Below are 63,194 nucleotides of genomic sequence, written 5' to 3' on the forward strand. Positions count from 1 at the left end.
ATAAGCACATAGCATCACTGCGAATGATCTACTGAGAACACATGAATTATTTTGTTGTCTAGCTTCTGATCACGGGCCAGTTTCCCCAACACCCGGTCTATTCCCTTAACAGCTTTACTTTCACAGTGGTTAATAACATCGCTGGAAAACACAATCCATCAATGTCTGATTCCTTCCGCCTCTCCGTGCCCGCTCTTTCCTGCAGTACCGCTCCAGTCCTGCGGGGGGCAGCAGCGAGACAGGCTCCCCGGGACGCTCCTCCTCGTCCCAGCGACGCTCCTGGCAGGACCTGATTGAGACCCCGTTGACCGAGGCTGGTCTGCACTACCTACAGACTGGACCACTGGGTAATGTTCAAACCACAGAATTTGTTTTTTTTTTTTTTTAGGGTAAAAAAAAAAAAAAAAAAAAAACATCATCACTTTAAGTGCATAAGTCTAAAAAATACAAATGAACTGGTCTGGGAATGTATGAATGAATAATTTTGTCAAACAAAAATTAAAATACCTGCATATTTTTATTTTGTTCTTTAAATCAAACCTAATTTCCTAAATAGTGGATATTTTCTTGTTAATTTTCATGTGACCTATATATATCTTGTGTAATGTAGAATAACAAAGCAAGCAACACTCACAATAACAACATAGAGATTATAAAAGTGAATAAACAGTCCTCATATACTTTCTTATACACTAATAGTAGGATAATATGGCACGTATGAGATTAACTTTGATTTTTATTAACAGTGAATTCAGTTTGTGGAGAGCATTGTTCAGTGTGCTCTCCCAAATTTGGAATTAACCCTTTATAGGGCACTCGTTGAAATACTTTGAAATTCAAAAAAACAACCTAGACTGTTATTAGTGAACATGACAGGACTTTATTACTTTTATAAAATTTTTCTAAAATTTTCATTTTCCTATAGAAAATCAAAGCCAATGAGATTGGTCAAATGCCACAATCATGTGACCTGGGATGTAGAGCGATCTTTGCTGATTGGCTGGGTGAAGACCAAATGATTATTGAACTAATTGAGACAGGGGATGGGCCTGATATGTAAAAATTTTTAAATTACCAAAAATAGTCACTTGCCCGATAAAGGGTTAACTATTTAATTATTTTAGTTTTATGCTGATATGTGCTTATTGCTGTTAGCATTTGTTAAGTGCTTACACACTCTCGAAATGCTTCATTAGGGATTGGGTGTGTGTGTGAGGGGGTGGGGTTGGGGGGTCTGAAGTGCGAACCATATTGAGATTTGACATTGACTGATGTATTGTGCAGGTCTGTTGCTGGAGTAATGCACCGTAGATGCAGAGATGGTAGACTTCTACAACAATAATCACAGCTGCACACTGTAGCTCAATGCTGCGAGGCTTATCAATCGTTCTCTGGAAACTAAAAGTCGAGGTTGGCGGTTCGTCGTCCATCTGTGACGCCGCGTTGCCGCTGAGTCATGTTGATGATTTTAACCGAGTCACACAAAACGTTTCATTGTTATTTAATCACTCGTTCGCCTCTTTTTTCATCACAGAGGATGCCGTGTTCACCGAGCCGGGCCCGGGGGGCGGGACCATGACTGTGGGTGGAGTCTACACTCTCCCCGCACAGAGGAATGTCCCGTTGCCCATGGCGATGCAGAGGCTCATTCCCATGGCAACCCAGGGAGGGAAACCCCGCAGCTTCACACTGCCACGAGACAGCAACCTACACACACTCCTCACGCCCCCCGCCAGGGAGGAACAGCAAACACACACTGGTCAGTAAAGTGCCTCTGATGGAGACGCGGTAATAGGCATGCAGTGCAAAACACGAGGCGCGAATAATGCTCGTGAATACATAATTATCCGAGGGTAAGGCAGAGCTGCGCTTTCACCAGCAGGCAAATCAAAACAGTTTTTATGGTGGGCGAGCATCAAGACAGAGCAGAGAGGGAAAATACTCTCACACTGTATTACAACCAACACGGGGAGTGAAAATGAGAAAAATGCAGATGTTTGCCAAAATAAAAAAAATAAATAAATAAAAAAAATCGCAGTAGCACAGCAATGCGGGGCAGACAGGTGCATTTTGAAACACTTAAGCCATATGCTGATCCGTACACTGAAGCAAATGAGACGTTAGTGCACAAGTTGCCGAGGTGCACCCGAGGGGGCGCCGGGAGAAACGGCAAGAGCACAACATTGCATAGATAAGGCCAATCTAATTAAATAGGGGGATGTGTGCGGGTAGGAATGGATTTTCCGAAAGAGCCTACAGAGGAAACAAAAACTGTAAGCGTAAACAGGCGGTGTGCAGGGCAAAGAAACACAGGAACATTGCAGGCATGAAAAGGGGAAATTGGAAAAGAGAATGCATCTGAAAGGCAGAAAGAAAGAGAGAGAGAGTGCGATTGCTATCATTGCTGTTCTCTCTGTGACTAACAGGTGAATGTACAGTGGCAGCACAAGTTGGTCATGTGTGTGCTGCTGTCCTCCAGTGGTTGCAGTGGGATATAACCCAAGCCGATGATATTTTAAACAGCCTCTCTGTGCCTGTGCAAATCATGTGAGAATTTGTGAAAATAAAGTAGAACAGCGAGGGAGAGGAGCGTTGAAATCACTGTTGCGTGTGCTGGACTCTTCTTTTCTGCAAAGGTGGGAGTGAGGGGGCGTCGCTCGGTGACCTGTTCCGTGCGTGCGAGCAGGGCGGCGTGTGTCCTCTGGGCCGCGGGTCGGAGGTCAAGGGGCAGTCCGAGTTCAGGCAGTCGTTCCTCCGACGGGCCGCCGACCCTCAGCTCAACGACCGCCTGCACCGCCTCCGTATACTGACCTCCACGCTGAAGGTAAGGATCACACTCGTACACACACACATGCACACACACACACACACAAACATGAACACATGCTGCACAACACACACACACACAGGACTATGCTCATGCACACATAGATATAAGCATGTGCACCAGGGTAAGAGTTAAACTTTTTTTAGAGTGCATTTTTTGCCGCTTTCATGTGATTTTTAGAGGAGTTTTCATCCTTTTTGAGGCAATTTCACTGTAATTACATTGCATATTGGCGAACAAACACCCAGTTTGCACCACTAAGCAATAGATCACATCGCCCATATTTCTTTTCCACCGCCGGAAACTCGTGACAGGCCTTGCAAAAGAGGGTAGTGCCATTTACCTTCCCCTCTGTCCCCAACCAGTGCATCTTCTACCTCTAAACTATTCATTTTTTTTACAATTTTGAATGTTTTATTTTTCGTTGATGCAGTAGTTTATGTTGGGTCAGCATCCTCTTGTACTGCTGGCTGCACCGTGCCTACATTTTCTCCTGCCTCAGCCTGCATACGTGGTTATTTCCACAAAAACAAAATTTAAAAAAGCTTTTTTTTTTTTTTTCTGCGCGGACCAGAATTCGCCAAGTCACAGGCTCCTACAAATCATCTCATCCCTCATTCCGTGTCCGTGTGAATATATGACAATTTGATGAGTGAAATGCGAGCAAGGTGAAATGGAAAAGCAGATTCGCCCAAAAATTCTTGGCCAGCATGTTTGCCCACACATTTCGAATTTCATGGGTTTTCGTGGGAATGTTTGCCCCCGAGCCTCCATTAATTTCTAACCCTGATGTACAGACAAGCACATGAGCATGCACACACACTCACATCACATACACTCATGCACATACGCTGGAAGACGTGTCTGTCCTGTTAGTTTTGGTGCAGCCATCTGTCCGAGTCTGTCTCTTCGGTTTTGGGTTGAGTCTCTCTGTCTGGCTTCGCTCAGCAGCCTGTGTGTGGCTTCATGCTACATGAGCATGGTTGTGTCACCGGGCTGGTTGCCTCTGTCGCCTGTGAATGGCTCCTTTGCTGTGTTGTCCTTTTTTGTGTCTCGAGAGTTTGTATCTTTGTCGCTTCTATACTGTACACAGGCTGTGATGTCTCATCAGGGCGTGTGGCTTTGTTGCTTGTGTGTGTAGCTGTAGCGTTTTGCGAGGGTCTGTGGCTTGGCCTGCCCTTGTCTGCTGGTAGAGCTTGGGTGGAGTAGCTCCTCTCACATGTTTGTTCCTTGTCTGGCGTCTCTTTAAGGAAAACACCAAGAGTGTTGGGAGATTGGCCTGTTGGTCAACTTTCCCATCAAGCGGTGAGAACATAGACACCAAAGTCATCCAAGTGTCCCTCATTCACTCCAATTCTCAGTGCTAACACTTCAGTATACTTCAAACAGCCCCAAGCTCACGTTTATAAAATGTAGACCCCTATATGAAGTGAATTTAGGGAGCCTGATTTAAAAAAAAAGATTAATATTCAATTCTTACGATGTGATTAGGGTTGCAAAATTCCGGGAATTTTCAAAGTCGGAAACTTGCCATGGGAATTAATGGGAATATATGGGAATTTACAGGAGTAATCTGGAAATTTGCAAAATTGCGTGTTGGCCTATAAGCGGGAACTTAGTGTAGTTGAAGAAAAAACGTCTTGCAGCATAATCCTGGTTAAAACAACCAAGGAGGTTTTGATGATATGACTGGGGTAAATATATTTGACCTATGGTATTAAAGTTTAACTGGAAAAAATAAGTCAAAATGTGTTTAGTAGCTATTTAAGAGGCTTTCTATCAGCCAGCAAGCTCCACTGTGATGCTGGTTCTTCTGCTTTCTGCTAACCAGTTTTCTTAGAAATACAGTTTTCATATAAAAATGCAGGTTATAGTTTGATTTAGCTGCTGACTGAGGAGTGCTCATCCATTCATTGAGCCTATTTCTATTCATTTATCCACCATCAATCTTGAAGGACTGAGAAAAAAAAAATCTACTCAAAATAAGTCAAAGTCAAAAATGTCATTAGTTTGCACGCATGTCTGCTTATGACAAAACAAAATTTCCAAAATTCCCCAGCTGAACTTCCCATGGAAAGTTTCCGGAATGTTTCCGGAAATTTACCAGAAATTTTCCACACCTTTGCAACCCTAGATGTGATACTTGAACACTGGCATGCAGTTTCAAAATGATCAGGTTAAAAAATGTTAAAATAATCATTCATGTTTTTTTTTTTTCAATATTCTATTGATTTCTAGTGAATTCAATTCTAGTAAAATTACAGTATCCACAGGGTTCCCAAATCTGGAAAATGTATAGAGTTGTTTTCCAGTCGCGGAAAACCCCTGGAAAAAATTGAAAACTGATCAAACCCTAACCTTAACCCAGGAAATATTAGCAAAATCCTGGAAAATTAGGATTACATATCAAAATGTTTTCCTAGGCGCACATTCCACGTTTTTAGCCACTGGTGTTCTGTAGTAAGCTGTGTATGGAACGCCAAACAGGTCAAAAACATGCAAAATGAACGCTTTGATCAACACGTTGTTCGCAACATGTTTGCATATTGTTAATGTGTTATGATATTATATGATTTCTTTTTTTCATTGCAATACAGAAACTGAAAAATATAAAATGAGTATCAAGTATCTTATAAAGTTGTTATAGAAGCTGCAGTCACCGTGGCTAAACGTAATGATTCTGTTCAGCTGCTACAGTTTCATCATAATGTTTTGTTAACGTGTAATTTGAGATGTCAATTGCACACGGTTTTTATAATTTTGAAGATGCTAATCATTGTAAGACTTTATGTGAGCAATAGCTAACGTTCACATGCTGTAAGTCATTGAATATGTCCTTCAAAAATTCTGGAAAATTAGTGAGTTTGAACTCTGTATCATTCAGGCCCTCTGGAAGCCCCTCAAGGACCCTTGGAGGTCCCCAGGCCCCACTTTGAAAACCTCTGCACCAGCTGAGTGATGGGTCTAGCATTATCCAAAGTTGTAAAACTGACCTTCAAGTAATAAAAGTAGCTTAGAGGTTTTACTATATTGCCTGTAAAATCATGAACTTTAACAATGAAATGTTATTAACTCAATATTGCTGATGCGGCTAGGTTTATTTTTGGAACGCCTTCAAGTGAGCAATAACGTAATCCTCCTCTGTATTGATTTTCAGCGGTGCAAAGTCTCCCACTGCCCGACCGCTTTCATTTCTCATGTGAACAAGAAAAGTCATCCTCAGTCGTTTAAAACACTTACTCGTGTATTGTATTTCATGTCAACTTGACCGGTCTCCTACACAAAACTGCCAGACTTAGCCCCATATCACCTAATACCTAAAATGACCTAAAATCCCACTGCTGTCCAGGACCTGAGCTCAGTGTAATCGGGTAAACCTGCATTTCAGTCGTTTGTTCTGAGCCCTGCAACACTTCTGGGTTATTATCAGAGATGGGATCGAGTCACCCATGTGCAAGTCTCAAGTAAGTCTCAAGTCTTAACCTTCAAGTCTCAAGTAAGTCCCAAGTCTTAACCTTCAAGTCTCAAGTAAGTCTCAAGTCTTAACCTTCAAGTCTCTAGTAAGTCTCAAGTGTTAACCTTCAAGTCTCAAGTAAGTCCCAAGTAATTTTTTCTTGGGCAAGTCAAGTCAAGTCAAGTCACAGGTTGTGTCAAGTCAAGTCAAGTCACATTATTACAATCTTACCTGCAGAATCCGGTCTTAATAAACAGAAAATATAAGATATTAGTAACTATCAAATAATATTATCGGCCAATTTAGTTAACTTGTTTAAAAAATATGACTTTTTGCTTTATTGCTCTGTTTTATTGATCTGCTTTCCTAGCGTCAATCAGGCCCTACATGTCATGCACTAACTCGCCAATAGTCAGTAAGAGACTATAAATCACACGCAAAGCATCTCGTATCCATGCTTGTATCATGCTAATGTTAGCTAAGCTGACTATCAACTAACAGGGTAATAGGCTATTAGCTCATTTACAAGCACTGACTCGGCAGAATGGGTAGAGAGGGCATGACTGATTGACAGGGTCGTTATCCAATCATTACAGCACCATTCCCAGCGTGCGCTCATATACCGGGTAATATTACAGGCTAGAAATATTTATTTTATATTTTATATTCAAACTGAAAACATGAAATGAACAACAATCAAGTCATTCAAGTCATTGTGTCTCAAGTCGAGTCAAGTCCCAAGTCTTAAACTTCCAAGTCCAAGCCGAGTCTCAAGTTTTTTATTTTTTGTCAAGTCAAGTCACAAGTCATTAAAACAGCGACTCGAGTCGACTCGAGTCCAAGTCGCAGTGACTCAAGTCCCCATCTCTGGTTATTATCTTCCTCGGCTCTGAACAGCAGGGGTGTAAACGGGTCGCTCTGACAGGGTTTCCACTAATGTAATAGGCGTTACCTGACTTTTTTTTGCGTGTAATCCCAGTTTTTCCAATAAATAAATAAATAAATAAAATTAATAAAAAAAAATAAAATAAAACATGTAAAACTTGCTTGCTTGGTGTAAAAGTGATACAAGATTAATTGCGATTTAGTTGTAGAGCTGATAACAGTTCCCACTTTTGAGATAATGCTTGTTGCCCACTAACACTCTGAACTATCACGGCGTCAGCAGCCAATAATCCACCGGGCACACGAAGGTGATCGTGGCGTTCATGTTCTAATCAATTAACGCTCGTGTAGGTAACTTTTTTTTTTTTAGACTGTGGTCAAAAATCTGGACTCAAACGTCACCGACCTGAGATCTGCCACCTCGTCCGAGTCGCCCCTGTGCACATGCACGCTCATACATGTGGCACTGATGTGGATGCACCGTAGCTACAGTAAACTAAGCTGAATTACTATAGCTAAGGTAGTTTTTTTGGGGGGGGGGTTTTGTGGGGCGGGGAAAGCAAATGTGCACGGCAGCAGTGCATGTGCATGTGCAATAGATGTGATTGGACTGAGATTGCGATGTTTCTATGAGGTGATTGATTGTTTGACTCCTGCCAGTTGCATTTTAATGAATGAGATTTCGCCGCCGGGCACAGCCCAAGAGAGCGAATTTTTCCTCAGTGCATTGAGCTTTGATTGGACCCTCTTGTGTGTATTTGTGGCTTGTAAAAAATTATGAAGGAAAAAAAAAAGTTACCTACAGAAGTTTTAACAGATGAACTGACCACTGGTCCACTCTCCCAACAACGCTGTGTATTCCTTTAACTGTGTGTCTCTCTTTCCATGTGTGTGCGTTTTACAGCGTAGTGGTAGCGAAGTGACCCGCCCCTCCTGTGTTTCTGCATCCCCATAGGACAGGGAGGGGGAGCTAGCGCTGATTGACAGGCTGCTGGCCAATCCCCAGCTGTCGTCGGCAGAGTTCCAGGAGTGGAAGAGAGCCTATCAGGAGCTGTTCTCTCAGGAGCCAGTCACAACAGCCGAATCAGACCCCGCCCCGCCCTTGACTCCCTCACTCTCGCACACACACTCCTACATTGAAACCCATGTCTGACAAGCGCACACACACACACACACACGTGCGCACCACCGGCACACACACAAGATGCTCTGGTGTCCTGATTGTCATTCCGGAAAGATTTGAACAAATCGCAGCTGACGTCTGACTTTTCAGTTTTGATGCATCAAGTGACAGGAAAACATTGGCGTTAGCGCAGACAGTAATGCAGCGTGTAAAGAGTGAAGAGCAGGGACGATTTCACATGCCGATACGCTTTCAGCCGCCACAGTGTACATCTGCGACATGACAGATTTTATGAGGAGGCTTCGACGTTAAGCCTGAGTGATTCAGGGCTTACTCATGCCCTCATGTCACATCTGAGTAAATCTACTAGCTGACTGGTTATGCCACTCCAGCTGGCTCGAGGGCGGAAGGTAGACTGATACTAATGTGTATTTCCATGTTGGCTTTTGTGTTATTTACCTAAAACAAACTTTAACTTGAACCATCATCTTATGATATAGAATCATCCAATCACCACGCTGAACCGGAACTTAACAAGAGTGACTTTTATCTGATTGGTCCTCCTGACGCGGGCGGGGATAACGTCCCTTCCCTCGGGGATTACAGAGTCGTATCTGTATGAGCTGTCATTGGTATTAACAGTATATCATCCTGCTTGTTGTGCCATGTTTATACTGACTGCACAGTGTAAAATAAAGTCTCATAGACAAAGTGACATACATTGTATCCTATCGAGCCCTATACTTGATGTCTATGATGATATTTACTGTACAGCGAGTGTTACTGTACTGTATAGGCGAGCAGAGAACAATAAGCACAGGTCTTTTTTTTTAAACAAAGTCATCTCGGGTTCTGTCTCTTGGGTTTGGAGAGCTATGTTTGTGCTGGTTTGTTAGAATTATGTACTGTGCTGGGCTGGACCTAAAGCATGCACACCCCATAGCTCTCCTGAGATAGGACCCCAGTCGAAAGAAAAATCCACCCTTAAACACCTCGACACTGTTAAAACAAACAGCCAGCGAATGTGTATCTTTCATTTAAGGGCCCATTATTTTTACGTAGTGGTTTTCTCCTTGCAGAAAATACATTTTCACATAATCATCCCTGTCACAGACTGCGATTTAACATCTGCACTGTGCTTTCTTAATTGGGCCGGAATCAATTGAATTCTGCTGCTGCCACTTACCAACCAAACTAATTATTTTGCTGACATAAAAATACTAATACTGCCATACATGCCAAATAAGATGCAAATTTCTATTTTGTCCCCTTCATTTTTTTGCATGTTAAACTATAGCTACCCTGCCGTGGGGGTTAGATCAGTGTCGACGGATGTCTGGCTACAAGCTGATTCGTCTGAGAGACCCCTGCGGTGCACAAAGGGATATTAATTTAGTGAAAATTAATTTAATGAAAAGCACAAACCGGAATATAACTGCAGTCCAGGTCCACAGGCACGTCACATCGGCTACTCCAGGAGCGATTCCACTTTTGAAACGTGACAATCTCCAGGTGTGGCTGATCGTATCCGAAATGCAGTGAACCTTCCCGTTTGAATTACCTGAAACTGCCTGCTAACCAATATTGATTTACCCACTTTCCTGCTTTACTAAGAGGAGACAGAGTCACTACAGCTGTGGTTGTGTGCAACAGGTCATCACAGGTGGTCAAACACCTAGCCACTAGCACTATTATTATTATTATTGTAATTATTTAAATTACACCAAATATTATCAGATTATAAAAAAAAAAAAAAAAAAAAAAAATCTGTGAAAGGAAATGTGTTGACACCTTTTTTTAACGCAAAAATCATATCATAAATTATGTTGAAGGAGTTTGGAAAATCCCATTCATTTCTCCTATAGTCAATCCGATTTTTGATCCGGAAGTAATTAAAATGCAAATGCAAAAATAAACAAACAAATTATGACATGACGTCTGGGGCCTAGGGAAGTCTGTTTTCAAGGGTTTATGTGGAAAGACATTCAGGGAAACTGAGGTAAACACTAACTGAGGTAGAAGTAGATGAGGCAAGCTGAGGAACAGTGGCTACATCAATACAGTTAATTACTACAAAGTAATACAGATCACATTATCACAGATCGACAATATAAACCAGTGTTAGAGACGCTGAGGGTGGATTTCTCTTCAAGACCATTTGGTTCTCTATGTAGTGCATGCCACATAGAAATGTGAGGACATATTTGCATAGGAATTGAAATATGGCTCTAATAAGAATATATTAGTTTGTTATTTGTACCGCTGCTGCCAAATGACTTACTACTCAGAGACACTGCATAAAACTATAAAAGCAATCTTTTACACACACACACACACACACACACATACACACACATACACACACACACAATCACACAGAGACATACCTACAAACACACACATACAGTGCACTCAGTTTGAATGCTCTTTCTATGCTGCTGCCCGTGGTTGGTTGTAGTAGCATGTGTTTGCTGTAGATAAATACACTACTACCTTTCTGTTTCTGTGTTTTAAATCTCTAGGTACAGATAGTAGATCTCTCTCCATAGAGTGAAAACTAAGTGTCATGCATATGATCTTTTTTTTTTTTTTTTTTTTTTTTTTTTTTTTGGCCAGACTGTCATTGAGCGAAATCTGTTGGATCTATAGTTTATGATATACAGTATTTATTTACTTAATCATTCTACGTGTTCTGTTGGAAGAGCCTGGGTCAATAAAGTTTAGTCATTTGGATGAAGACGTTTTGTGGTTTGTTTAGTTTTGGTGATATGGGAGACGAGGGAGGGGGCGGAAGTCGGGGAGAAGAGCGCCAGTAACAGCTGCTGTGCTGTCTCTGTCAACAGAGAGAGAGAGAGACGGAGAAAGAGAGAGAGAGAGAGAGAGAGAGAGAATCACAAACCAGGCAACATCCTCTCTTGCCAGTCAGCAAATTGACAGTCACCATTCAAACAAACACGCCACAAGTTGTCCATTTTGCAAGTCTGTTTTATTAGTAGCATTTTTTTTAAAACCTTCCTCAGATGTTTATGCACTTGGCCTGATCGCACCGAGCATATTTGGTGTGTTGGCATTCAAGACATTACAGCAGATTGGTTATGATGCCTGGAAAAGAGGATCGTGACAATTACCATTTGGAATGTTCAATTGTACAACTTTGCTATAAATTTGCATCAAATTGAAACAATAATTTTGGAAAAATAATGAATATATGCTGCAATAAATAAGAAATGACAGTTAATTTTGAGGCATATTCAGTATTAAAATAATGTTTTTCTTGAAATAAGTAGGATTAGGCAATTCCGCTTTTTTCTTGCATGATTCAACTTGTTTCCACATTTTTTTTTCTTAAAATAAGTGTAAAAAAAACTGCCAGTAAGATGTGGTAATTCCCCCTTTTTTGCACTAATCAACTTGTTTCCACATTAAAAAAAAAAAAAAAAATCATTTCTATTTATTTAAGTGTCATTTACTTGATACTAGTGGGTTAATCTGCCTTATTCTGCCTTGTTTCAATATACTTATACTTTTCACTTGTTTTTTAATAAGAAAAACAAGATTTTAATTGTGAATTTAAAACATCATGATTTGACAAGATGCAACGCTTTTGCAATACACAGAATGGAAATAGAGGCACATGTAATTCTAAATCATAGCTTCAAACGTAATAAACTATATTAAATAGGTAAGGTTTATGCAAACGACATGGATTAAAAGTTTAGCGCAAGTGGATTCAAACAAAGACGCCTTGTTAAAGACATCGGGAGCTTACATCAGCCGCATGTGATTCCACACTCATTCTTTTCTACTCAGTGGCTTTGACCCACTTTGTCCATTTGTCGGTGCAGATGGTGGAAATGAAACAAGGAACCAAAGACAGAAAAAGGCCACTCAGTACCTCTCCTCGGCTTCCCGCCTTCTGTTTCTATCATTTAGAAAGCATAAAACATTCATCGCTGGTAAATAAAACAGTAAGCACTTCTTGCTGCAGGAATGTTACATGCATGACACTTTTATCTACAACTCCCATGAAATATTCACCTCCCTTCGCGGCGGTTTTCATTGTCAGAGATGTTCTCTCCCAAAACATCCCTTATTCCCTGCTGCTGCCTTGTTTATCACCTTATCGCTCCCTCTTCCCCCCGTAAATAGTCTCTTCCTGAAAACTCAGCTTTCCAAGAAGTACCTTACATGACTTTCTCCCCTTTAAATCTAATCCCCTCTTCTCACTCTTATTCTCAATCTCTCAAAATCTCCGTTCGTCTTTTATTGCATTTCTTTTCTTATAACTTCTCTTGTCACCGGTCATGCAACAATCACAGGAATATTTCCCAGGCACTATCTGCCATATGTGCTCCTTATTAATGAGCACAAGTTAGGAGGAGTCCTCATCAGGTCGCTTGTAATGTCGTTAATCTAGGAGATCAATCTTAATCTACTGTTGCACTCACTGTAAGTAGCTCTCAGCATCACGCCAGTACTTCAAATATAGGTGCAAGTAGCTTTCTGAAAGATTTTGTTGGCATCTTTTTTTTTTTCGGTCTCAACACCTCATTTTGATGCCAACCTCAATCCTGTCAGATCAGTCTGCATCTGATTGATGTGATGTGCACATGCATTTCCCGAAAAAAAAAAAAAAAAGTCCATCTTAACAACTTGTGTAATTTTGTATGAAATCTTAAAGAGTTAAAATTCTGCAAGGTGAGGTAATTTCACTTGTTTCCATTGTATTTTCTCTTTGTAGCTGGAATAATGTGCATCTTAATAATAAGAAATGGGCAGTAGTTTAGATGAGGGGAAACCTTTGCCTCCAACTAAGAGTTTTTTTTTTACTGTGATTTTGTTTTCATCTGACATTTTTCTTATTCAATCATAGCTGCAACCTTACCTTAAACTTAACCCGATTCTCCTAAGTGCCTAACCTTAACATTAGTGAACTTTTTGGTTGACAAACAACGCTGTGCTGCCTGATGACAGCAGCACAAGAATCGTGCCCCCAGCATGTAATCTGCATTTCAAAGTTTGTCCTCATTTCCCAGAATTTGACAATATGTTGCACGGTGATGTAACCTAAAACCTAATTGTAGAGCAAGAGCAAGTCGATTTCCATTGGAATCAAGTGAAATTTTCTCACTGCAGTTTAAATACAAGACTGTATCACTTGTTAAGATGGATTTTTTTTTTTTTTTTTTTTTTTTTTTTTGCTTTAGTCTGGCAGGGGTAGCAGTGTGCACTCTGTCCCGCTTAGAGGTCTGGGGAGCTGGCAGATCTCTCGCCAGCGGTCTCTCGCCGTATCGTATTGCAGCACACTCTTTACCGTCACCTCCTGCCCGTCGTTCCACTTCTTCCCTCCAAACAGCAGCAGGCTCCCAGACGGTGTCGACGCCAGCCCGTAGCTGAATGAGCCGCTGAGAAGAGGCCGGAGGCGGGTCCAGTGGTTCACCCGCGAATCGTAGCGCTCGATGTCACAGAAGGGCTCGTACATCCCCAACAAGGCGTAGATGTGGCCGTGGGCGGTCGCCATACGATGACCAAATCTACCGATGGACATGGAGGCTCTCTTCTCCCAGACTTTGCCTTTCAGATCCCAGAACAGCACCTCGCGGCTGCCTCGTTGGTTGATACCGCCGTGGTTACGAACCTGGTTCCCACCTTGGTTTCCACCTTGGTTCCCACCTTGGTTAACACCCTGGTTCCCACCTTGGTTAACACCCTGGTTCCCACCTTGGTTAACACCCTGGTTGCCACCTTGGTTATCAACTCGGTTGGCAATCAGGAGGTTGCCATGGAGACCACCGGACACATAGATTCCATTACCCAGCACAGCCGAAGCGTGGCCGTAAACGGGGCGGGGCATTGTGGCTCCCCTCCTCCACGTCCCTGAGGCCATGTCGTAAAACTCAACCGAAGCCACAGAGGTGCGCGTGTTGGTCTCGGGGTTCGTGTGTCGCCCCCCGATGGCGTAAATCACATCCTCCACCACGCAGCAGGCAAACTGGACCCTCCTCTCCTGCATGGACCCCGCCTCCTCCCAGCATTCAAAACGAGGATCATACCGCCACACCTGGTTGGTCGTTGTCACGGTGACAGACTTGCCTCCATCCTCGTCTCCCTCCCTCACCTCCTCTCCTCCGATCACGAAGAGGAAGCCTCCCACCGAGCAAACGCAGTGCCTTCGCAGCCGCCGCGGAACACCGGAAGCCAGCGATGAAAACGTCCTGGTTCTCAGGTCGAAGGTCAGCATCTGCTGCTCGGGACAATCTGCCGCGGCGCCGCCTCCCACGAGGAGCACGCGATTGGGCAGAGCTCTGAGTGAGGTCTGCCGGCTCTGTCTGATTGGCTGAGCGGAGCCCAGCGCGTGGTACTCCAGCGCTCGAGTCAGCTGGCTTCTCACGAGCGGGGTGGCCATCGCTCTGTGGGCGTGGCTTAGAGCGGCGAGGTCAGAGGTGGCGACCAATCCGAAGCGCAGGCGGCTTAGCAGAAGATTCGATCTCAGCAGCGGCAGGGGGGCGTTTGCACCCAGCCAATCCAGAGCCAGTTTTATTAGCTCCACCTCCTTGACGCCAGGTATCTCATCGGCGTCCAGCACCGCCATCAGTGATTGGATGTTCAGCTCGAGAAGTCCCTCCCTGTTTTCTCGCAAGAGCGCCCTCATTTCCGTGGCGATGGTGTGATTGGCAGCTTCGAGCGAATTCGGGAGGCCGTGGCGTTCGGCCAGGTTGGCGTAGCGGCAGCAGTTGCCGGCGCACAGCCCGTCGGCAATGAAGCGCTCGCATATGGACACGGCCGCCTCCACCTGCAGGTACCTGGCGGCCTCCAAGACGACGGGAAGCGTGGACGGTGATAGGCTGAGCCAGCCGGAGTACAGGAAGTCCAGGACGGCCTCTAGACCGCCGGGGGTTAGCGCTGGGAGGCTAACGGAGGGTGCAAATCTCTCCAGCATGTTGTCCCCGAACAGAGCCCAGAAATAGTCGCTGGAGCTGGCCAACAAGGCCCGGTGACACGGGAACGACGCGCCCCCCGTCTCCAGGACGACATCGCACATCCGCCGCTCGGAGCGCAGGCGCTGGAGGCCGGCGAGGAGCCCCGTTCGGTGGGAGGAACTGTAGAGGAGGGAGTAGCTCTCCATCCGAAAGGACAGGAGGACAGGGAGGAAGGAAAGGAGGAGGAAGGGAAAGAAAAAAGGACAGGAGATTTGGGAGCGAGCTTCTTCGAGAGCGAGAGAGACAATGACAGGGAGACAAAGAGAGATTAGAGTTAGAGGACGTGCGGTGTATTAAAAGAGAATTAGCCTAGACAGGAAGGAGTAATGAAGCAGCAATAAAAGGGAAGCCTGCAAAAGGGGCGGCATAACAGGAGGAGACATTAAAGAAACAGAGTGAGGAAGGGAACTTTAGGCAATTTAGAAAAAGTGAGCATGCGGAGGTGAGGCAGGAGGAGCAGATAAATGCAAAAAAAAAGTGAGACAATGTGACCGACAAGCAAAGGCAGACAAAGGGAGCATGCTCGACAAAGACTTGCAGAGGGAATCTGGAGGGGATTAGCAGGGAAGCAGGAGAACGCAAAGAGGAGGACAGGAGGGGAGAAAGGAGGAGAGAGTCCGGCGGAGGAGAGGAGAGAGCGCGTCTTCCGAGGCGAGGTCGCTCCATCGGTGTGTTTGTCTGTCTCGCTGTCTGGGCATGTGACACGTTAGCAGCATGATAGGAAGGTTAACCAGCCACCCCGGACACACATACACACACTCCCGTGTACCACCCCCCCCCCCGGCCCATAAACGCACCCCCGTCCCATGATCTCCCTCCTGTCCCGAATGGTGTTTGGTGTTCGCCGGCTGCCCTTTTCTCTGCCTCCGGGAGGGAGTATCACACTAAGGCAAACATTAAACATACACACTAATCAGTGCGCAGATGCATCCATACACACACACACACAAAACACACACACACACCTACACACACACACAGAGGGCGCTTGGCAGGGTTGAGTGTCTATCCCGGTGGATGAACTCATCGGTAAATGCAGCTGCTGCAGCGTGCGCCCGAGATTCCAGGGCACGGTTGCCACGGCGCCTATCTGTGCCCTCATCGCCATGACGACAGGAATAGAAACACGGACACCAGCCAGACACACATCGGCCGGCCCGGCGGACGCGCCGCGAGGTACACACGTTGAACCCGGGGCGGCGTTTTTGGCCGAGCTTTCCCGCCGAGCCGGGCACCGGGAATTTTACAAATGTCAAAAAGGAGCGCGGCGCTTTTGGTGTCGGGCTAAGCCGTGCCCTTTTGCAAGGCATCTAACCTTTCCACGGCCTGCAGCCTACTATTTCAATATTCAGTGTTGTGGGCTGACGCTGTGCTATTATTTTCTATGAGGCGCTAGACGAGCAGAGAGGGGATGGAGGGAGGTAGACCGAGTTAAATAAGGAATGGATTTATTAGCCGTATCAGGCTCCGAGGTGTGTTTACGGTTGTCTGATTAATGTTCGGCTACTGTGCGGTGTGTGATTTGCCACTGTCTGGTTGACGCACGCTGATAAACACACACACACATGCACCTAAATATGCAAACAACATCTTTTTTTATTACAGTTACAATTTCTTGTGACTCTCTTGCAGCGTTTTTAGTGAGTTACGATCATCGGCTCTGAATAGATGCTGGCTCACAGTCACAGTCACAGTGTGTATTTGTGTGTGTGTGTGTGTGTGTGGGTGGGTGTTTGTTTTATGGCCGGGTTGCACTGGTCCAAAATTCAGTGCAAAGGACATACTCAGAAATAAAACTCCCCTCTGTTGAAACTGCAATGTGTTTTTGAATCTTTCCCACACAAAGTCAGAGCCCTCCCTCATGCTGTTTCTTTTCTTGCTAGAATATTCCACTATGACCTGATGCAGGCTAAACTTAGTTACAGCTGTCCACGGCTGTGTGTGTGTGTGTGTGTGTGTGTGTGTGTGTGTGTGAACATGTGATGTGATGATGTGACACGGGAGATATGGAGGAGCGTTGGCTGTGTGTGTGTGTGTGAGTGCGTGGGGAGATCTGTAATCTAACATTCCTTCCTGAATCGGATGGATTTTGAGGCTATAAGCTGGGATCAGAGCGACTCCACATGCGGAGCTGACACACACTCCGGCCTCAAACCCGGTGCACAACATATGTAAGGGATAATATACACCCAGACGGCCGGTATTGCAATGTAAACCCCAACGGGGCGATCAGGAAGGAGAAACAACAGGCTCTCGTATCGTAAAACACCAGCTGTCTGCACACCATCTCACTTATTACATGACTCAGTATCACTTATTACATGAATGGCAGCAATAATTTGACACAAAATATTAAGGCAACACTTTATTTACATTGTCCAGTGGTAACAATCAACTCTGTATCAGTTAACCTGCCGGGTGAATTTAGCTTTAAGCCAAATCTGGTCAAATTGTAGCACTTATGCTTAATATTGCAAATAATCCCATACAAATAAGCAAATTAAATAAATAAATAAAATAGGTATTTTATATCCACATGCGCGATGTAAATACTCAGTTTAGTATCGAACTTTTTTTTTTTTTTTTTTTTTTTACTTTTAACTTGGTATCATCTTTGTAGCAGTTAGGGTTACACCGATGCAGTAAGCTGATGCAAAGTTGATATTAAATTAATATGAGCACCAGACAGTGTAGAGAAACTGTTGCCAAGATTAAAGGTGCATTACGCAAAATAGAGGGTTAAACTGAAGTCAGGACCATTTGACTCAACTGACAAAAAAGGGGGCAAAAAAAGGAATAAACCACATAATTCATCAGTAAATCATGTCAATTACAGATTATAGATTCACTCATCCAGTTACATTAGTTAAAGTCGTAATAAATATTAAATAAAAGGTAATAAACATGAAGTAACAGGTAATAAACATGAAGTAACAGTTAACTAACCGTTAACTAATGTGTCTAAGGATCATGTGCTAATGCTGTTCATGCTAAGGTATTAATTTATATGTTATTTAAGGGTTATTGTAGATATTATTAACATTAGTAAATGCCATAATAATCATTAACTAACAGTTAATTAACCATTACGGCATTAACTAACGTTAACTAACGTTAACTAACGTTAATTGTTGTGCTCTTACTGTAAAGTGTTACCAGTGTTCCTTTAATATTCAAATTATTTTATTAGCCTCCAAACAAATAGTCCACAGAGTTTATTTGCACCCACAACAATTAGACCTGGACGCTATTAACATTTTAGTTCGCTCTCACTCATTGCGGTCTGCCTAATTCCTTCTTGTCCTTGTTGTTCTCCTTTGGTTTTCTTCTCATTTCTGGGGATAGCTCTGCCTCCAGCCATGTATCAAATGGTTTTGTTCCAAATTAAATTAAAAGCATCCATGTCGTAACGGCTTTCTGGGCCCAGCCGGTGTCGCTGTGAATGGTAGTAAATGAACCAGACTCTCTAAACAAGCCTGCTTGAGATGACCGTGCATATCAGTGGGCAGATTCATAATGACAGTCAAAATTATTCAGAAATATCAGACCGCAGGACGCCACAGCTCAGCAGTCAGAAAAGTATTCTGCAGAGCCGTGTAATAACAAACATACAGTGTAATGCAAATAAAAAAGGGGAAGTCTAGTATTGACAGTTACATGGACTCACACAAAAATACTCCTTTTTGTTTTTTAAGTTTGTGTGAATCATCTAGGCAGCATTCCTGGAGATATCAGACGCCATTTGCTGCCGTTCACAGGATGAAAAGCAGCTTCCACAGACTCGAACGCTTCCAGACCTTGACAATCTATCCCCGTTAACATGAAACCTTAAAGTTCCTGTTTTGTCATTATTTCACTGTGCCCGATTTGAGCACATCACGTTACGCTCTGCTTAGTGTCAGTCACCTGACACTAAGCACAGAAACCGGAGTATCAGCCAGGAAATAATCCCTTAAAACACACTGCCTTACAAGCTTTATTGTCACATCCATGTCTTTTTTATTTGGGGAGGCTTTGTTAGCCAGGACAGGACTTCATTTCAAGATAGGTTTGACACCATAAATGTTAAAAAAAAAAAAAAAAATCTAATTACATACGGCATGCATTGAAAGACTCCCAGAAAGACTGGGGAATATCTAATTGTGGACTGTAGTAAATATGTATATAGCTTGAAATCACATCAGTGTATATTGCTTGAATTTATGCTATTCATAGAAGAGTCATGGGCTTGGTGATTTGTAGAAGAATTATATGGTTTATTTCTAGTTTGCTGAGGAAATCTGTCTGTTTCAGGGAACCATAGCAATGAAACAGAAAACTGTCACAAATTCCCAAAAAAAAAAAAACAAAAAAAAAAAAAAAAAAAAGAAGAAGAAGACAAGAGTAGTACAATTGAACTCAAACATCGTCACTAATTGTGGTGTACAGCTGCAGTTAGAGATGAGAAATGAGAGTATCACTGTAAATCATGTCTGAATAGTCTTCGTTATTGACAAGGGAAAAAAAAACGTATGGTTGTAGTCTTAAAATTGGTCACAGTTAGGTGGGAAATCACAGTTGTTGGATTCCTGGGGGGTCGTGTGTGGTCGAAGCTGATTGTCACATGTTCACTGCAACAAACATCTACCTTAACCCGTTATTTAATCTTGTATTGCTCCTTAATTATTATTTTTTTCTTAAAACAATAAAAAAAAGGAGAGAAAAAGCAGGTAGGTAGTAAAAAAAGTGTACAATATCACTCTTTTACTTCGGCCGAGGAAATTCTAGAAAAAGCAAGTGAAGCTACACAGAGAACCAGTGAAATGATCTCACCTTGTTTCTTTAAGCCATAACCTTTAGGCCTACTTTTCCCACAATGCATCTTCCATGCAATTAGCTGCATGTTGCAAATGAAACCTTTACTTTTGCTATGTCACCAAACCCATAGAGAATATTCCACATGGTGATACAAAGCCAGTTCATGATATATCTATATCTCTCTCTATATATATTATAGGAACAAAACACAATATTAAATGACTTGTTAAGATGGACTTTTGTTTTTCTTTTATTGCCCGGAAGACAGTTCATGGACGCCAGCTGTAGATCGCTGTCTTGGCTTATCAGAGAGCTGTTGGTGTTGCTGAACATGTTGGGATTTGGTTGTCATCTGATAGTCTTCGTTGGTCGAAGGGTGAAGATGTCCGCCCCTCCACGTGGCGCGGCGGTGCTGGAGGAGACACACACAGAGACACTGTGAGAGGGATTTCCAGTAATTAACACACCGGTAGACCCTGAGAGACAGTAGGACGGCCGGGACAATGAGGTGGCAAAGTCATAATATTCCCAGTCAAAACGTGAGATGTAATAGATCAAGCACCTGTGACTGCTCTCTCTCTCTCTCTCTCTCTCTCTGACACTCTCAGTTACTCTTGATCTCTCTCGGTGTATCCCTCGCTCTCTCCTTCTGTCTCTCTCAGTCTGTCTCTGTCGCTGTGTGTCACCGTCTCTGTTCCTTTTCCGTTTGCAGCCTGCAGTTTTAGTTTAGGACAAACATTTATCAGACGCAGAGCTGCTCCGGACGCGGAAATAATCGCTTTTGCTTTGGCAAACCTCTGTGGGCTGGGACAAATGGTTTTTACTGGCACGGCCAACGTTCAGAGAGCACCAGACCACAGCAATAAGAAGCAGCAGCTCTTTTTTTTTTCTTTTTTTTTTGAGCCTACAACTCTAAACCCTGAATAAAAATAGAGCTTGACTCTTGATGATGACAATAACTTGTGTTTGTTTTTTCGATGCGGCCTTCCTTATACATGTAGTATTAGTTTCATATTGGTTTTTCATAATGTTTTTAATGTTTTTATGTTGCTCTGTGTCACTTCATATTTTAATATTTAAATATTGAGTGCAAGACAGATTCCCTTTGGGGCGATAAAGATTTCATTCATTCATTTATTCCTTCATTCATTCATTCATTCAAAGTAGGCTAAATGTTAGATATTAGGCTCAGAGGAAGACGACAATGGTATGACAGGAGATGATAGCTAATCTGAGGTCGACTGAAAAAAAGCATTCTAATGTACTAAGTCAGCAAGCCCAAATGACTTTAACCCTCCAAGGTCAGTTCAGTCCTACAAGCTGATAGCTGTAAGCGAATAGCAGCTAGCCAGCCGATCTCCCAAGATCGTGAATGCCACGGCGATGAACGAATGAGACCTTACCTAAGTCTGACTCTGTGAAGAGGACAGTATTTTATAGATCAGTTGCATATTGGAACACTCTTCCAGGGGAGATTCGTGACATTAAAAGCAAGGCTGGTTTTAAACTGAGACTAAGAATATATTTGTGTCATTGCCTTAATATAATATAGGCCTAGTGTATTTGAGTGGGATCAACACATCAAATTATATATGATTTGTATGATGTTTTCTTTATTCTTTATTTGTAATTTTTATTTAAAAGATGTGTTTTATGAACTGATATTGTAATGTTTGACTTTGTATTTTATTGTCTGGACCCCAGGAAGACTAGCTAACGTTTTGGCGTCAGCTAATGGGGATCCTTTTAAATAAACAAATAAACACATAAACCTGAAATTATCCTGAAATTCCTGAAATTATCCTGAAATTATTGCCAGTTATTTTTATTTGTAAGTGTAGCTCAAGCAATCAGATTATTTCTTCCTCCGGAGCAGCTCTGCTTCTGCAAAAAGTTTTCCCTAACTAAAAGTGCAATCTGCGTCTGTACCACTTTGGCTCCATGTCCATCTTTCCTTCTCTCTCTCTCTCTCTCTCTCTCTCTCTCTCTCTCTCTCTCTCTCTCCTACACAGCACACCCACATGCTTTGGGCAGGGCAGAAGCCGCTGTGTTTGGATATTGTGGATTATATGTCCCGCTGTGAAAGTCACAGCACAGACTGGCCCTCCGTTGCACGAGTGCACACACACACACACACACACACACACACACACACACACAAAAACACACACACAAGTATAAATAGAGCCTGACTCAAACCCCGCTGCCCACACACACACAGAGGCATCAAAACACGCTCCTCCTGACCCAAACGAAGCTCCGCAGCCCACACTGACCCCCTGTGGTGAACTGCGACCACTGCACCAGATTCTTGTGAAGCCGAGTTTCACTAATCCTGCCCAGATCCTGCCCGGTGCCCCTCACTCCTGCACCGTTACACTGACTTTATGACACTGACGCTGATTTGGCCTCTGCTGTGGTAAGTCCGTTTGAATCAGTTCTTTCCAGGATTAAAATAAAAGCCACCCACAAAGCAAATAATATTCAAATTCGTGACTAAAATGATACGAGGAGATGAGCAACTGAGAAACAGTGGACACCACCATCCCATGCATTTTCAGGGTAACTGTATAAACCAAAATTCTTCTAAAATTTCACCTTTATTTGCATGCAATGTATTTTATATATGTTATTTTCAGGTGAGAGTCATTTTTTTCCCCATTGTGATTACATGGGGAGAATCTTTGATAATGACCTATTGTGAACTTGATAAAGCTAAAAATCAAAAGTCTGGGGATTATTTGAGGTTTTAGCATTGACCACATTTCGGGCCGAGAACTGCATCACAGACAGTGAACAGGAGCTCTGCGGGCTCCTAATTTTGATCTAATTTGCATTTCTCCCCTGTCGTTTGACTATATGCAGAGGACTGAATCGCGGCTTTGCATCTGCGTTCACAAATTTCCCAGCAGCCATGCCTTGTTTCATCTGCACGAACTGGCCGCATGCAAATCATGGTTAAATGAGGCAAGAAGCTGAAAAAAGACCTTTTGTCATGTTGATTTCACCCAAATGTAATCAGCACCGGTGAGCTGTGTGTTGCGTTTAGGTCACTGACACACATCTCAGCCTTAGCCTCTGCTCCAAATAGGGTTCAAAGTCAGAAACTTTCCACGGGAATTAATGGGAATATATGGGAATTAACAGGAATTACAGGAATAATCTGGAAATTTGCAAAATTGTGTGTTGGCCTATAAGCGGGAACTTAATGTAGTTGAAGAAAAACCGTCTTGCAGCACAATCCTGGTTAAAACAACCAGATTTAATACAAATTCAGTTGAATTTCCACACGGCTCGGCCTCCATCTGAGCCCACAGACGACATCCAGTCAAGGAGGTTTTGAGGAGGTTCTTCTGCCTTCTGCTAACCACTTTTCTTAGAAATACAGTTTTCATATAAGAATGCAGGTTATAGTTTGATTTAGCTGCTGACTGAGGAGTGCTCATCCATTCATTGAGCCTATTTCTATTCATTTATCCACCATCAATCTTGATGGACTGAGAAAAAAATTTACTCAAAATAAGTCAAAGTCAAAAATGTCATTAGTTTGCACGCATGTCTGTTTATGACAAAACAAAATTTCTGAAATTCCCCAGCTGAACTTCCCATGGAAAGTTTCTGGAATGTTTCTGGAAATTTACCAGAAATTTTCCACACCTTTGCAGCCCTAGCTCCAAAGCGTCACAAGTCGCGGACTGACGATTGAGCAAAAACTACAGATGATTTTTGGCCGTGTTACCCAGCTAATGAGCCAGTAGCTGTTTTAGGAGAGCAACCAGTGTTGACGTCAGCTGCTGGCCACGGATAGTTGTGGTTAGTGTGCAAATTACAAGTGTGAACGCAACCGAGATTAGCTGACAGATACGAACATATTTTCTGGTTATGAACACCACAGAAATAAGTCTGTTATGCTAAAACATCATTAGCGCTCTTTCTTTCTTTTTCTGTGTTTCTTTTATAAGCTTATCATTCCGTAAAACAAAAAAATCTCCAAGAGTATTTGCAGCTTGTCGGTCAATGGTCTAATCTGAGTTATGGAAAGAACCATAATTTGTTGAAATTTTGTGCCATTCTTCATTTTTGTAGGACTGTTGCTGTATTCAAATGTTCATTTTGCAAAGCCTTAAATTCGAGGGTCCCCTTTAAAGACGCCCCCCCCGCTCAAAATGTGTTTTTCTTAGGCTTATGCCCCCTAAAATCTCTGACCTTGACTTTACCAACTTGTTTTTGGACGTAGCCCGGGCCAGCTGGATTTGATTCATCAAAAATCTGACAGCCAATCCCGTCGCCCATCAATATGATATGATATGATATGATATGATGCTTTTATTGTCATTGCACATTTCCATACAATGAATTTTCAATTTGAGAGCAGTCCCAATCATAATAGCAGCACTTATTAATAAAGAAATACTCATAAAAACACTAAAAAACAAACAAACAAAAAAAAAAAACCTAACATAAAAACATATCAATATAAAGTGCAGTGCTGGTTGCTGTAGACCACGTCAGGCTTCCATCAGGGCTTTCACTGCCCTAGGGAAGAAGCTGTTTCAATATACAATATAGAATTTTAGTGTAACTGAGAGATTTGCTGAAAAAAAAATTAAATTTTTACATGGATAGATTATCAAATATGATACTAGTTACGAGTCGTTGTAAAAGCATATTCATAGATCCGCTTGGGTGCAAGATGTCGAGTTATTTCTAAGCTGTTTTAGGGCGTGATGGCGTGTTTTTTTCATGGGGAAAAAAAATCTAAAAATCTACACTGCAAAAAGTCAAAATCTTACCAAGATTATTTGTCTTATTTCAAGTAAAAATGTCTTATTTCTAGTGAATCTCATTACACTTAAAATAAGACATGATCAGCTCAGAAATTACTTGTCTTTAGACAATTTTCACTTGTTTAAACTTGTTTCAAGTGAAAATTAGCTTGAAACAAGAAACAAATTTTGCCAATGGAACAAGCAAATTTTTACTTGTTCACTTGTGTCACAAGTAAAAATTTGTTCCATTGGCAAAATTTGTTTCTTGTTTCAAGTTAATTTTCACTTGTTGCAAGTAGATTTTCACTTGAAACAAGTGAAAATTGTCTAAAGACAAGTAATTTCTGAGCTGATCATGTCTTATTTTAAGTGTAATGAGATATTTTGACTAGAAATAAGACATTTTTACTTGAAATAAGACAAATAATAATTTTGACTTTTTGCAGTGTAATACTGATGAACAGAGGTGGTGTTTTAGGGGTTTAATCAGTGGCTGTAATGAGTGACCCCATGTGATCAGGCCTGTGTCCACCTACCTGTTAGTCCTTGGTGACCCATCGTAGTTCGCTCTTGACGTTCTGCAGCTCTGATAGGTTGACAGCAGGGCCGGGAAGTTTCACCGCGCCCGGCAACGTCTTCTTCTCCTCTGGCGAATGGGCCGTGGCCGAGGGCAGGTCCGGGGAATGGGCCTGTCAATCAGCCAGCCAGATCCAATCAGAAATAGAAACTGGAAATGGGCTACAGGCAGCCGGTGCCGCCTGAGACGACAGAGCTGTTCACTCCTCTCAGAGCTGAGTGTGTGCTCTCGGTGGGTTTTTGGCTGTTTGCCGCACAAAATGGCATGAAAGATGGATCTTATTCGGCCAGCCGTCAAAGTAAATGCCATCTTCAAACCGCCATGCCCAAACTACTACAGGAAATGATGCAGCATACATTATTCTCTTACATGCACTTGCTACCTCATCAAAATTCGAATGACTAGCACAATTCAATTTAATTTTGATTAATTTTGGTTGTTTTTAGATTACGTGCCATATTTGAAATATAAAGATACATATAAAAAAAAGTAACAAATTACAAAGTTTCACAAAGTTCCAGTTCACATACAAGCATATTTTCCTCTATGCAATATTTTACAGACATAGAACACCTGTAACAGAAAACATTTTTTAAAATAACATTTATAATACATGACTCTTGCAAGTCTGCCAATACAACCCAATCCTCTCTCTCTCTCTCTCTCTCTCTCTCTCTCTCTCTCTGTGTGTGTGTGTGTGTGTGTGTGTAATTTTAGTTATTTCCAAACTCATTTGCCATTTTGTTGACATACAGATAAGAAAAAGTGAAAATTTAAACATTACCCTGAGTTCAGAAAAACACATTTTCTTCTGTGTTACATTTTCTAAAGACACCTGCCAGTAGTGAAATGGCCTTTGTCGTGGATTTTTCTCTTTAGTTAGTCAAATAAAGCATCTGGAATCAATAAGTTGTCTTTTGGGAATTTTATTATTCAGCGCTGAAGGGAAGAACCAAACAGAGTGCAAGGCAGTCTGCAGGGAAGTTCCCCAGATTGTTTACAATCAGAGATATTTATGCAGAAAAATCAGACAATGAGTCAAAAAACGTTGACATCCTGTCTGGTCATGAGCGACATGTGCCATTTCCAAATTAGGTAATACAGACAAGTTAAGTTCAAGCACTTTTGGTGCAAAAATTCAGGATCCTTAAAAGCAAAGAGTTCAGCTAGGGTCTTACGCTAGCGAAAGTTTTAGTTCCTTAATATAGAGTTCAAAAGGTCTAACGAAGGTTCATCTGATAAGGAAGTGCAAGCACAACCGGATAAGTATAGATATTTAAACAGGAATGTAGACACTGTCTGGATTTGATCAAAATAATCTTAAGGCAGATTAACAAGTAAACATGAGCCATTATATTTGTAGGCATCAGCAGTAAATTTCCATTACACCTTCTGGGTTTTATTTTAAAAGTATTCCTAGAAGTAATCCCCTAATTTGCATCTGTTATCAGAATATATTATTATTTTTTAAGGTAAAGTTGTTGAATAGAGTTACATATCTTTGTATGTAAACCATGTAACCCCACTGCAAACATTTCACTACAGCTTCCCTCTTTCTGTGTGTGTGTTCATGTGTGTGCGTGTGCATGTAAAGTGTGTGTCCTCTGTGTCGCCTTACCTCTTCTGTGTCTACTGTCTCCTCTCTCCTCCTGACAGGATGTCCCGCCCCTGGACGCAGAGCTCCCATCGGGATGTTCAAATTAGCCTGACGGACAGCAAGAGCAGCCAGTGAGACGCTTCCAACACCTAAACAAATAATTACGTCCCTTTGTGTGTGTGTGCGTGTGTGCGTGATTATGTGTGTGTGTGCGTGTGTGTGTGTGTGTGCCTCCTGTACTTCTCCTGTTTCCTCAAAACCATCTGTTTTGATTATGACGATGACTTCCCGGTATGATCTTGCCCTATAAAGAGTCCTGTGTCTTTATGAAAATGAACACACACACACATGCATACGCACACACACACAGACACACGCACACACACACAAACACAGCTCAGAGATAAGAGCCTGCCTGCTAAGTTGATGTTACTGTAATGCAGCCTGCTCTGACGTCCTGTCACTTGGATGTGATGTGTTTTTTGTATTGTATTGTACTGTACTGTATTGTATATATTATCCTCATATTGTACAGCTGTACAGAGAGGGAGCGCGGCGTGGGTCACCAACCCTTGTACTGGAGAAATACACATACAGGAGGCTGTTGTTCATAAGAAAGAGTTACTTGTATATATGTTTTTTTTTTTTTCCAGAGATAAAGGTACACAGAATGAATGAAGGGCACCGGACAATATCGCCTCATTCACAGCATGTTTTGCTGAGATTTGTCTTAATGTTGCTTTGGCGTGGATTTACGTGTTTACCGGTTCACGCTTCGACTGCTGTTCGCAATCATCTTCTGACATTCCACTGGGCGCCAACCAAAGATTAAACGAACAGTTCGCCGCCAAAAGGAAAAGTCGGTCATTGCTGGCTCACCGCCATGTCGCCATCGTGTTTGTAGGCCTAACCAAACACACGGCGAGTTACACTGAAAAAAAAAAAAAAAGATCCCTCTCAGACAGGGGCGGACTTACCATAAGGCAAAACTAGACGGTTGCCTAGGGCCCCAAGTTCCTGAGGGCCCCATAAAACTCCTCATACACTTATGGTTAATACAGTTATTTCTTATTTGCACACATTAATTGTGTTTTTGATTAAAATCCTTTTGCTAAAATGACAGCAGAATGCTTATTGTATTATATGTGTCTCGGGGCCCCTATTTTGTATGTTGTCTTTTCATTTCAGAGGGCCCCATGCCTGCCTTTGCCTTGGGCCCCAAATTTCTTAAATCCGCCACTGCTCTCAGATAGTCCTTTAGTCATATTCAGTCTTAAAATCTTGTTTTTTCTTCAAGCAAATGAAAAAAAAAAAAAAATCCCACTTGTTTCCAGTGTAGTTTCACTTGTTTCATGAGTGTTTCTGGGAACAAGCATACATATGTTAGGATGATGGGATTAGCATTGGAAACAAGTGGGATTATCCCATCCTACACACAGGGTTTTTTTTTTTTTTCCACTTGTCTAATAAAGAAAAACAACTGAATATAAGACTAAAGGACTTGCTAAAATGGAGATTATTTGCATTCTAGACACTGTATCCCCATTTTACCCTTCTCCCAAACTGTTGCAGCATCATCTTTAAAAAAAAAGAAAAAGAAGAAGCATAAAAATGTCTGTCAGATGTCCCCGAGCATCTTGTGCGTCCTGATCCAAGTGTTTTATGGCCAAACAAAAGTCCAATATTGACTTGGTGCTCACAGTGCTCTGGCACAGAGCAGCCTAGACTCTGTTTGCTGCTGCAGGCTGCACATGTAAACAGAGACGCTGTAAGGCAGGAAAATATAGGACATAATGAAACACAAACACGGGACCCAAACTGCAGTCGCTCAAGTGCAAAACACTCGGATTATACGCCGTGAGCCGTTTGAAATTTGATGGGCATTTTCTGTTTTCATTTTGGAAAGACGATCCCGTTCGCTTCACGTTTGGGTGAAGTTTGAGATGAAATTATTAAAAGCTGTGTGTGTGGTGGCGTACAGTTTTCCTGAGTTTTGGCTGACATGGAGGGGAGTGAGTGATTCCTTCATTTTGGGGTGAACTAATCCTTTAAGCTTGCCTCCTGAATAAACGTGGTGAAAGTACTTTGTCAACCTGAAAGTAAGGTCTAGATGAGGAGATCTGGAAACCTCCTCAAGTATTTGGAAAAATAGTCTGTTAACTGGCGGGCCGTGGTTCGTACCCTCCTGCTTTCACGCCGACAAAGTGTCTCTGAGCAGGACCCTCGATCTCCAGGGAGTGAAAAACCAGCCTCTTATCAAACACTGTTTCATTTTCGGCGATTGAGGCTTTTGTCGCCTTTAACTGCTGTTATCGCCTGGTGGTTGGAAGGAACGAGTGTGTTTCTTTCCCTGCAGAGACCGATCAGTTAACGGGTGTTTTTCTGGATGAAAATGTAACAGTGTTACATTATAAACTGCTCCTGTTTTCCTAACCCTACACTGCAAAAAAAAACAAAAAAAAACTCTCCACCTTTACAAGTCATGTCGTCTCATAATCTGTGATGAAACTATTTTTTTCTTAAACCAAGTTAAAAAAAAAAAAATCTGTGATAATAATCAACTGAGATAATTTGAGATAATTCGACTTGTATGCTATGCGGTTTCAACTGTTATTTATTTATTTATTTTATTGATTTATTTATTTTATTTTGAACATGTTGTATAAAGGACAACAGACAATGCAACAACAGGGCAACAGAAGAAAAGTACAAAAAGAGATAAATAAATTCAATGCCGTTTCCTAGATGGCCAGCACATGTTCAAAAGGGAGGAGGAAGAAGTTAAAAACTTATAGGATCCTACCCCTTGAGTTCCTACATATGACATATATATTGTAATATACTCTAGTAATTATCATCAATATTATATTATTAAACTATGAACATGTAGAAAAATATAAAATCTGTGTAATTCACATCAATATTGTATTATTAATATATCAAAATACAGAGAAATTTAGAGTCTAATCTTAGTCAACATTACATTACCTGTAGTACCACTGTAGTACAATGCGCTAATATTTAGTCATGTGCACCCACATACATACACATATACACATGTGCATACACATGCATACACACAAACACACACCATACACACACATATATATATACATATACATACATACATACATGTATATATATACACACAAACACACACACACACACATACATATATACACATATACACATATACACGTGCATACACATGCATACACAAACACACACACATATATATACATATACATATATCTATCTATCTATCTATATACACACACACACACACACACACACACATACATGCATACATATACATACATATACAAACACATATATACATACATATATAACTGTGTTCTCCGTCAGGCAGAGGTCTGGAGGGGATCATGTGTTTGTTCCTGTGTGTCTGTATGTCCGTGTGTCTGTCTGCAGATAATTTTGCAAAGTACTGGGCCTAACCAGTACTAACCCTAACCCTAGCTCAATCAACCACTGCTGCTCTCCCTCTCTCTCTCTCTCTCTCTCGCTCTCGCTCTCTCTCTCTCTCTCTCTCTCTCTTTCTCTCTCTTCACATGCTACCGGGCCTGTCAGCCTAACATTTTTTAATCCCTTTAATCTGATCACAAGTGAAAAAAATCCAAGATAAGAGGTGTGTTGCATTTTGTCTTTTGGGGCGAGTTTAGAAAACACACTTCTGACAAGGAAGTGAACAGAGCAGGCACACGGGAGACAAAAAAAAAAAAAAAAAAAAAAAAAAAAAAAAACACTTAAAAAATTGTCAGAGGCTGATCTGTCAACAAGCGGTGGTGAAAACAGGTTTAACAGCGTGATGCTTCAAGACTGTAAAAAATGATGCATAAAACAGCAAAAAACATTTTTTTGGGGGGGGGGGGCATGTATAAATATGGTGAAAGTAATATAAAGAAAAGAAGAAAAATCTGTAAACAAGCTCCTTAGCATTAGAAATAAGTGGGATTATCACATACGGATAGATTTTTTTTTCACTTGCTTTAACAACAACAGATTGAATATAAAGCTAAATGACTTGTAAAGATGAAGATTTTTTTTAAACAGTGTTATACGTGTTTAATGATGTGAGATATGGATTCTTTGTCTCTCCAGAACGAGGGTTGGAGACTGAACTATGAACCTCGTGTTTGTACTGTACCGGCATTTCAATTTCTCTGTCCTGTTGCCTATCCCATGGTTAGACAAGAACATGAGCACAACGAGATGAGAGACGATGTTAAGAAACCCTCTCCGACATGCACACACATAACCATTCGCACACACACACACACACACACACACATGCACTCACAATTACACACACGTACATTTACATGCAGACAACTTTGCATCCCTTTGCCTTGCTACAACCCTGCACTAATGAAGCCTTGATATATGCACAGTCTGAACTCTGAACAAGATCAAAAAAGTCCAGTACTGTATCTGCCTTTACCAATAAATAATTTAATGTGGAAATACCTCTGTCTTCTGGGTATCTTCATTTTTAAACAGAAGCAATAGTTTTTTTTATGCCATTAAATGGATGTTTTAACTAGTGTGTGTCGCAGTACCATGCATGTAATCACGAGCTGCCACAGTGGAAATCAAATTTTTATCATTGTTTATGGCGTGTGCAAAGCATCGAGCCACAGAAGACCACAGCACTCTTGTTTTAAAGAAGGACTTGTTTCTTTTTTGTGGAATTTTTATAGTCATGCATGCAAAAATCTCCATTTTAACAAGTCGTTTTTTCTCATATTCAGTGTTAAAATCTTAAAAATCTCCTAGTGGAATGAGATAATCCCACTTGTTTCCAGTGCTAATCGACTTGCTTCCAGAATTTTCTTGAATCAAGTGTCATTTTCTTGATATGAGTGGGCTGATCTGCCTTATTTTGCCTCGTTTCAACATATTTATACTTCCCCCCAGAAAAAAAAAGAAAAACAAATCCTGATACAAATGAAACTGCACTTGAAACAAGTGGCTTACTTTTTCATTTATTCAGAGAAAAACAAAGCTCTTAACACTAGGATATTAATTACCTTGTTAAGATGGAGATTTTTTGCAGTGTTTAGTATAATTCAGTTTTCCTGCATTTTACAGTTCAATGCAGGACGCAATTCTCTCTCATGAATAATACTTGCTTTAAATGGCGGGTGCATGTATGTGCTTCACATGCACACACACACACATACATTGCATGCACAAGCTATATGCCACAATAATCAAATGCAGAAACACCTGATTATGCACAACGACACGACGACGGGTGGTAGACCTTTACCTGGAGGGCCTTGACGTTGGACGAAGGTTTGGCCATAATCGCCCCGGGAAGTCCACTGTCCTGCAGAAAACACAGAGCACAGGCATTCAGCGGTGGGACGGGTGCGGTGGTGTCTGTGTATAGGTGTGTGTGAGTGCACGTTGGGGGCATTGTGGCTCTGTTTCTGTGGTTTTCAAGGCCCGGGATAGCATTTCAGTTGCTTAGCGACTCTTACAGAGAGAGGCAGGTACAGGAACTGTTCTCTGAATCATTCATGAGAGGGAGACAGAGAGAGACACAGCGGCGGATGTCAAAATATAAGAGTACGGGCGCCTCAAATTCGGCGTGCGTGTGTCAGGGAGGCCTTGAAATGACAGGCGTGTGGCAGGTTAAGAGGGAAATCTAAATCTAAAGGCATTCAATCACCCATTCCTGACAGCTTGTCTGCTCCGAGTAGGTAAAGGAGGCGACAGCGTCTAAATAAGCCCACCGATCAAATTGCCCTGAATTCAGATCTGAACAAACCACATAAGTCATACAATTCTGCAAAAGTTTCAGCTTACATTTTACGTTTTGCAGGAGAGTCACTCAGAACATGCTCTCCATTTTCTTCCAAACTGCTTCTGGAGAAAACTTTTTTTTTTTTAATGCCACAACAAGTATCACCAACATGTAATTAGCCTTTTGACTGTTAAATCATCAACCGCCGGTTTGGTTGTGAGCTCAAACACACGTTTGCCACTGAAATAACACCCAGCTAATCTGAGCCAACAGTTGCCTCTCACCTCTAACACAAGCATAACACATGGGTCGACATCTCAAGGAAAAGAAAGCATGAGCTGGCTGCCCTGCAAAAAAAAAATAACTAACAACATATTAAAAGTTTAAAAAAAAAAAAAAAAAATCCATTCATCTACACTGTTTTTATATCATGAGTTTGTGATGTTCAATATATTTCAGGAGTTATTGTTACTTTTCCCTCAACCTGCTTTATTTTCTTCTCGCCTGCTGGTTGAAAGTGCCTGAGCTTGTTGCATTCACCTGTGGGATTTACCCTTAGTAAATAAATAAAGAAATGAATAAATAAAAATAAAAGATGTGAGGCTTGCCCCCCGCTAACGCAAAACACAGCATTTCTTCCGCCTGGTGCCATTGAGGGTTCCAGCAGTGGAGACTTTTTTGTTATATCTGCCCACAGCAATTCAATGGGAAATTCTCCTGTTTTGTTTCTGTGTTTCTGCCCATTCTGCGGTGGATTTTTCTCAGTGTGATCCTTGAAAAAGTCAAAAAATGATGAGAGAGGTCCTTGCTCTTTGATCCTGAAGGCCTGACACTGAAACTTGGCTTCATCTTTAATATTTCAGATAGCTGACTTTTTTTTTTTTTCCTGCATTCAAACACCTTCAGCTGGAAATATTTTGATGCAAAATCGCGTGACGTGCATTTGGCCAGTTAGACACAGGAATAAGAGACAAAAAAAAAAAAAAAAAATGTTGTTGCTGGATTTATTTACCTTTATGATATGCATTCCTTTATCACAATGGTACATTTTTTTTTTTTTTTATAGGAAGTGATATTTTCGCTGTTTTCCCAGTGCACCTCAACTTGTTTCAAGGATTTTCTTCAAACAGCTGGAACTGGAAATCTCTCTGCAAGCCTCCAGATAACATCACATAAAATGTGCTGAAAGTACAAGTGAAAAAAAAAAAAAATCTAGCTCTATTTGCATTTTCTCACTTTTTCACTTTTTTAAGATAAATGTTACTTTAAGACTAAAATATGCATGCAAATGTCTTGGTGGGCTGGACTTCACCAGTACAGCTTGAGAGCGTGAATACCAGTTCAGAAGTGTCATAGGCCCAATTTGCACCCAGCATGCATCTTGTATTCAGATTATATGTCCGGGTATCATTTAACTGGGTAACATTCACACACCTCGTGCATCCACATAGGTGCTGGATTTATACTTCCCTTGCAATACGAAAATGGTGACACACATTCTTTGAAACCTGGAATGATTTACTTGCAGTTTATTTTGTTTGTGCATTATTTTATCAATTTCAAGTGGCATTTGTCCCAACAGGTGGCACACTGCAAAAAGTCAAAATCTTACCAAGAGTATTTGTCTTATTTCAAGTCAAAATGTCTTATTTCTAGTCAAAATATCTCATTACACTTAAAATAAGACACGATCACCTCAGAAGTAACTTGTTTTTACACAGAAACATATTTTGCCAATGGAACAAGCAAATTTTTACTTGTTCACTTGTGTCACAAGTAAAAATTTGCTTGTTCCCTTGGCAGAATATGTTTCTTGTTTCTAGCAAATTTTAACTTGTTTCAAGTAAATTTTCACTTGAAACAGGTGAAAATTGTCTAAAAACAAGTTACTTCTGAGGTGATCATGTCTTATTTTAAGTGTAATGAGATATTTTGACTAGAAATAAGACAAATAATCTTGGTAAGATTTGACTTTTTGCAGTGCATGGGTCAGTGTGGGTTTCAGTGGTGAGTTTTACTGTTCCATGATGGCTTTGTTGCACCATGACAAGGGCAGATTTCTGGGGGAAATACTGAATGTTTAGGATTATTTGTCAGCTTAAAAATATCGCCACCAACTTCGGCTGTCAACACCCAATATGTGGCGAACCGTTCTCCTAACGTCCTCCTGTGTTCAGTCACCGTCCATCGCTCCTCTTCATCTTCTCTCTAAGCTTCTTTTTGTCTATTTTCTCCTCTCCCTCTCATGTCATCTCGGAGATAAACACTGACCCAAGTGGTCCCTAATCGGAGAAGTTTCCATGGCCTATTTACCTTATCTACAAGTAGCTCAGAGCAGAGCGCAGGAGAGGAGTGTGTTTCACTCTCTCTGGCTGCTGCCGCTGCCGCCGCTGCTGCTGCGCTCAACAGCAGCGCCTGGTTACCGTTTCCAGGGTGCTGTTTGTGCAACAACATACAGGAAGGGCTTTGCTGTCCTTGAGCTGAGAGTAAAAAGGCTACACACACACACACACACACACACTCATGCATACACAGTGTGATGATATTTATGTTGGCTTGTGAGCAGATCCTTGAACGGGTAAAACAGCTGCCCCCCTGACACCAAAGTTCAAAACGTGACCACCCTTTCTCTTTCACACATACTTCATGCACACACACACACACACACACACACACAGACACGCACAGGCACATGAACACCAAACCTTCAAGCATTAGAGCCCTTTAAAACTTCCAACAGATGCTTATCAACAAGGCTCTTTGAGGTTCTTGTGTGTGTGTGTGTGTGTGTGAAACTGTGTGTGTGTCAGTCTGTCACGCTATTACATTTTGAATATCAGCCTGATGACACGTTTGGGGAGCTGCATCTGCATGTAAGATGAATGAAAAAAAAAAATGTATATATGTATATGAGATTTCTTGCTTTGTGGATCAATTATTAATACACGTAATGATGTTCTACAAGCAGGACTTAATGGTTTAATATTGTAAAATGAATATTACTTCATGCATTTTTGATTCTTTTTCCTCATTATGAAACTTTAAGGCGTTGATGCAGTTTGTCACAAACTTTTAGGCTCCTCCTTTCAAAACAAAACTACAAAATGCCGAGTAAATATGAATCCTCGTCTTTTTATGCCTCACAAACACACAGCTACATGAAAACACACACACACACACACACACACACACACACACATATGCAAACAAACAAAGTAGAGGTCGTTTACCTGTTGATGTCACGGTATCTCTGATGGTTGAACTTATTCATGCATGGACTTGGCTCGCTTTCTCTCTCTCTCTCTCTCTCTCTCTCTCTCTCTCTCTCTCTCTCTCACTCACTCCCTCTCTCACACCCTCTCTTCCTCTCTCACTCTTTCACGCAGTCACTTTCTCCCCTCTCCATCTCTTCCTCTCTGTCTTCCTCTCTCGTCATCTCCCTCCCTCCCTCCCTCCTCCCTCCCTGCCTCTAAGTGGTAGAAGGATTCCTCTCATATCTGGGATTTGTTCTCACTATAAATAGAAGAGTGATACACAGAGGGGACCTGCTTTCTATCCACACACACACACACACAGAGACACACACACACTCATGCGCACATGGACACACAGTCACAGTCAGATCCAAACATACTCAAACAGAAACACAACACTCTCTCTCTCTCCGGTCCGAACATCTTTGGCATCTTTGGCCACTAAAGTCAAAACGTCTCATGGCTGACGCCGGATCAAAAACGAGACTCAAACTCATTCAGAAACGAAACGCCCGAGCACAAAATGGTCAAACACACTCCGCCTTTGCTCGTTTTGCTTGGGCAGAGAGAGCACACACACACACACACAGAGCTCTGGCACCCGACAGGTACAGCCGCAACTTCTGTAAGCCTGGACGCCTCAGTCCTGAAAACACTCTCCCAAATCTTGGAGACTAAAATGGCACTGTCCTATTTCTGCTCTGACACTCACTCAAACACACACACACACACTCAAACACACACACACAGAGAGAGAGAGAGGTGGCTATGATATGCTGTTAATCACATGCACACACACACACACACACAGAGCCACAGGCCCCACAGGGAGCAATGATCTCACGAGGGTTAAAGGTGCAGTGTGTGACTGTGTGTGTGACTGTGTGTGTGTGTGTGTGTGTCTGGTCTCTTACCTCGTGGCGTGCGTGGCTGTTCTGCCCTGCCTGCTCTCTCTCTGGTCCTCTTCGGCTACCTGACCTGGTTCCGCTTGTCCCGATTGGCTCGGGCGGCGCGAGGCTCCTCCCCCAGCGGAACCCGAGCCGGCGTCAGAGAGTTAGAGTGACGAGGGTACGATTAGTCCATGTGTGTGTGTGTGTGTCAGTGTGTGTGTGTGAGTGAGCATTCATGTGCATCTATGTATGTCTTTGTATCTACCTGTACTTATTCCTCTCTCTTTCCTTTTGTGTGTGTGTGTGTGTGTGTGTGTGTGTGTGTGTGAGCTCATGGGTTCCACCTACCTCTTGTCCAGAACTTTCTACACAACTTTTCCAGTGAAGCTCTGCACCTTCATCGGGTCAAAACACTCCGATCATCACCTCCTGTCGGGCTGCTCTGCTTGTGTGTCCTCGGCCAGTAAAATGAGACGACTGTGGCTGTCGGCTCGATACATATGAGGTTATGCAAATACGTCCCCCGTACACACCGCTCGCACCTGTCGCCAGGGACAGCCCTTTTATTGTATTTATCGCTGTGCCCATCTGGCTAAATTATCCTCATATTGCTCTCAGGTTTCCGTGTGAGTCGAATTCCAGTTGTAGTTTTGGAAAAAAAAACTCAAAAAAGAAAAAAAGAATTAAGAAAAACATCTCCATCTTAACAAGTCATTGAGTCTCAGTGTTAAAATTGTGTTTTTCTTCATCCAAGGGGAAAAAAAATATGTCCTTGGAATGAGGTAATCCCACCTTAAATCACCTTTTCTTGGATCGAGTGTCTTCTTTTAAATCTCTTTTAAAAACACATTACTTTAAATGTACTTTTACTTAATCGATCCCGGGCTGTGTATATTAATCTGCTTTTATTGTTTAATTATTTTCACTATTTTATCATATTCTTTCTTCTATTCTTTTTTTTTTTTTGCTTATGGAATATTTAATTTATTCTTATTTGTATGTTAAAAAATGATTTTTTTTTTTGTTGTTTTATTGGATTCTGCCTTTTATTTTGCTGTTGTGGAGCACTTTGTAATGATGTTTTGAAAATAAATAAAATTCATTATTATGATTATCATTACTTATTAATTTCTTCATTCTAGTGGGCTGATGTGCTGCACGTTTCAACACATTTACACTTTAAAACAATCGTGAAATAAGTGAAACAGCATTGGAAACAAGTGGGATTATCTAATCTTTCTGTCAGATTTGTTTCACTTGTTTGATGAAGAACATGAATGAGATTAAATGGCTTGTTAGGTTGGAGATTATTACAGCGATATGAAGCATATTTTCGTCTTACAGCTTGATGAGCAACGATAAAGATCGATACAGCTCCACTCATTCATCCTAGTAACTTTGTATGTGTTTGTGCATGAAAGTTTTTGTTTTTATTATTATTTTTTAACCTGTGCGGAAAGCCGTTTGAGTTTTAGGTGCAAACTGAGGACATTTTTTTTTGCAAAGTGAGGTCGGTCCTCACTTCTTCAAGGCACTGCTTTAGTTAGGATTAGGGTGGTGTTGGGGTTGAGGGATAAAATTTGGAGTTAGGGTTAGTTTAGGGTTATGATTTGGGGTTATGGTGCAAAATTGAGGGACTGTTTAGACCCATCTGACCAAAAACTTGTAGTAAACACATAATTTAGCAGTAATTCAGGGCAAAGATGAGAACCAGCATTCAAATACTGTGCTTATTCCATTCTTTTTTTTTTTTTTTTTTTTTGATCACTTGAGACTAGAATGCAATTTTGAATGCAATTTTACATGGTGCACCCTTGATATGACGCATGATGAGCTGTTAGAGAATGAAAGTAGCCAATGGGAGGTCCGCACAGGGGTGTGTGTGTGTGTGTGTGTGTGTGTGTGTGTGTGTGTGTGTGCGCTTTCCTCCCTCTGACATGTAATTATTTCTTTATCAGAGATCAGATAATGGTTTTCATGTCTGACAGCTCGTCCCACTCGTCCCGAGGCAGCTGCTGAGCCGGCAGGAAATGGGAAGCTGCTGCGGGTCCCTTGTGGATGCAGGTCATGTGACTCCTTCCAATACATAGTTATTACACGATCATGGTGGGTGACAAACGGATTATAATACATTGTACTTTTCCATGGATTAAAGCATTTGCCTGGTGGTTTAATCCATCACAATCATGGTTTGGCACCCTCTTTATTCTTTGCTTGGAAGTAGTACTTTTGAAGGGAAACCATCTATGAATGTGGCTTTAAAAACTGTCACACCTCTTGAAATGCTCAATAATAATGAAAGCAATGGATGGTGATAGACACTACTGGACAGGTGGCAGTTTTTTGTTTTTTTTTTGCACATCAGCACAGTCATGGTATTAATGTTTGAGCCTGCATGTCCACACAATACATCCAATTACATCACACAGACGAGGCTTTGTGCAAACTCACTTTTATATGTTCCCTTCCTCCCATTTATGACTTTATGAGTCAGACTGGAAATGTGTTTCCTTGTCACGTCTGAGTGAGACAGTTGACATTTATTGGAAGCCTTTTAACCTCCCGACCTTTGGGCAGGATGAAACCCAACATGTGTGCACTCATTTTCATTTTTATTGCTGCAACAGAGCCAGTGTATCTGCTCCAGCTCTTTTTTAATCCTGAACGATTGTTCCGTGGTCGATTTGAAGTGCTGCTGCGGCGTTAAAGTGCTCCTCGGAACCTCGCACGTCCCATTTTAAAGTCTGTAATATGATTTTTTTTTTTTTTTTGCACACTAAATATCGTTTATAATAACAGCGATAATGCAGAATGGCATAAAGCGAGTTTTCTTAGTGGCTTTTTTTTTTTTTTTGCATGAGAAAACAAGCAACTTTAGACTTAGACTTGCACTGTTTACGACTGTAACGAGAAGGTAAAGTGTGCATCGGTGGATGTCTATTAATTAAATACAAAACAAAATGTATCACCATTAAAAAAAAAAAAAAAAAAGCGACAAAAGAATCATGCAATTGCGCTATGGCATGGCAAACAATTACATGAATATAAAATACATCACTGCTACCAGTCAGGTGTTGTTTAGTAGCACTTTGGCCTTACATATGATATGAAGCGTATCACGCAGTACACAATATAATAAATAATAAAAATAAATACACAATATAATAAATAACAAAAAAGAAGAGTGATAACGAAGTTTGATTTTCAAAATAAAATTGTATTTGGTGGGTCACTCTTCTGAGCGCAACTCGTAGTTCCGATATTTCCGACAGCTCTCGAATGCAGCATGGTTGACTTCTCTGGCCTAGCAACGCAAGCCGGAAGTGAGTCGCGTATCGCTGACGCTTTCTTCCATTCAGGGTTTTGTCGCGGCATCCCAAGTGAAACAAGAAAGCTTCTCTCTCTCCACCTTTCACATTCAAGATTTTAATGTTAAAAAAGAGATGAACAGGTGTAGTCGTGGCTAGCTTCGAGGTAAACCGGGGAGGAAACGGAGCGACGGGGATGCCGTTGTTGAATCCACCGTGTGTGTTGTCGGTTTGAGGCGACAGATGAGCCATGATCCCTGTGCCGCTGGTGGTGTGTGTGTTGGGAGGCTGGTGTGCCGTGTACCTCACCGACACTCTCCTCAAGGTAACACACACACTCTCACACACCTTTTTCGTGTCAAAGAAGCTGCTTTTGTAGCTTCGGTGTGTGTGTGTTTTTAGCGGTTTCTGAGTTGTTGGTGTCATTAGCAACAGCGGCTAACGCTAACAGGTCGCTTGTTATGATAGAGCATTTGCAACTAGTGATGTGGCGTTTAATGAAAAAAAACCCCAAAACAACAACAACAACAACAACTGTCATGTTCTCCTGAGACCCGAGGAAAAAAAGTGTCTTCCAATTTAACTTTTTTTTTTTTTTTTTTTTTTTTTTGTGATTTCTTGTCTATTTAGAGTTAAAACAACAACTCACCATTTAGAATTTCACAAAAAATATTTGTATTTTAGATTTTACAGTACGTCCACTGTACTGGATTTTACTGTAAAAAAAAATAGATAATTTTAAATTTAAATAAAATTATCTATTGCATGCAACTAGTGATGTGGCGTTTAATGAAAAAAACAAACAAACAAACAAAAAAAAAACAACTGTCATATTCTCCTGAGACCCGAGGAAAAAAAGTGTCTTCCAATTTAACTTTTTTTTTTTTTTTTTTGTGATTTCTTGTCTATTTAGAGTTAAAACAACAACTCACAATTTAGAATTTCACAAAAAATATTTGTATTTTAGATTTGTAATGTGTAATGTGTAATTTACTGCAGGGTCAGTCAAAGAAAGGGGCAATTAAAGTAGTCACAGCAATGAGAAATGGAGCAAAGGAAGCATCAGATGTAGGTTGAATATGAAACTTTATAGGAGAAAGCCAAAACACAACTGCTCAGTGATATAGTTGATGTATTAAGTTATTTTTGTGTACATTTTGCTGTTTGGTGGTGTTTTTTTTTCCATTCCATTCTAAGGATAAGCACCTAAATATAGGCAATGTGATGTCACTTTGAGATATTTTCAGCACAGCTTCACATTGTTTGATTGCAGGATTTTTTTTTTTTGCTAAGTCCAGTTACATAAACCATCCGCAGTTGTCATCAAGTTTTGGTGTCAGTCCCTCAGCATCAAAGAGCATTTTTCTGCCTTTTTCTGCTCTCACCATTTTGCACCGGTGTTCAGCAATAATACAGGAATACATTCATCACAGAAGAGGCAGAAACACTGATTTCCTTCTCAACAGAGGCTTTAATAGACCAGGATACAGCACAGCCATGAGGCATGTTGTGTTTTGGGTCAAGGCCAGTGAAATCAATAAGGAAAGTTTGTCATTTGTTTTTTTTCCAGTTTGCAGACCACCGCCTGTCAGCAGCTGCTCCTCAAAATTAGTTAAATTAGTCAGTTTTCTTGCAAACGAGTTAATCATTACCAGTGAAAACACTAATTCCAACTACATAGATAATAGCGGTGTCTGCCCTACATACTGTACTTTTTGCAGAAGGAAAAAAAATGTAGGTGTAGCACGTTTCACAGGCCGCGCTGACAAGAATAACTGTTGCGTAGGCTACAAAGCTCCCACACACCATCACTTGCAAATCTCCAAATGTCTTTATTTAAGCAGTGTGCTGTGTTGGTGGTGCAACACGGGCGTCGCGGGGAGTGTGTTTTCGGGGTCATGTTCACAGGTGCCTGCGAGTGTCAGCCACAGTGACTTTGAAAAGACTGCAGTGTGCTGCCAGCTTGAGGGGCGGTGAGGGCTTTTGTTGGCACCTGAAAAGAAGAAAAAAAAAAAAAAGTCTTGCTCTGATTTTGCTATGTGTCCATCTCCGCCTACTCATACAACCCACAAGTGAATGCAACAGCTTCGGGCTCCATCTGTGCAGGCTGTTTGAAAGGCATCCTGGGAAATGTAGTCAAACTGAAGTTTAAGTAGACAAGACAGGTTCAGGGGAAGGGTGTAACCAGACAAGTAAATTAAAACGCTTCATAGCAAAATATCCCCGGGAACTCACTGAACATCACAGACTGATGATACACAACAGAATTTAAAGGAATATTACAGTGTTTTGGACGAAATGCCCTTTTTTCGACTTACCCAGACTGAGACAAGATGTCTGATACCAAAAAAAAAAAAAACATGAGACTAAGTTTAGGAGAACTTAGATGGTTGAACTGTAACCACTGCACACATTTATCCTCTTTATGCTAAGCTAACACGACATGCTGCCCATTGGAACTAAAATGCCATTGAACATCTTGTTTCACTCTGGATTTTTCCCCAAATGTTGGAGTATTTCTTTAAGGGAGGACTTCTTGTCTAACTGTGTCTCTGCCCCGCAGTCGTCTGTGACACACCGGAACAGCTACGAGTCATGGCTGGCGAGCCGGGGTCTGATGTTGTCCCCTTTCCATGTGAGATGGCAAACCACCATGTTCAACCGGCTGTTTGCGTACTGTGCCCGCATCAACCCCCATGCCCTCTTCCTGTGGTGAGAGAGAAACAAACCACCTTAACCCGACCTCTTTTCCATATCTAAACTTTGTTCCTCCGAGGCCCAGAACACACTAAAGTCATCCATGTGTACCCGATTATTCACCCCAGTGAATGATGTGCTTATAATGACAAAAAGTTGGACTCCGTTTTTATTGTATGGCTTGTAAATTCATACATTAATTAAAAATTCTTCCAGTATCCATCACATTTACTATTAAGAATAGCCAAACTTGGCCACAGTATCATTTCTTCCTTACTCTTTAGCTTTAAAGCCGGTACAAGTTCAGTTTTTTCACTATTTGTGTATTCTAAAGCATTTGCATTGAGCAGGATCTGCAGGGATATATGGATGATTTTGGTGTCTATATTCTCATTGAAACTGCAAAAATTAAAATCACTAATACTAGGGATACACGATATTGGATTTTTTTGGCCGATCGATACTGATATATGTGCATTTTTTCCCACCTAATTGCAGAGAACATCAGTTCCCTCCTGCAGTGGAGTTCACATATTATAATGCTTTCTCTTATTGTGATGACCCACTGATGGATGCAGACAGTGGTTTTCAAAATGTACACATTCACAGGGCAAAATAAGAACTACCTCAGCTTAGGTCATGTAAAACATGTCATGTTTTATTTTTATAGGGTTATGGTCAACACTTCCTTTCAAATAAAACTGTAAAATTCATCCTACTATAACAGGCTTAGATTATGCTCTCCCTGAGACAAGCCTGACAAAAGCTACAATCGAGGCAAATTTGACCTGTTTCACACAACAGCATGTCATATCGGCAGAAATTTTCATTTCAGGCTGATACTGGTATTTCATTGTAAAGCCAATATCAGCTGATACCAAAGATGTACTGATATTGCTGTTCATCCCGAACTAATACACCGATGTCCCAAACCTGGTGTAACGTTTAATATTTTGCTGCCCTTTTGTCATCTTTTATTATGTTGTATTTATTGTGCAGATTCACCCTTGGTACCCTCTCCCTCCTGTGCTTCTTTAATTTCCTGCTCTTGCACACTCCTTTTGTTCTATTTTAGGTTTCAAATAAATCAGTTCAATCTCATGATCTCATTAGTGCGCTGATAAACAAAAGCTCTTGACAGAATTGCTCCGGTGTGTGCGATGTTATCTCGATGGCATCCTTCCCAGGTTCAGCAGTGGTCTGGTGTTCGGTGTCATCGCCATGCTGGGCTCGGTCCTGCTGCTGATAAGGACGCTGCAGCAGACGCTGGCTCAGATGACCACCGACAACCCCCGGATCGCCGGTCAGCAAGCCCTGCAGGTGGTGGTACGTACACACCGGACCTGACGTGGCCCTCTGTCGGCTTTTGAAAGTGACACACTGAAGGGGAAGTGAGAGATGAACATGACAAAAAAAGATGAAGGATGCTTTATTTTAGATAGTCCAGCACAGTCATCATTCTATAAAATATTCAGTTGACCCAGAATTATTAGCAGTGTGACATGCTGTTGGATGAGCATGCGTTACTGCATGAAAAAGTCTCTGCCAGGTCAGAAATAACGAGGGCCCGGGGCAAAAAATGCCCCCAATTATTAGCAGTGTCTTTTTTTTGCATTTCACCCTGTTACAAGTTGATTCATTGTGTTGTCAAATAGTCACACATTAATTCAAGCCCATTACCCGATGATTTACACTCAAATCCGGCCTGAAGCAGTCCTGAACCTGCTGACCTTGAACGCCACTGTGCCAAGAAAAAAATAAAGCAATCAATATTGTTTTTTTTTTAAAAAAAAAAAAAAACTCAACAGTAGAGGGCTGGAAATCTGCTTGCGGGCAGAGAGGAGAAAACAGAACCATGCTCCTCTGTGAGGCCTGCGATTAATAGGACAGAAGTTAAAACAAACATTAGTGGTACAGCTTGAATGTTTATTTGGCAGAATCCAATGCAATTATGTTATATCATAATTTAATTAAAAGAAAAAGAACAGGATTTTCACATGTTCGTCAGCTTTATTCGGGTGTGTAGGAGCAAAAATGGACAACGAAGGTGGTCTTACACACTGCCGTGCAAAAGTTCCAGATCTTATTAATAAAAAAGAAATATGATGTTTCAGTATGCCTGATGAAGCAGGGCTACCCCCATTCTTCATATCCTAATTCAATGACATTGCTCTCTGGACCAAAATGCCCCTAAAATCAGATCAGGAGGGAAAAAAATAGCTTTGGAGACGAGGAAATTTCTTACCCTGGTTTCTTCCCCAGAAGATGCATGTGTTGTCGTGGGCGTTTTGTAACGTGTATAAGTCAGTCAGGGTGATCGTATGCGAGTGGGTGTTTGCGTTTTGGTTGAATCAGTGTCACAATGTGAGTGTCTGCGTCAGTCATTCTTGTTTCTGGTCTCTCTCATGCGTCTCCAGGTCCCTGGTGTCAATCTGCCAACCAGTCAGCTGGCCTACTTCTTCATCGCCCTGCTGCTCAGCGGAGTCATACATGAGCTGGGCCATGCTGTGGCAGCACTGAGGTAACACATACGCACCACTGACGCTGGACTTCCATCCCACGTGTCATCTTTCACCACGTCGTCCAGCTCTCTGATTAATGCGAAAGTTACCCCAGCCTTTGTGTGAGCGTGTTGCGTGTGTTTCCATCCCCCAGGGAGCAGGTGCGAGTGAACGGCTTCGGGATGTTTGTGTTTGTTGTGTATCCCGGGGCCTTCGTCGACCTCTTCACCACTCATCTCAACCTCATATCCCCAACTCAGCAGCTACGCATCTTCTGTGCTGGTAAGCGTTTTGCCTGTGTGCATGTGGCGATCAGTGCTTGTAATAGGCCTGCACAGTTATGACTGAGATGATAGTTGGTATCTGGTTTTGTTGAATACTCAGTTGTGATTGGTAGGGATGCACTGATCTTAATGCTGATACCAAGTGTAAAACTGAAACTGATGCTGAGTACTGTTTTAAGTCCAATACCGATGGTTTGGCATCACTGAACAAAATATTTGTTGTATAATCAGTTTCTGTGTGATAAAAATCGAGTAAAGCAACAGAGTTTGCTTTTATTGCTGACATTATATTCAGGGCTTTTTGTCTGGGGTAGCATCTCTGATACTTGTACTTCTGTGCATCCCTACTGAATTTCCAGAGAACGCAATCTTAAGCTTTTTATTTTTGAATATCACCACTGTTCCACAGCTAATAATTTTCCTCCGCTACCAAGAAAATTGATTTCTAATTAATTGACTTGTCCAAAACTCCTGTCTGTGCGTTTTGAAAAAGAAAAATTGAGCAGTTTTTATGAGTAAACAGTCGCATACGCAGCCCGAAGCAGTAGAAAGTGTTTGGCACCTTATACCCAGCAGTGGAGGAAAATGACGACTCCTCAAAACCACTGCATCAACAAAAAGTAAAACAGCCGATGTTGTAAAAAAAAAAAAAAAAAGTCAGACATGGAGGAGAGCAAGATGAACCGGTTGGAGACGAAGAGGAGAAAACGACGTTGCCATCATCTTTAAGGCCTGCCACAAACCTTCAGCAGTGGGAAGGAAGTTAAAACAAATGTGTGTGGTACAGTTTGAGTGTTTATTTGTGCAGAGTGCAATGCAAAAGTATCTTCTTAGGGAAAGTCACCGCACACACGACTGTGAATTCTGCTAAGGCACCAAAAACCTTGGTGCAATATTGACAAAGAGGCGTACTGCTCACTTAGGCTGCGTGCAAGATTCCTTAATACAAATGCCAAGCTTTCGGTCAGAAGACGTGATTTGACCTGATGAGGATCTTTAAACCGGAAGCTTGGTGTTTGTGTCAAAGAATCCTGCACAGAACTAAGAGTGAATGCAAAGGCAGTAAAAATTGTGTGAAAAAGGTCCAAAATGCTGGAAAAAAATGTCAACCTCTTTGTCAACGTACTTGAAATACCTGGGGAAATACAGTAGTATTCTGGAGATAATAAAGAAAGTGTGTCAGGATGGTCCTTGCAACAGTCCTGTTAGCAAAAGGTCACAGTTTTGTCCCCCTGGTGTCAGTCAGTTATCATGCATCTTATCATATATAATTTATAAGTGTCCTTGAGTGAGATACTGAACACCCTCTTGCTAAAAACCCTCTAAACGCTTGAGATAAGACTGCAAAATTACTTAAACTGTAAATGAAATCCTTTTTTCATGCTGTTGGGAGATAATAATAATAATAATGATGATCTCCAGGGGGCAGCAGAGAGCTGTCGCTGAAGCTTCTGTGGTTTTGACCAGAGACTATTTCTTCCAGGCTTTTCCTCTGCTTCATATGGCTGAAAATGACTTGGGTGGCGACTGCAGGCATTAAAGCGAGGCATCCAATAAGGTCATATGACAGAGAGAGCAGAGAGCGAGAGAGTTATTCCCACCAGGGGAGTGGTGACATAACAGCACGCTGTGTTTATTTATCTGTCTCTCTCTCTGTGCTGCTCTCACCGCAGCCAAGTCTCTCTCCCTTTGCGGGGGGTTTTCTCACATAACTTGTTTATTACTTATTCCTGTAGAGCTGGCGTGATGTAACTTCAGCGGTTTGTTTACTGTGTACTGAACTGTTGTTTAAGTACTATTGTGGTTAAGCTTCTCTTTTGAAAAGTGCTATATAAATACATTCATTATTATCATCTCCAATACATACACACCCATTTTTTTTTTCTTTTTAAGAACAAGCCCTGAAATTAAATCTCATTAAATCTGATATTTTTCTCTTTTGTTTTGACATAGTGACCTCCAAAGTAAAAGTAAGCCTACTCATTTTGTGAAGGTGTATTAAAAATGAAAAACCTCTGTCAAGTCATTGTTAGCAAAGGCACCTATTTCTTTGATAACACCAATAAGCTGATTTTCATAAGCCTGAATCAAGTTAGACCAGGATTTCTCTGATTCGTCTTTGCAGAAGAGTTCACGCTCTGTGCGCACTCCTCTTAATATCTTTACAGGATTGAGCTCTGAGCTCTGATTGAGCCTTTTTAGGATTTATTCCTTGGTTGAATTGTCAGTGATCATCGGATCCTTGCCACATTGAAAGACAAAATTTATTTTAACTTGAGCTTTTTTTGCATGCAATTGATATTTCCACCAAATGTCATAGTATATGAAGTGATTAATCTCTCTCTCTATCCTGACTAGAAAAAAGCGCCATATTTTAATGCTGCCATCACCATGTTTCCCAGTAACTCCAGTGGCTTTTAGGTGATGGGCTGGACATCTTTTAGGAATTAGAAGCAAAAATTTTCTACCTTGGTTTCATCAGACCACAAGACATTTCCTCACATGGTTTTGGCAGATTGGCTGTGCCTTCTTGCATAATTAAGACAGCACAGGGTGTTATTTTTAGTGAGGAGTAGCTTCTCTCTTGTCACTTTACTCTCAGTCCAGCATGTTGGCGAACACAGAACGGTTGTCACACGCATGGAGAAACAAAACCGTGTCACTGTGGCTTCTGGTTGCTGTAGGTTCATTCGTCTTGGAAGAGGCGACCTGACCTGCCATTTTTCCTCCTTTTTCCTCCTTCATTTTGCTCTTAATGCTGTTTCAGGGTATATTAAAGATCTTTGAAAGCTTCTTATATCACCTCTCAAAATCTGAACCTTCCAATAATAATGAACCTCGGTTTGAATCAATTTAATGAGAGCAAACCCCAATTATAAGGCCAGCCACCAGACAGAGCAGACAGGAAAAAATAAAAAAGAACTAAAAAAAAACAACAGAATGACCAGCATTATGTTCAAAATAAAGAAAACCGTTTTTATTCATATTAGAACAGAATATAAAAATGGATCTCTGGTTTTGATGATTCCCGTCCTGCCCGCTCCTGTTGAATAGTGATAGTGAAACTGACTGCCATCCTGCGGGAATCCCACAGGAATCCTGTGACCGACAGGATTCCCGAAAAAATGTCCGTTTACCACTTTTCCACTTTTAATACATTGCCAGAAATGAGTATCCTAATGTTTTTGCTCTGACTTTGCTGGCTAATATATATGAAAGTAGAGAATATGACTTTCTAGGCGTTTAAAAACTAAAAAATGTGAAAGTGTATCTCGAGGTTTGATTCCAGTTTCTGTTTTCTGTCACCAGGAGTGTGGCACAACTTTGTTCTGTGCGTGGCAGCGTTGGCCTTCCTCTTCCTGTTGCCTCTTTTCCTGTTCCCCATGTACAGCACCGGTGCCGGGGCACTCGTCATCGAGGTGGTACAGGTTAGTGTGTACTGCCGTGTTTCAGCATGTTTCTGGAACCGAACTGTTTCTACAGATCTGTACTTGATTTAAAGTCCCTGAGCAGCCACACAGATGTTTTTAGTCGTGTTTGCTGACTGTTTGTGCTCTTCAATGACAGTTTTGTTGCACCTGTTAGGACAGGACAGCACACCCTGAGTAGACCTTGGACACAGCTGACCTCATCTTGAGCCAAGCAGAGCTCCTCCCCACATCAGCCTGAGTAGAGGTTTAATCAGCCAAAAGAAAAAAACAAATACAAAAAATCTGTGTTGGTTCCCAGGGTCTTTCAGATGGTTAGTCAGAATGCTTTTGAAAACATGTTGTACCTTTGGCCAAGTACAGACACATTTGGCCACAATGTTTAGAAATGTGCTTTTTAACATCTTGTTTATATGTTTGATATCACTCACATATTATCTGAAAATTTATAGAGTTCAAGTTGAAGTTTTTTTTTTTTTATCCTTTTTTTTTTCTTTTTCTCATTGTTGCTTAAAAGAAATGAATTATTTAAGCCACACAATACAAAGTAGAACCACAGTCTCCTACTGTTGGCCACAGAGCAGCGCCACTGGATTACTTGGGTGTTAAAGGAATACTTCACACAAAAACTTTGTCTTTACAAACTGTTTATAATACAGTGCATCACCTTTCAGTCAACACATGTCTCTGTAACAAATGAATGAATGAGACTTTCAGCCAAAGAACAAACCAGAGGCGGGTCTGAAAGTTCAGTGAACGTGCAGGCCTGTGCGCTTGAGAGCATGTGCATTTCTTGGAGGTGGTTTATTTCTATATTTTTCAAGTGAAAGTACATTGGACTTACTGAACATACAAATGGATAGTCAAAATTCTTGGATTGTGCTGCATGAAGAGTTGCTGCTGATATTCAGAGTCACAGATCAACCATGCTGACAGAAATGGGTTCAGTTTTATAATCTTTGTGAGTTGAGCAGTTGAAACATATTTTGACTGACATTAAAGACAACTCACGGTGAGTAGATGATTCAAAATATATCGTTTTCGGGTGAAGTATTCAACGGCTCAGCGTCTCAAGGGCTTCTTGACAGTAGCTGTGGAGCGATGGAAGAAAGTGTGTGAATCAGTGTTCCCACCCAGATTTCTCCAGCCATTCTGGGATTTGAACTGAAGACCTTCTGAGCACAAGGCTGTGAGTGTGTATGCTTATGTTTGTGTGTGTGTGTGTGTGTATTTGTGGACCAGGGCTCTTCGGCTGACGGTCCCAGGGGTCTTTCAGTAGGCGACATAGTAACAGGGCTGGAGGACTGTCCCGTCAGAGGAGTGGAGGACTGGGCCCACTGCCTGTCCCACCTCTCTCACACCCCACAGACCGGATACTGTGTCCCCGTCACCAGCCTGCAGCCCAGCTGGGCTCACGGACGAGGTGGGTGGGACAGCACCCTTCGGTGCCCAAAGTATAAAGAGTTTTTTTTTTCAGAATGGCTCCCAATGAAATGAAAAAAATGACACTTCTACTTAATTTTCCATATCAAAATTTTATATCCAGATCCAATTGCGTAATAATTTATGATTTATCTTGTATTTTCACTTTGATTTATAAGTTTAGTAATACCTTCTAGTCATCTGTGTTCATGGTTGTACCAGTGGGCATACCTAAATTTCAAACCAGCAATCCTCCACCTCTCCCAATGACTTACACCAGCTTCCGAGCAACCAAGTGATAACATTGTGCAGTTGTGTGATTTTTGGTTATTGGTCCCCAAAAAAACACTGGCTTGTTCTCCTAAAACACATGTGTCAAGTCTGGGTAGCTGCAATTTATTCCCATTTGTGAGAGGCCAAGATTTTGTGAAAAGCACTGAGTCGCTGTCTGTGTGTGACCAACCGTGCCACTTTTGAACAATCCCTCTGCCCCAACGTGTCTTAAAGGGGGAAAAAGTTGGGATTATGGAAGTGAGACACCACTGAGCTGCCGTTTCCCGGTAAATTTAACCAACAAGGATTACTTCTTTTTGAAGTGAGCAGGCACAATTTGTGTTTGAATTGCTTGCATTTTATATTTTATGCAGTCCTGTGATCTTCCTTTGCAGAGCAAGTGCTGAGCCGGCAGAGGTTCAGTGTCTCGCTGAAAAATACTTTGAAAGGCCAAATGGCTGGTGCCGTTTCTGATGACCTTTGAGTTATAGGACAGTCTTTTTAACCACGAGGCAAACTTGCATCCATGCCGCTTTGTATAACTATTGTCCAGGAATAACATTTCTGCTCACCTGACAAGATTTTCTTTCCAAAATAATTTATATGCAGTTTTAATAGACGTTTATCACCCTATCCATCTTTAATTTGTGCATGGGCTCGGGCGCTGTAATGATAGTGATAATTTAAAACTTGCTCACACATTTGAACAATGGCTCAAGCCTATAATTCATTAGGGATTACAACAGAATTCAAAGAGCAAGCAAAGACCAAACACTGCGGCATTCAAAGGCATTCAAATGTTTTCATCTCAAACAATTACCAGTCAGCTTGGCGGTGACTGTTATTGATTTATCTGCCAGAGATGAATTTTACGGGCATTTGGTGCCTAGCGGGTGTTCATTTCGGGCACTGTGTGTAACAACTCCCCACTGAGCGGGATTAACATCAATAGCAACTGTTTGCATCCAGTATTTAGTCATTATTAGGATTGTGCTTTGAGCATATTACATTTGGGGAAAGTGACGGCTCGAAGCTTCATCACGCCTTCATTTACATTTTAGGCGCTCAGCTGATGTTTTTCCACAGAGTACGCCGAATGAATCAGCAGATAAAGGCCCAGGACACCTCGCCTGGCACCCTGCCACCACCCAGCCTGTTAAGCTAAGGCTGGGGACACACTAGCTAATTAATTGGGCTGATTTACACCATATTTGTCTGAACTGACGAATGGGAGGGCAAATCTGTCAGTTGTTTGACTGCCAGCTCTACTGACCAGTGTAAAATCTACACTGACCTTGTTGCATGTGCCACAGCGTTGCAGTTTTGTGTTTTAATCCTTACGATTGAAGACTGGCGAAGGGACCGTGAATCGGGCTCTGTGCGGTCATCTGTCTGTTCCATCCCACTTTATTTCTCAGCCCGTGATTGGATGAAACTTTGGGGAATGGTGATGATTTTGACACTAGAGTGCGTCATTTTGAATATAAACCATAGCGCCACCACCAGACCAACAGGGAAATAAGCTTCATGCTCCATATCTCGGTCAAATGACGATGAAACTTTGAGGCTCATATTGTGATATTGGACTAAATACTGTCTAGGACTTAGGAAATATCATGATCTGACACACTGCAAGTGAAGTGTTGTCTTGTCCTGGTTTAATATCGACATTACTAACAATTGTTTATCTTTTTTTTTTTTTTTTTAATATCTTATGAAAACACCAATTTCCACTGTATTGTTCTAATGTAAGTCTTAGATCTTATTCTTTATTTTTTATTCTTTATTTTTTAATTTTTATTCTTTATTATCTTTATTTTTTATTTATTTAATCTGTAATCTGTGGATACTGCTGAAAAACTGCGAATTTCCTTTGGGATGAATATAGTATCTATCTATCTTGAAATATTTGGTCAAACTTATTGTGATATTTGATTTTGTCCGTATGGCCCAGCTCAACTTTGAGGGATTGTGTGTTTTTACTTTGGCATCCAGTGTACACAAAATGAAACTGATTGGCTCACCACAGCGCCACCAACTGGCAGCAGGCAAAAGAGCACTGTGTCAGATGCCGCACATCACACAAACACCCCCAGTGTGTTTTGAGAATTGGTTCAGATCGTCCAGTGTGATAGCGGACTGACACAAATCCCATCAGTCGCCCTCTCCCCCCTTCATTCTTCTGCTTTTTCTTCTCCGTCTTTTTGTAGCTTTTAAGCGGCTGGACGGAACGATGGACTGCTGCAGCAACAACAGCCTCACAGACCTCTGCTTTTCCTATATCAAACCACAAAACAGGAACATCAAAGAGAGAGAGGTTGCACACACACACACACACACACACACACACATACACACACACACACGCACACACACACATACACATGGATTGGGGCTTTTTGTGACTACCTATTCATGTGAGTTTTGTTCCAAACCGACACCATGAGGCTTCTTTTTATAACGTCTTTTATATTTCCTTTTGATTTTTTTTTTTTTTTTTTTTTAATGCTGTGCCAGTGGTACCTCTATTCCAACTCTGCTTGTTATCAGTGCTTGGAGGCAGAATCAAATAAAATCATATGTTTATTTACATCACACATTTCATAACTCAGTGTAACCCAGAGTGATTTAAAAACACGATTAAAAACAGGTCCTGGATCATCGTCACGAGGGGGCACAAGGGCAGGAGGAGAGGAAGTGTAACATTTAAAACGTGGAAAATCTGTAATTATAGATATTAAAAAAATCTTGAAGCGACACAAGAAACGGAAAGAGCAACATTTAAAAAGTGGAAACGTAATAAATATAAACATAAAAAAAACAACAGTGTCATGAAGGGAAACAAGAACAAGAGAAGTGACATTTATAAAGTGTGAAAATTATAAATAAATGCATGAAGGGAACCCAGAAACCATCATCATAACATATTTAAGGACAAGAAAAGTGTTGTTTAAAAAGGGTAAAAATTCAAAATAAAGATTTATATAAAAAGGGATCATTAAACAAAAGTTGAAAAAGTATGATTATGCAATCAAGCTTATTTAAAAGTTTCTCTATTTTATTTCTTATCCGTATCTAATCTGCAAAGTATGTGCACAGTCCAGCTTCTTTGTGTTAGTTTGTTTACATGTTTGTGTTTTTGGGTTTATTGTCTAACTGTTGTGCTTCCGCCCCCCTCGCTGTCGTTCTGGCCGCAGTACGCCTGCATGCCGGTGCGTAAGATGGTAACGGGAACGCGAGTGTGTCGCAGCGACGAGGACTGCATCACACACTCCCACGCTGCCAGCGTGTGTGTCACCCCCTCTCTGGAGAACCAGACGCGCTTCATCCGTGTCACACACCCGCCTAACACACACATGCTGTTTGTGGGATACCCCCCGCACCTTCAATACGCTGGTACGTGTGTGTGTGTGTGAAGTCTCAGTGAGGAACTGCTGAACACTGCCAGAACGCAGTGTAATAATCATCCTGCTCTTGGTTGCGTTTGCTTATTTCACAGAATTGTAGCCTTTTTATTCTAATATTAATATTTTTTGATAGCTAAATTGCTAATATGCAACCTTAAACTCTTAAAAACAGCTGTTACCTTGCATTTCTACATGCATTTGACTGTTTGGTGGTGTGTTTTTTGTTATTTCTATGATATTTCTATGGAGTTTGAGAGCATAAAAATTCTCTGTTTTAATGAGAATTGTCAGATTTCGGTGTCTGACCCTCAGAATCAAAGAGCAAACGCCTCTTTTGAAACTCAGTATTTTGCACTGACGTTTAACAATCATTGTAACACTGCAGGAATGTAAATTATATGCTCGCTTTTCATAATCAGTATTAGGAAAGCTAAATTTCGAAAGCAAAATGGGCTTGTGTTTGAAGTTGTGGCGAGGTGTGAGAGTTGCAAACAGAGTTCCTGTCCCAACAACAAGCCCCACCCTTGGCGCAGGCTCCAGTCTGCACCTGTAACCTCGACGTAATTGATGTTTTCATGTTTTGGGCATTTAGCTGACGCTCCCGTTCAAAGCGACTTGCAGCGAGTGAGCCGGCGGAGGTTTGCTGTCTCGCTCAACAACACTCAGACAGTTCAGATGGATGTGGACAGACACTAGCTAGCCATGGCAGGGATTAAACCTGTGACCTCGCAGTAATTGTATGGTTCAGCCCATCCAGCAGCCGCACAATATAGGCACAAAATCCCAGAGTGGCTCAGTAAAAACCCTGCTCTGTGTGTGTGTGTGTGTGTGTGTGTGTGTGTGTGTCGTCCCCCACAGTGAGCCTGACCAACTTTGTGCCCCGGTTTGGTTTCCTCCACCAGGACCTGCCCGTCTTCTTGGAAACCTTCTGCAAGTATCCTTTAATGTTGGAGGACAGACTCCTCATGTGTCTCCACTCACAGTCAAATGATACGAGGAGCTTCCTTTTTAAAAGTCACACCTACTTTTTCCATTATGGTCAGTCGTGCAAAATTAAAAGAAATGATAAAAGTATGTCATGAAGGATAGTGATAACTGCTTTGTGTTTCACGGAGGATGAATGTAGAACATCAGGTGATTTTGTTTTCTCTCCCAAATGGATACATGGCATTATGACACGACTTTCCATGGCGAATACTCAACTCTAAATGACAATTGAATAACACGGCTGTGAATTCTCAGTAACAAACGCTGTCTGCTCATTTTTGTCAACTTGTAATTAAACGATCCAGTGACACCCCAAACCAACAAAGCAGCCCTCCTTGCTGAGTGCAGACAAACACGCTGAGGTTAAAGCATCAAAAACATGGCAGCATTTTTTTTCAGAACTTATATTTTATTTGAAGGGAACACAGCATGATTGCTGGTTAGAGGCTGAACAACAGTGTTGCCTAGTTACAGACATACGATGAATGCAGTACCTCTGAACTCTTGTTGTTTTTTTGTTTTGGTTTTTTTTTACCATAGCTTGAAATGAAATCATTTTCAAATAAGTTGTGGTGAGAGAATGAAGAGTTAAGTGGGTGGAAAATGGCGCTATCACCAAATAACATGTACGAGTATTGCTGCCGTACATGGTGAGGATAGAAGATACATTCCTGTAGTTTTTCCTCATCAAATCTCATTTAAAGTTTAGAGTGAGTATGCTAAGCCTTTAAAGGAGCACACTTTGTTTTTGTGTGTTTATCAAAATCAAATATGAAAATCGTTCCTGTGTTACTGGTGAGACTTGAGCTCTTTAGCGGATGTGTGTTTGTGTGACAGTAGGTGACGAGCGTTACATAAACTAAGAGGACTGACCGTTTAAAATAGAAAACTTTAGTGTTTTTATTATATTTCCTGCAGAGGTAAAGCATCATTAACTCACTATAGGTTTGTCTCTGGTACTATCTCACATATCCATCCACTGCTCAGTGATGTTGTCCACACCTTTCCTGTGTAAAGAAGGGACGTAGACCCTGGTACTTACAAACAGTAGGTTATATTTATGTCATATGATGGGTGAATTTTATCAGCCTACACAAAAACTGCCATACACGACTGAATATCATTTAAGAGCACTTACCATTTAGATAAATAGATAGATAGATACTTTATTCATCCTGAAGGAAATTCACAGTTTTCAGCAGTATCCACAGAGTACAAGATTAAATAAAGAAAAAATAAAGAATAAAAGATGACACTAGAGATCTAAAGATCTAAGTACCCAATGTGCAAAAAACCAAAAAACCAGTGCGCATAGATGTATACAATGTGCATAGATGTGGGCAATGTGCAAATTTACAGTATAAACAGATGATAAATAGCAGCAAGCAATATATACACTATAAACAAGGAATATGTAAAAAAAAAAAAAGAGATATGAACAGTTTAAACAGCAGAAAAAAAAAATTAGCATTTAGCATTAGAAAAGCTACAAGTTGTAATTTTTACAATTATGAGATGCCAGTCGCTTACTGTCACTCACTACACTGTCCGCTAAAACGTTAATATTGGGTCCATCTGTTCATATTTAATGGGTTCACTGACTGAGTTGATTACATGTTCTGTGTACAGTGTTGATTGCGCTCCTTAACCCCCTCCCCTCTCAGATATGTGGTGTCTCTGTCCGGTGCGCTCGCCGTGGTGAACTCGGTGCCGTGCTTCGCCCTCGACGGCCAGTGGATGCTCAACGCCCTGCTGGAGGCCACGCTCGTCAACGTGGTGACGGATCGTCAGCGGCGGGAGCTGATTGGTTTCTTCCTCCTGCTGGCGGGCAGTGCCCTGCTGGCGGCCAACGTGGCGCTGGGGCTGTGGATGGTCACCGCGCGGTAGCCACAGCAGCGAAGGCACAACCAAGGATTTTACGTCTTACACAAAAATAAATAAATAAATAAATGAATTTAATAAATCATCCTATGAGGAATGAGGCTGCTCAGGATGTGTTTGGGCCATGTGGACCATTCAACTGTGAACAAAGACTGCATTATCCGGCAGCACTGCCCAGTTCAATAAGGCATGCTGGGAATTCTTGAGTGGGACTGACTGCCTTCAGGCCATTGGCCGGATAAGGGCACAGACTGATAAATAATGCACTTGCTCATTAGCACTGTCATATGTGACTGTGTAATGATGGCACAATCTTTTGAAAGTAAGTGTTTTTTTTGTGTGTGCATGAGTTTGAGAAGGAGGTGTCTGTCTGCGTTTCAAGGGTTTGATACAAAAAAAAAAAAAAAATCATGTCAGTATTTCAAAAACATGGTTCTCTCCTCAGAAAATATCACCAGTGTAACCTAAGGCCTGAACATGACTCATATTTTAATAGTCATCCATAATATGCTCTAACCTTCTGCCAGAAATCATTTTATATTAGCTGATCCCTTTTTTCATGGTGGATGTCTCAGTTTAGGATGAAACTCTGAAACACTGTGGACCGACAGTTGTCTTTCTCTTACTCGGGCATTGCAGTGGAAGAATGGTTCTCTATAAATTCCTTTCCAATTTTTTTTTTTTTTTCTTTTTGTCCATGTGTATGTTTCATTTTCACTCTCTCAGACTCTCACTTCTCTTTGTGCTTTCTCTTTGTAAAAAATTGAATTGTCAGCCATGTGGAATAAAAGGCCGTTCTGACTTAAATCCTCTTTTTTAAGCTGCTTAAATAAGCCGTCAGCATCAATTAATTTTGTGTTGGAATCATTCATTTTTGTCCCCAGTGCAATGAATTCAAGCAGGGGTGGGGCTTAGGATGTGTCCATCAGTCCACCAGTGTGAAATCTTACACTGCAAAAACGCAAAATCTTACCAAGATTATTTGTCTTATTTCAAGTCAAAAATGTCTTATTTCTAGTCAAAATATCTAATTACACTTAAAATAAGACATGATCACCTCAGAAGTAAATTGTTTTTAGACAGTTTTCACTTGTTTCAAGTGAAAATTTGCTTGTTTCATTGGCAAAATTTGCCAGTGGAAAAAGTGAAAATTCACTTGAAATAAGTGAAAATTGGCTAGAAACAAGAAACAAATTTTGCCAATGAAACAAGCAAATTTTCACTTGTTTCAAGCAAATTTTCACTTGAAACAAGAGACAATTGTCTAAAAACAAGTTACTTCTGAGCTGATCTTGTCTTATTTTAAGTGTAATGAGATATTTTGACTAGTAATAAGACATTTTTAACTTGAAATAAGACAAATAATCTTGGTAAGATTTTGAGTTTTTGCAGTGTAGACACCACAGGTTTGATTTTGATGAAATTTGGAGGAATGATGCATCTTTGCGCTGGTTTAAGGTGCAATTAAACCTGTCATCACATAGTGCAAAAATAAGATTCTCTATAACTACATTTAAAATATTTTAATTATTTTCAATTTCCAAATTTCAATGGTTCAAGACTTTTCATATTCTTTAAGCCCCTTTCAGACACCTGAGCTCGTAGCACCTGAACTCTTCCCACATAGATGGAGCTACAGGTTCTGAAGACACCACCTCAGGGTTGCAAGGTGGCCCACTGGTTGAAGGCTGTGTGTGAAAGGGAAAACACACTTTCTGATGTGACAGGTCAGATGATGCATAGTGTTACTGACTGCATCAAGGGGTGCCTGCATCATTTGTCATGTTTGCTTATTTTTTTAGTTTTTTTTTCTCGCACTCAACATCCAGAATGAATTACAGGGAGAGCTTCGAGTTAGGGGATGGTGTCTTAAGCTTGGGTGTTAAAACTGAAAGCTTACATCTCAAAAATTGTCAACAAAGAACGGACGTGACTGAATATTCCGGTACGGGGCGTTTTCCGATTAAGGCGTTGACATGGCACAGTATTCCGGTTGGAGCAGGCATATAGATAGAGAAGTATTCGCTGCCGCACCGCCAGACTACAGAGCAGCTTCTTCCCTCAGGCTGTGAGACTACTAAATGCACCATCTGCACTCCTCCATGTTTAATAATTTTTTTTTTTTTTTTTTATACAATCAATTAATCAATCAAGAGGGAACCACATTTTAATTTCATTATACAACCTGTTGTATGACCAGTAAACTTCCTTGTATCCTTGCATCCACATGCCTGGGGTCTTATTCGGAATTCCCTCCAACCGGAATATGACCTTAATCGGGTTCGGAGCGTGTTTACATGACTCGTGCAACCGGAATATTATTAATTATATTCCAAATAATCCAATAATCATATGGTGTGCATGCAAACATGCTCATTCATTTATTTTCTAACTGCTTTACCCCAATTAGTTTCACGCGGTGCTTGAGCCAATCCCAGCACAGATCAGTATACATCTCAAATCTGAATTTGTTCGAAAAATAATCAGAGGTGTTATTTGTTCACTATGTAATGGCAGGTTTCTTTGCACGGCGTGTCAGCTCCTAGATTAAAGCAGACTACGGTTAGTAGCGCAATAAGCATCCGATCTGCTTTAACAATTACCTTAATTGTGAAGGGACCTCATGTCCCTCAACAATTAATTTTCTGTTGTCCTTTTCCGTGTGCTGCCTGTTAACATTTTCACAGCTTTCATTAACTCTTTTCAGTTGGAGATAGGACAGTTTTTGGTTATTTATTACCTCTAGGAAGGATCTGAACTCTCTGACAGGGTTACATGATCACGCCTCGCTGTCCGTCCATTAGTAAGGTTACTCTGAAAGTACTGGACCGATTGGCACTAAACTTGGAAGGCTGGTTTTGTGCCAGTGAGGAACTTTTCAGGTCCGTTGGCCTCAGGCAGGCATGGTGAGGCATGGTGTTAGTTTTCAAATGCATCCACATAACCTCACAAAAACCCACCGAGGAGGCTGGTCACGGGTCAGTGCACTTCTGATCAACTGTTAATAAACGCTAATAGACTGATATTACAATGACGTTGCCAGGAGGGGGTGGGAAGAAGTCGGTCATGGGCCAATGAAGAGGCGATTACCCTTTCAGAGGGGTTGGGCAGTCAGTGGGACTTCATTCCATGTAACACCAAAGTTAAAAGGAGGCAGTCATGGTCACTGACCCAGTGAGAGCTATGGGATGTGACACCTGTGATCATGTGTTGTACCCCAACGATATGACGCAATATGATTTCTCCTTCATTTTACCCTCTTTGTTGTCTTATCGTGTTCTGTCTTTTGTATTTGATTTGTTAATTAGCCCAATGTAACGGTGTTTTTTTGTCTTGGTAGACATTTTGAGTAACTAGGTCTAAATATGGCCTCTGTAGTCAACTATTTTTTGGGACTACAATTCCCATGATGCCTCTCTAGCCATTGCCATGCTTGACACAGGTGTCTGGCATTTTACAATCAAGTGATGTGACGACTTGAACCCTCATGTTCATTCATTCATTCATCTTCTAAACCGCTTATCCTCACTATACACTGCAAAAACGCAAAATCTTACCAAGATTATTTGTCTTATTTCAAGTCAAAAATGTCTTATTACTAGTCAAAATATCTCATTACACTTAAAATAAGACATGATCACCTCAGAAGTAACTTGTTTTTAGACAATTGTCTCTTGTTTCAAGTGAAAATTTGCTTGAAACAAGTGAATATTTGCTTGTTTCATTGGCAAAATTTGTTTCTTGTTTCTAGCTAATTTTCACTTATTTCAAGTGAATTTTCACTTTTTCCACTGGCAAATTTTGCCAATGAAACAAGCAAATTGTCTAAAAACAATTTACTTCTGAGGTGATCATGTCTTATTTTAAGTGTAATGAGATATTTTGACTAGAAATAAGACATTTTTGACTTGAAATAAGACAAATAATCTTGGTAAGATTTTGCGTTTTTGCAGTGTAGGGTCGCGGGGGGGGGGGTGCTGGAGCCTATCCCAGCGCTCATAGGGCGAAGGCAAGGAAACCCCCTGGACAGGTCGCCAGTCCATCGCAGGGCACCCTCATGTTGTATTCACTTGTTCTGTATGCCTGAAGAAGGTCTATGACCGAAAGCTTGCAGTAAATTTTGATATGCACAGTGTTTGAGTGTGCGGTTGCTGTTTTGTTATCTTCTTTACCCTCTTTGTGAACAGCACAAACCCCCGGTGGGATCTCACTGAGCAGCTTTCCACGCTGACTGACTGAAAGGCACGTGTCCTATAACGAGGGCATAAGCAAAAAAGGGGGCGTGGCTTTGTACAAACTGGTTGTGACTTCCAGATGTGACCACTGCGACGGAGGCCTAAACTCCAAACTCTTGCTTTGGTTATTACTTCAATTCACTTCCACGCAGCATCAAAAAGTGAAATCATTTAGTGCGTTTTTTGCTTGCTGAAGCTGAAGATGGCAGTGAGCTCCGAGCCAAGGACTGATATAGCTTTTTACAGGCCGTGCTGTTAGCGCATTGGCACATTGTCTTCCCTCAAACACAGCAGCAAACACACGGACACTTTTAGCAACAGTGCCAGACCGCAGTGTTACTTTTGTATTTTCAACCGAGATGTACAGTGATTGCTTCCCTGAGTGTGTGTGTGTGTGTGTGTGTGTTTGTGTGAGATGATACATCATAATTTGGAAGGGTGTTTCCCACAGACACATAAATACCAAATCGCCTTCGTCTAACCGCAGAGGTGTGTGTATATGTGTGTGTGTGAGTGTGTGAGTGTTTGCCATAGAGCAAAGGCACCTCAGTCAGCAGGTTTTCTCTGCTCATTTTTATATATAATCTTTTACTTTTGGAGGTGATGTATCATGGCTTGAGTGAGTTGAGGAATGTAAGTACGCCGCTACTCTTATTCTACATGCATCTGAATTCATGCTTCATCCCCAAGTGTGTGTGGGAGTTGGTTTCTGTGGTGTGTGTATGTTTGCGTTTTAGACGGCGCATTTCGCAGGCTGGCTTTCTCGAGGCACTGGAGGACAGTTTACGCGCGTGCATGCGTATCCCTCGGTGCTGATTTTGTGCTAATGACAAGCTGGAGGGATGTTTCTGTAAACAGACATGGGAGTTGGCAGAGAGGAGGAGGAGGAGGAGGAGGAGGAGGAAGAGGAGGGTGGAAGGAAGTGTGTTCTGACTCGTCTGGTCCGTCCTGAGTGATGGGCTCTCGACTCTCAACTCCATGACCTCCTCCTCCTCCTCCGTGTCAAAATTAAAGGCTGAAAAGAGGAACGGGGACTCGTTTAAGGAATAAAAAAAATAGAGAAGAAGTGAGTGTGAGTCAGGCCGGTGAACAATAGCGACGTGGTCTTTGTGTGCCTGCGTGATGAATGGGTGTTTTTTTAAGCCGCGCAGGAAGTCAGGTCTATATAAGGGCTGCTGCGGCCGTCGCCCCAAACCCTAATGAGCACATGCAGGACGGGTTCTCACCACAGCGGGTGGGGGTGACGGGGCAATCAAGGGCTGCGGCGTCACTGTCATTGCCACCTCTCTCTCTCCCTCTCTCTCTCTCTCTTTCTATTTCTATTTCTATTCAGAGAAAGCATTGATGTTGGACGACAAAAACACTGATGTGTTTTCACAGGCGGCAGTGTCATCATCATTGGATTAATTGATAGTAATCAGTGTCTCTCTCTCACTCTCTCTCTCTCTCTCTCTCTCTCTCTCTGTGTGTGTGTGTGTGTCCCTCTTAATTTCATTCTGGTCTAGTGACTGTCTGAGCTGATAAATGTTTCGAGCAGAGCACCCTGGTGTTCTGAACATGAGATTAGACCTCCTCACACACACACGCTCTCTCTATCACACACTCCCTCACACACACACAGATACACTGTACTGTACAGCGCTAACAAGGCCTGCTGGCAACGCGTTCGTCTCCACCGCTGCACAGGCACAGGCGCACCCGAGTCTGCTTTCAGTCACTGCTGGCGGCTTTAATAAACGGCGCTCATCTGCAACCGGGGGGTCAACGCCGGGAAGGCTTGCATGGGTCCCCGCTCTTTCCTGGAGAGGGGGAGGAGGGATGAAGGAGGGAGGGATGAGGGAGGGA

The 63,194-nt window shown here is 41.5% G+C and overlaps 4 protein-coding genes across 6 annotated transcripts in view; 2 read left to right on the forward strand and 2 right to left on the reverse strand.

The window, feature by feature from the left end:
* The window catches only part of cnksr2a (connector enhancer of kinase suppressor of Ras 2a), a 66,655-nt gene extending 58,336 nt beyond the window's left edge, over nucleotides 1-8,319 (forward strand). Inside the window, exons 21-24 of the mRNA XM_030079328.1 lie at nucleotides 206-347; nucleotides 1,535-1,759; nucleotides 2,637-2,824; nucleotides 8,122-8,319. Of these exons, the coding sequence (XP_029935188.1) occupies nucleotides 206-347; nucleotides 1,535-1,759; nucleotides 2,637-2,824; nucleotides 8,122-8,319 (753 nt within the window). The remainder of the gene's footprint in view (nucleotides 1-205; nucleotides 348-1,534; nucleotides 1,760-2,636; nucleotides 2,825-8,121) is intronic.
* A 5,173-nt stretch (nucleotides 8,320-13,492) lies between these two features.
* Nucleotides 13,493-15,415, reverse strand: klhl34 (kelch-like family member 34). Its single transcript, XM_030079768.1, has 2 exons — nucleotides 13,987-15,415; nucleotides 13,493-13,896 (listed from the first exon to the last, which is right to left on the reverse strand). Exons 1-2 carry the CDS (start codon nucleotides 15,413-15,415, stop codon nucleotides 13,493-13,495), a joined length of 1,833 nt encoding a protein of 610 aa, XP_029935628.1.
* Nucleotides 15,416-19,364: 3,949 nt separating this feature from the next.
* smpx (small muscle protein X-linked) lies at nucleotides 19,365-37,373 on the reverse strand. Of its 3 annotated transcripts, XM_030079412.1 has the most exons (6): nucleotides 37,275-37,373; nucleotides 36,951-37,056; nucleotides 32,303-32,362; nucleotides 27,031-27,117; nucleotides 25,372-25,524; nucleotides 19,365-20,478 (listed from the first exon to the last, which is right to left on the reverse strand). In XM_030079412.1, exons 3-5 carry the CDS (start codon nucleotides 32,336-32,338, stop codon nucleotides 25,375-25,377), a joined length of 273 nt encoding a protein of 90 aa, XP_029935272.1. In that variant the 5' UTR covers nucleotides 32,339-32,362; nucleotides 36,951-37,056; nucleotides 37,275-37,373; the 3' UTR covers nucleotides 19,365-20,478; nucleotides 25,372-25,374. The 3 variants fall into 3 exon arrangements, with proteins under 3 accessions (XP_029935272.1, XP_029935271.1, XP_029935273.1); XM_030079411.1 differs by lacking the exon at nucleotides 37,275-37,373 and having other exon boundaries at nucleotides 36,951-37,073; XM_030079413.1 differs by lacking the exons at nucleotides 36,951-37,056; nucleotides 37,275-37,373 and adding an exon at nucleotides 36,013-36,146.
* Nucleotides 37,374-40,245: 2,872 nt separating this feature from the next.
* On the forward strand, nucleotides 40,246-57,921 carry mbtps2 (membrane-bound transcription factor peptidase, site 2). Its single transcript, XM_030079517.1, has 11 exons — nucleotides 40,246-40,559; nucleotides 42,798-42,946; nucleotides 44,119-44,257; nucleotides 45,349-45,452; nucleotides 45,587-45,714; nucleotides 49,026-49,144; nucleotides 50,387-50,567; nucleotides 53,050-53,156; nucleotides 54,037-54,235; nucleotides 55,105-55,180; nucleotides 56,898-57,921. Exons 1-11 carry the CDS (start codon nucleotides 40,485-40,487, stop codon nucleotides 57,118-57,120), a joined length of 1,500 nt encoding a protein of 499 aa, XP_029935377.1. The 5' UTR covers nucleotides 40,246-40,484; the 3' UTR covers nucleotides 57,121-57,921.
* The last annotated feature ends 5,273 nt before the right edge of the window (nucleotides 57,922-63,194 follow it).

The sequence above is a fragment of the Myripristis murdjan genome, chromosome 20, assembly GCF_902150065.1.
Source record: "Myripristis murdjan chromosome 20, fMyrMur1.1, whole genome shotgun sequence".
Lineage (NCBI taxonomy): Eukaryota > Metazoa > Chordata > Actinopteri > Holocentriformes > Holocentridae > Myripristis > Myripristis murdjan.

Bases quoted from the DNA above. Each gene is read 5' to 3' on its own strand.
- smpx (XM_030079412.1), bottom strand. From the start codon at position 32,338: ATGGCCAAACCTTCGTCCAACGTCAAGGCCCTCCAG. The intron at 27,118-32,302 runs GTAAAGGTCTAC...GCTGTCCGTCAG, and splicing joins CCAACGTCAAGGCCCTCCAG to GCTAATTTGAACATCCCGAT. The intron at 25,525-27,030 runs GTAAGGCGACAC...GCTGATTGACAG, and splicing joins AGACAGTAGACACAGAAGAG to GCCCATTCCCCGGACCTGCC.
- klhl34 (XM_030079768.1), bottom strand. From the start codon at position 15,415: ATGGAGAGCTACTCCCTCCTCTACAGTTCCTCCCACCGAACGGGGCTC. The intron at 13,897-13,986 runs GTGGGAACCAGG...TCAACCAACGAG, and splicing joins GAACCAGGGTGTTAACCAAG to GCAGCCGCGAGGTGCTGTTC.
- mbtps2 (XM_030079517.1), top strand. From the start codon at position 40,485: ATGATCCCTGTGCCGCTGGTGGTGTGTGTGTTGGGAGGCTGGTGTGCC. The intron at 45,715-49,025 runs GTAAGCGTTTTG...TTCTGTCACCAG, and splicing joins GCTACGCATCTTCTGTGCTG to GAGTGTGGCACAACTTTGTT. The intron at 55,181-56,897 runs GTATCCTTTAAT...CTCCCCTCTCAG, and splicing joins TTCTTGGAAACCTTCTGCAA to ATATGTGGTGTCTCTGTCCG.